The sequence below is a fragment of the Akebia trifoliata genome, chromosome 4 (assembly GCF_017979445.1).
Source record: "Akebia trifoliata isolate Shusen 1 chromosome 4, ASM1797944v1, whole genome shotgun sequence".
Taxonomy (NCBI): Eukaryota; Viridiplantae; Streptophyta; class Magnoliopsida; order Ranunculales; family Lardizabalaceae; genus Akebia; species Akebia trifoliata.
This window is the reverse complement of record NC_141378.1, coordinates 28,532,267-28,604,355: the sequence shown is the minus strand read 5'-3', so window position 1 is coordinate 28,604,355 and position 72,089 is coordinate 28,532,267. Positions and strand designations below refer to the sequence as shown.

Genomic DNA, 72,089 nt, shown 5'->3' with positions numbered 1-72,089 from the left:
GAAAAAAATATTTTGGATTTGAAAACTTAAAATTTGATTTTGTTTCATTTGGAAAACACCTCATATAAATCCCATTATATAGACCTTGCAAGATCTTTGGAATAATTCTTAAGTTGTACATCTAGAACCTTAATTATTTAGCATTTTTGTTTCATATATATGGATAGGAATGTCATGATCCCACACAACACAACTTAATAATGTAGTTTATTCTTGTCAACTTCTTATATTTTCTTAAGAAAATTGTAAAAATGTTGGGCCAATGATTACTAGGAACTTCTAATTATGGCATTGTTAATAGATTCAAATCTTTGCTATTCCTTTAAACATAAGTTAAGAAAATGAGCGCTTGTTTTCTTTTAACATCTTTACCCCTCGAGACAATCAATAACATGTGTTACCTTACCTATCCCTACTAAAAATTCAATATAATAAAACAATTTTGTCTATACTCAACAAACAAACACCTTGCTATCTCTTTTGATAGAGGAACTAACCACTAAACATCAGCTACTAAGTGTATAGATTACTAGTACAAAGATTACATAACCACACACTTGAGAAAGGAAATAGACAATGTCAGCCATCACAATTTGAAACAAGAACAAACTAATTAACTAACATAAAAGACTACAAACTTTAAGAAATTTCTTTTTTTATTATCGTAGTTAGTCCTACCATGCTTTAAATTTGATATTCTGTTCCCTGGTATTACTTTCATGGTAATCCTTCCAAACATCGGCCTTACTTGGTATGAAGCAAATCATTTGCAAATGCAAATGATTTGTTGGAATCTAATTTACAGTTGCTTGGTTACATTATGAAACTTTTTTGTATTGAAAATTATTTGCATTGTAGACACCCCATTTTTGCACTCGCCTGATTAATCAAATCGTCAACCCGATCGCAATGATTTCCAATGATGGATGTGTATTCTATTGCTTTATTTTGTTACCAGATGTGTTTCAGAAATCTGGATGAGGTATCTCAAACTAACAAAACCTTAGAAACCACGCTACGCTAGGAAAATACGACTCCAGAAACATAGAAATCATCATCTTGCAGACCAAAAAGAAGCTTCACGATAAAAATCACTAAAAATTGACCGAATTAACAAAATACCCCTAACCTCAAAAAAACCCTAGAGCCTACATTACGCTTAGGAAAACCCATTCAAACACATAAAATAATAAATCGAAATCAAATAAATCATTTCATCAATTTTAACAGAATTTGACAAAATTACGAAAATGCCCCTCATAAAGTTCACAATCATTTCACATAAAAATTTTCATAAATGACACAAACCAGCATTCTCATTGAATTCCTTACGAAAAACCGATTCTAAAACATCCTAGAATATTAAAACCTGACTTGAAACGTGAAAAGTCCTCTCCGGGGGCAAAACGGTAATTTCATAATTTTCATAATTAAAAAATTCGAAATTAATAAATAAAATATTAAATAATTAAAGTGAAACATTGATGAAATTAATTTAAAATTTTGAACCAAAGAAATCGATCAATCGGGCTCTCAAGCAAAATTGTTGAGGGTTCGTGAGATATTTCTTTAAGGACCCCTCCATTTGGGGGTCCAAAGAATTAAAGATATTTTAGAGGGGGGTTTTCCAAAAATTTAAAGTCAATCAACCAAGACTGAAGTCAAGGTATTAAAGTCAATTAAGTGAGACTGAAGTCAAAATTAAAGTCAATTAAGCAAGACTGAAGTCAAGATATTAAAAGTCAATCAATTAAGACTAAAGTCAAAACATTAAAAGTCAATTAAATAAGACCAAAATTCATAATAGAATTCTAATTAAATAATAACTCTATCTAATAGAGTTCTAACTTAAAAACAATTCTACCTAAAACAATTCTAATTAAAACACAATTCTACCTAAAACAATTTTAACTAAAACACAACTCTAATTAAAAGATCTCTAATTAAACACTAATTCTATCCAAATCAACCCTAAAAAACATCTATAAATAGAGGTGTTCACACCCTATTTTCGGATAAAATCATAAACCCTAGGAGAAGTAGGTCTAGAAGCTGCCCTAGCCCCCCATAAATCCTAGTTTTAGAGCCCCAACTCCTTACCTAACATCCCTCCTTCAATTTTAGTCTAGAAAATATCTAAAATCCCTCCAAAAACACCCCCAAATCCGCAACAAACTTGAAGAATTCAAATTCAAAAGTAAGGAGATACCTTGATCTAGGAGATCCGAAGTCAAATCCGGAGACAGAACGAAGCAAGGGAGTACAGTACAAGGAGTTCTTTTTGTCAGATCTGAGGGAGCAAAATCCTTGCTATCGGAAAGGTATCAGTTTTTTTTTTATTATTTTTATTTCTATCTAGGTTTTTAGCAATGTGATTTACTTGGAAAGTTAGTAGAGACCGGCTTTGGCCGGGCGGGGTTGGTGCCTAACACCTTCCAACCCCGTAACGTGATCCCCGGACTCTTTTCCTCTTTCGTAGATTAGTTTGCCTTTTTTAGAGTCAGTTTGGTTCCTAGACCTTAACAACTAGGTGGCGACTCCCAAACCTCAAGGGTCAAAAGCGGATCCGCGCACCCCGCGGATCGAGGGCGCTTTCAGTGGCGACTCCACTGGGGACTATTGAGGATCAAACTTGAAAAACCCCAAGTATGGGAGCATTGCCAAGATGACCTAGTTTTTTTTTATTTAGTTAGATTTATTTTATTTATTTTTTCTCTTTATTTATTTTTTTATCTTGATTGTAGATGATTTTGGGTATTGCATTTTTTTTTCAATTAAGGATCACTTTTTGATGACTCCTAAATAATGAAAGATTCAAATTAGCCTATGAAAATGATGGAATGATGGAGGTTGGACAGAAATATTAAAACGTTTTTAGAGAATATTCTAGCCAGAATTAAGTCTGGGAGCCTCTTAATAAAATATAGATCTCGTCGAGTAGATTAATTTATAATCTGAGTTCACTCAATTTCGTTATCGGAAGCCTTAGATATCATCGATGCAAGTTCAATTTGTAAATCTGAAATTATTTCTGAATGAAAGTTGGGACAGCAACGTTAAAACTTTTTTACAGAATATTCTAGTGAGAACTAAGTCTGAGAACCTCTTAATAAAACGTAGATCTCGTCGATTAGATTAATTTAGAATCTGAGTTCACTCAATTTCGTTATCGGAAGCCTTAGATATCATCGATGCAAGTTCAATCTGTAAATTTGGAATTATTTTTGAATGAAAGTTGGGACAGCAACGTTAAAATTTTTTTACAGAATATTCTAGTGAGAATTAAGTCTGGGAACCTCTTAATAAAATGTAGATCTCGTCGATTAGATTAATTTAGAATATGAGTTCACTCAATTTCGTTATCGGAAGCCTTAGATATCATCGATGCAAGTTCAATCTGTAAATCTGGAATTATTTCTGAATGAAAGTTGGGACAGCAACGTTAAAACTTTTTTACAGAACATTTTGGTGAGAATTAAGTCTAGGCACCTATTAATAAAATATAGATCTCATCGAGTAGATTAATTTAGAACTTGATTTCACTCGATTTCGTTATCGGGAGCCTTAGATATCATCGATGCAAGTTCAGATTGTATTTTCCTAATTTACAGAAAATCTGAATTTATCTAATGTTGGCACAATTAATGTTCTTGAGAGTGAGCTCATCTCAACCATTGTCATTCTATTATCAATGTAACACCTATTGGAATCTCGATTTATTTCGGATCACCCAAAAGTGATCATTGATTGGACCTTAAAAATTATAAAAATTATGCCTATTGCAATGTTTGTTTGATCATTATCATATGCCATATTTATTGATTAATTTACCATGATCTTGCTTGAAATACATGATTGATGTTGATCGTAATGTTAATGTGCTTATGTGATGGGAATAATGTGATCTTAATTGAATATTCATATGATTTGAATGATTTTGGTTTTGATTAAATGTATGATTGGTTTGATTGGATCCATGGGCCCATTTGTTTGAAAAAGGTCCCGGGCACACCCCACCCTGTTTTGCACACACCACATGCACGTTTACTGTTTTACTCACTTGCACGTCCCATTTAGCCAACTTGGCACTAGTGCTTGGCCCGATCTCTTCGGAGATGCGACGTCATTCATAAAATCCACAACGCCAGTCATGTACCTTAGGGTATATCAAACTGGGGGCATCAATACCATCTGATCAGGTGATTCTGAGAAGCATGTTGATGCACCCAGGCTGGAGCAACCTGAGCCTTTGACCTATTGTAAGCCACACAGTCACATGTCCCGATTGCCAACGTAGTACTAGTACGTGGTCGGTCCCCTCGTGGGATGCCAAACCATTTATGAAAGTTACAACTCTTGACTCGTACCCGTAGGTATAAAAGATAGTCTAAGTATATCAATTGTACTTCTTGGTCAAAACCGGTGCCTAAGCAAGATCTTGCCCCGCTGTACCCTACTGTACGAGGGGGATAGACTACGTCTACTCTAGACGAGAGGTATTTAAGTGGGCCCTTGCTCAGCATTGTGCGCCACCTCTCAATTGGAGATCGAACTGGCTGTTTTTGGCTTCAGAGAAGTGAATTGAGGTTTTAGATTATCACCTATACGGTATATCAAACCAAGTCACCACGTATCGAAAGGTATATAGGTGTGCTTGGGCAAGGGTGGCTAGATAAAAATGCATTGCACGTAGTAAACCTAGAGTCTAGAAGCCTTCCTATAGGTCACGACCCGAATTGACTATGGGTGTTCCTGGGTTGCTTTATTCAATCCAACCAGCAGGTAGGTGGGCAGACCGATCCAGAATAATCAAACAAAACCCGCAATATCGGTCCTACCCAATCGGTGAAATGTACTGATTAATTTGAACCACTTAAACCAGTTGACCCAATGGACAAATGGATCAAACTGATCAATACCAAATCAGTTGGACTAATTGGTTTCACTTTTAAAGATCCAGACCACTTTATCTAGAAAGATTCGATCTTAAGATCAAATTAATTTATCTGATAAAAGGTTCAATCCCAATCAGGGGTAGACCCGCATCTAACATTTCTCACTTTCTTGGTCACTATAGACTTATGGTGCATTTGGATTTGATATTTTCTACCGGACTTGGGCTATTCTATATCGAAACTTTAATCATGTGGATAAGAGTCAAACCTTCAGAATCGATGGTTAATCTTAGGTGTCCCTAAACGTTCTAAACCCTCATCTGTGTCATTTTGGGTCATTCAAAAGAATCGTCTAGTCTAAGTACCAATGTCAAGTCTAAGTAGTCCATCCACCCAGAAGGACCTTGTCTCTTTGTATATAATTGTCCCTGAGTTTTCTTTGAGTTTCAATCAAGTTTTTGTCAGTCTTTAGATCCAGTTAGTTGTCTCAGTTACGTTAGCATTTCTTCAACTTTCAAATTTTAGTCGAGTTTGTCAGTCTATGTTTTTCAATTCCAATAAAATATAGAAGCTTATGATTATCATGCGTGTAATAATGATTTGAACATACAATCTAACATGAAAAATGACTTAAAGCTCACTAATCAAATTTGATAAATATTGGAATTAAAGAGTTTACTCAAGAAGTGCAAATTGGTAATACGTTATCCTCAGGAGAACATGAGAGAATAGTAAACTTACCTGAGAAATTCAAACAATGTTCTTGCATGGTCTCATAAAGATATATGGATGAATTACACAAAAACATAGATCAAGTCAAGAGTGATTTCAAAGTCAAAGATTATCGGTAAAAGATGATATAGCTGAAAGCATCAACAAAGATGCTAAGACTTACAAGTGGATCTACCATGTTTCTCACTCAAAAGAAGAGAATTCTCTTTCACAAAAGAATAAAAGATTTTCTTGAAGTTCTAGAAGAGTTGAATAATCAGAAAACTCGATCATACTCGATTTCACAGAAGAAGACTAAAGAATATTCATTCTTCAAAAGGAAACCTTACTCGACAGAGCAATCCAAATATCGAATTCCTGAAACTTTGACCAAGTTAAGCAGCATTCACCAAAGGAGGCCTTCTTTGGTCGAACAATTATCTTATCTTACCAAAAAAGAAAAAAAAAACCTTCTTTAGCCCCTCGTAGCCTTTAAAAAAAATCAATAGCCTCTTCTTTCTAAACCACACCGATAAACCTTGAGAGGGAATCTTAGTATGATCTACGTTTTGACCTGATCCCAAAAGGAAAAAAAGAAATATTTTGGGTACGTAGGCAACCTGAGAAGTTACTTCAAGCCCGGTCATTAAAAGAAAAATGTATTCTCTTAAGGAAAGTGTCATCCAAAAGAAAAATCTACTATTGAAATGTTCAAAAGAAAAGAATGCCAAACTAAGGGCATTAGAAAAAAGAATCAAAAGAATTGATAAAAAGAAAAGAATGCCAAACTAGGGGCATTTAGAAAAAAAATCAAAATAATTGATAGAAAAGAGAGAATATCAAACTAGGGGCATTTTGGGAAGTTGAGCCTTATATCTTTTCTTTCTAAACCATATCCTAAGCCCACCTATTAAGTCCTCCTGAAGGCTAATTGACTCGGTTAAAGTGCAGGGAACTGAGAAGTTGTCGAGTTGGTTATACAAGATCATCAAGAAAAAAAGAGAAGCCCGCTAAGTCGAAAACCTGAAAAGGCGGCTTAGGCAAAATTCAGGGCATAACCATAAAAAAGAAAGCCTGCTAGGTTGAAAATCTGAAAAGGCGACCTAGGCAAAAATCAAGGCATCATCAGAAAAAGAAAAAACAAAACCCGCTAGATTGAAAACCTAAAGAGGCGATCTAGGCAAAAATTAGGGCATCATCAAATGGGAGGAAAGGTCCCGTCAAGAAGAAAAATTCAGAAGGAAGCTTGTGCAGAAACTAGAAAATGCAGAACCATTCAAGCCACAATATTCATTTTTCAGCTAAGAGCTCACATCCGATGAAGACAATGTTAAAGTCGAAAAATATCAGAAGTCATCTTGAACATTGTAGGATCTTCAAGAGTATGTTTACTTGTTCAAGTGTTTGCTAATGGAAGATGTAGAACCATCAACCACTTTGAAGAGAAAGATCTTCTATTATAATATTTATCAAGATTTTTTAAGTCAAGCTCAAGCATTTCTCAAAAATAATGAACAATTCTTTATTGTACATATGATAATCTTAAGAGTCTTAAATTTAAGAGAATGTCAGTTCTTCTATCTGTCATACATCAGAGTCCATATTTTTCAAGCGTAATCCATTCCATCAGTCTCGTAGTCAAGTCCCAGTTAAAGCCAACCTTGAAACTAGGGGCATTTTTGAAGGTCATTTAATTCTAAAGTTTTTGTTCTTAATCACATAATAAAAAGAAAATCATACAAAAGTTTAAAAGTCCGGCGAAGCCCAATGATAATTACGAATCCAGATACATGATAAGCCAATAAAGGCCTGATCTTTCAAACTTTGAGCTCGATTTTGAATCATAGAATGAATTAATAGGATTGTTTAAGTTCCTATAAATCTAAGCTCGAGAAACGTGGCTTAGTAAGTTCGAGTCCGAGAAACGAGACTCCAACTTTTTGAATCATAGAATGAATAGGCTTTTTGAAGTGCCTACAAACCTAAGTGCGAGTCCGAGAAACGAGACTCCAACTTTTTGAATCATAGAATGAATAGGCTTTTTGAAGTGCCTACAAACCTAAGTGCGAGTCCGAGAAACGAGACTCCAACTTTTTGAATCATATAATGAATAGGCTTTTTGAAGTGCCTACAAACCTAAGTTCGAGTCCGAGAAACGAAACTCCAACTTTTTTGAATCATAGGATGAATAGGCTTTTTGAAGTTCCTACAAACCTAAGTGCGAGTCCGAGAAACGAGACTCCAACTTTTTGAATCATAGAATGAATAGGCTTTTTGAAGCGCCTACAAATTTAAGTTCGAGTTCGAGAAACGAGACTCCAACTTTTTGAATCATATAATGAATAGGCTTTTTGAAGTGCCTACAAACTTGAGTTCGAGTCCGAGAAACGAGACTCCAACTTTTTGAATCATATAATGAATAGGCTTATTGAAGTGCCTACAAACCTAAGTTCGAGTCCGAGAAACGAGAGTCCAACTTTTTGAATCATAAAATGAATAGGCTTTTTGAAGTGCCTACAAACCTAAGTTCGAGTCCGAGAAACGAGACTCCAACTTTTTTGAATCATAGGATGAATAGGCTTTTTGAAGTGCCTACAAACCTAAGTGCGAGTCCGAGAAACGAGACTCCAACTTTTTGAATCATAGAATGAATAGGCTTTTTGAAGCGCCTACAAATTTAAGTTCGAGTTCGAGAAACGAGACTCCAACTTTTTGAATCATATAATGAATAGGCTTTTTGAAGTGCCTACAAACTTGAGTTCGAGTCCGAGAAACGAGACTCCAACTTTTTGAATCATATAATGAATAGGCTTGTTGAAGTGCCTACAAACCTAAGTTCGAGTCCGAGAAACGAGACTCCAACTTTTTGAATAATATATAGGCTTTTTGAAGTGCCTATAAACCTAAGTTCGAGTCCGAGAAACGAGACTCCAATGTTTTGAATCATAGGCTTTTTGAAGTGCCTATTAACCTTAGTTCGAGTCCGAGAAACGAGACTCCAATTTTAATAGGATTGCTTAAATTCCTGTAAACCTTAGCCAGAGTCCGAGAAACGAGATTCCAGCTTTGTTTGAAATCATATTGAATTAACAAGATTGTTTAAGTTCTTTAGCCCGAGAAGCGTGGTTACAATAGGTTCGAATTCGATAAATGAAACTCATTTTTTTTTTCGAACTCTAAAAAAGAATTTCAAATAGGATTTAACGAAGTTCCTACAATGTTATGACTCCAATTACCTCAGTGTTCAACCTTGCCATGATTGCTTTCGTTGCATAAGTGCATATAAATTTTGAATTATTATTGTCAGTGAGAGAAGATCTCTAGGACCTGATACATTTTTACTCAGTAAGCATCACACCATTACACACACGTGCACTTTTGCATTAGTCAGGGAGAATTTTCTAAAATTCAAGGATCTGACATAGTCAGTGAGGGTTCAAGCTCGAGGACCTGACAACTTTTTAAATTCGGAGAGAGCTTTACGCTCAAGGATCCGAACGCCCTGACGAATTGCTAAATCAGGCTGCAAAATGAACTGTCACTAGCTTTGACATTCAGATATCGCACTATCTACCAAAATAGATTTGCTATCTAGTTTGCTTCAACCCTCTGCCAAAGAGGGGCATCTGTAGACAACCCATTTTTGCACTCGCCTGATTAATCAAATCGTCAACCCGATCGCAATGATTCCTAATGATGGATGTGTATTCTATTGCTTTATTTTGTTACCAGATGTGTTTCAGAAATCTAGATGAGGTATCTCAAACTAACAAAATCTTAGAAACCATGCTACGCTAGGAAAATACGACTCCAGAAACATAGAAATCATCATCTTGCAGACCAAAAAGAACCTTCACGATAAAAATCACTAAAAATTGACCGAATTACCAAAATACCCTAACCTCAAAACAACCCTAGAGCTTACATTACGCTTAGGAAAACCCATTCAAACACATAAAATAATAAATCGAAACCAAATAAATCATTTCACCAATTTTAACAGAATTTGACAAAATTACGAAAATGCCCCTCATAAAGTTCATAATCATTTCACATAAAAATTTTCATAAATGACACAAACCAACATTCTCATTGAATTCCTTATGAAAAACCGATTCTAAAACATCCTAGAACATTAAAAACCGACTTGAAACGTGAAAAGTCCTCTCCGGGGGCAAAACGGTAATTTCATAATTTTCATAATTAAAAAATTCGAAATTAATAAATAAAATATTAAATAATTAAAGTGAAACATTGATGAAATTAATTTAAAATTTTGAACCAAAGAAATCGATCAATCGGACTCTCAAGCAAAATTGTTGAGGGTTCGTGAGATATTTCTTTAAGGACCCCTCCATTTGGGGGTCCAAAGAATTAAAGATATTTTAGAGGGGGGTTCTCCAAAAATTTAAAGTCAATCAACCAAGACTGAAGTCAAGGTATTAAAGTCAATTAAGTGAGACTAAAGTCAAAATTAAAGTCAATTAAGCAAGACTGAAGTCAAGATATTAAAAGTCAATCAATTAAGACTAAAGTCAAAACATTAAAAGTCAATTAAATAAGACCAAAAGTCATAATAGAATTCTAATTAAATTATAACTCTATCTAATAGAATTCTAACTTAAAAACAATTCTACCTAAAATAATTCTAATTAAAACACAATTCTACCTAAAACAATTTTAACTAAAACACAACTCTAATTAAAAGATCTCTAATTAAACACTAACTCTATCCAAATCAACCCTAAAAAACATCTATAAGTAGAGGTGCTCACACCCTATTTTCGGATAAAATCATAAACCCTAGGAGAAGTAGGTCTAGAAGCTGCCCTAGCCCCCCATAAATCCTAGTTTTGGAGCCCCAACTCCTTACCTAACATCCCTCCTTCAATTTTAGTCTAGAAAACACCTAAAATCCCTCCAAAAACACCCCCAAATCCGCAACAAACTTGAAGAGTTCAAATTCAAAAGCAAGGAGATACCTTGATCTAGGAGATCCGAAGTCAAATCCGGAGACAGAACGAAGCAAGGGAATACAGTACAAGGAGTTCTTTTTGTCAGATCTGAGGGAGCAAAATCCTTGCTATCGGAAAGGTATCAGTTTTTTTTTTTTTTTTTTTTATTTCTATCTAGGTTTTTAGCAATGTGATTTACTTGGAAAGTTAGTAGAGACCAGCTTTGGTCGGGCGGGGTTGGTGCCTAACACCTTCCAAGCCCGTAACGTGATCCCCGGACTCTTTTTCTCTTTCGTAGATTAGTTTGCCTTTTTTAGAGTCAGTTTGGTTCCTAGACCTTAACAACTAAGTGGCCACTCCCAAACCTCAAGGGTCAAAAGCGGATCCGCGCACCCCGCGGATCGAGGGCGCTTTCATGCATGAACCTCTTAAATCCTTCACAAATTTCAGCAAATAATTTGCGGCCCAAAAAGTGCTGCAAATCATTTGAATTGGAAAGCTTTTGCATTTGCAAATGATTTGCATCGTGCCAAGCAGGGCCATCATTTAAAAAACCATGCCAATAACAAGACTTGGGGTTTACTTATCAAATTAGTTGCAATCAGACCCATCTAAAAGTTAAGTTTAGGTACAAAGAGAACATTTCAGTAATGCAATATTCTTCTAAGGATTCAATATCTTACATGGGCATGATTGTTCAGAGTCCAATACAAGAATGAAGTATAGAATTCAATAAAACCCAAAACTGAGATCATCCTATCCTAGTGAAGTATTTGACTTAGAGGACCATTTATTGATGTTTATTCTTCTCATTAGTCATTACCAAATAATAAGCAATCAGATGGAATGTAAATTACTGTCAATAATATATATGCATAACTATAGCTGATAGAGTCATTAATGGATTAAAGTTCAAATCAAACACGTTCTAATTCCAAAGTTTGGGATCAGGTATTGATGATTTCCAGTACCCTTATCCCAATCTGATATAAACCTAATCCATTATAAGAAAAAAAAAATTAAATAAATAACATATTCATATTGCATATTTTTTTTTAATAAGAAATCATGTCCTTACTAAGATGGTGAAGAAAAAGGCTTACTCTAAGCCTCAGCCACCATATAAAAAATCTTGAGATTTGTTATAAATCTACCATGCTTTTGCTACCCTAATGGCCAAGTTGATGTATATTCTCCAGCATTCCATAACAAAGAATTGCACATGACATGATTCCTCTATTGATGACAGTGTTTCATCAAGATCAACTCTTGAATTCAGATTATTTGGATGTTAGCTTATTCTGTACCTCTATGTATACATGTTTAAATAATAATTTTCTTTTTTCTTCTTGGTTAGAATTTCGATGACTAGAAGTTATAGACACAAAATCATATATTTTATAGATACACAAACATCCGAAGGGATCGAAAATCCACTCTTGTATGTCGATTTTATTCATAAATTCACATAAAAAATGAAAATCCATGATATAGTAACTAAAATTGAATCCAATTACAAATCAAAATCTTTAAAACAAAAGAAAAATTGAAACTTGATTAGAAAGAAGAATAAGAAACATCACTTGATTGAGCTTGCTCCTTTCGTTGACCGATCGAAGAAGCTCTATAGCTGATTCCAAGGCAAATCTCAACGAAAGTAGAGCTTGAACCTCTTCTTCACCAAGAACCTCTTCGTTGTCCTTCAATTCTTCAAAAAGAAGACTCAAAAGCTTCACCCTCCTTAGGAGATTATTGTAAATCTTCTTCGATGTATTTTGACACTTAAAAAACCCAAAAAATCTCCTTCACAATCTCAAAAACTTGATCTACAATCCTCCATCGGAGCCATAAAGGGCAACAACAATTCAACACAAATTAAAATAATTAACAAAAAAAAAAAAAAGACATGGGTTTAACAAATCACAATTAGCAGAAAAAATCCAAATAAGAAATCGATGGAAATCTAGGGTTACAATCCATGGATGTTGAAGGATCGAATTGCAGAGTACCAATTGCAAAAATTTTAAAATCGAAACATGAGAGAGAGAGAGAAAGTGAGAGCTTACCGGATGTTTCACTCTAGCTTAGCGAAGTGATCTCACAAGCACCAACAGACGACAAGAAAATGAGAAAGAGAGAGAGTGACAGACAGAGACGAAGGAACAAGGGGGAAATGAGAGGGAAAAAAATGATTTTTCGTGCGCTGTTCTTTTGCAAATTAATTTCTATTTCACACGTGCGGTGAAGAGATTTTACAAACGGATTGTGTTTTTCTGTCGCCTTTTAGATAAATCGATTGGAATGAATGGATGCCCTATAACGGTAGATAAACTCATCTGCTACAAAAAAATGATTTTTTTTCCTTTTTACAGAGGGAATTTATTTTCTGCTGCCACTTATACTAATAAAAAAATAATTTTAAAATGCTAATTATCAAAAATATTATTTTTAAACTAATTACTTGAAAAGAAAACATAATAAAATTAGATTTGTTTATTTACAAGAGGCGTGTCTACTAATAAAAAAATAAAAAATTTAAATAATAATTATTAAAAATATTTTTTTAAACTAATTAAAAAATTATTTTAAATTAATATTTTTAAAAGAAAATGTAAGAAAATTATTAATAAATTTTTTTATTAGTAAATAATAATTATTAAAAATATTATTTTTAAACTAATTATTTGAAAAGAAAGCGTAAGAAAAATGGATTTACGTTATTTAGTTTACAAGAGACATCTCTATTTGAAGTACTAATAAATTTTTTTTTAATAATAATTAATAAAAATATTATTTTTAAACTAATTATTTGAAAAGAAAATGTAAGAAGAATGGATATAAGAGACATGTCTCTTTGAAGTACTAATAAAAAAAATATTTTTTAAATAATAATGATTAAAAATATTATTTTTAAACTAATTTTTAAAAAAAGTTATAAGAAGAGACGTATCCGTTTGAATCGAAATAAAAAAAAGATTTGTTAATAATAATAATTATTATTAAAAAATATGTTTTTAAATTAATTTTTTAAAGAGAAAATGTAAGAAAGGTAGACGTATTCGCTTGAATCGGAATAAAAAAAAAGTTAATGATAATTATTAAAAAATAGTTTTAAATTAATTATTTTTTAAAAACGTAAGAAAAATGTGTGAAACATTATAAGAATAGACAAATCCGCTTGAATCAAAATAAGAAAGAGATTTGTTACAAATTAATCATTAAAAAAATATTTTTAAATTAATTTTTTAAAGAGAACACCTAAGAAAATTAATTTCCTTTTTAGGAGGTAGAGGAAATCGAGTGCGAAATTTGTGTGAATGTGTCCCATTTAGATACGGATAAAAATATCCGTTGCAAAAAACATTTCTTCATCAATGTGAATGTGTGTCCCCTATAGCGGTGGATACAAATATCCACAACAAAAAACTTTTTAATGTGTCCCCTGTAGCGACAGATAAAATAATCCGCTGCAAAAAACGTCCCATGTAGCGGCGAAAACAAATATCCGCTGCTATATTACAATTTTAAAAAAATAAAAATTGATAAACAGAACTCCTCACTAAATATAAGTTTTGATTTAATAAAATTTATTTTTTATAGTGACAGATACAATAATCCACTGCTATATTCAATTTTAAATCAAAATTTTTATTTAAAAAAAAATTGCATGTTTATAGTGGCGGATAAAATAATCCGCTGCTATATTACAATTAAAAAAAAAATTGATAAACAGAGCTCATCACTAAATCGAAGTTTTTATTTAAAAAAATTAATTTTTTTAGGGGCGAATATAATAATCCGCTACTATATTCAATTTTAAACCGAGATTTTTATTTTAAAAATTTTAAATGTTTATGCTAACAACACACTATGCATAAAAATATTTAAAAAAAATAAAAATAAAAATTTTTGCGATTTTTTTCTTGAAATTCTCTCCTCATCATGAACAACATTAAAAAAGATAATTTTTTTATTTCTTGGTGTATCACTTACAAATAATTATATAACAAGAAGATGAAAATAAAAAAAAATTATTTTTTACTAACGGCACACCACGCATTAACATACTTTTTTTTTTGCGATTTTTTTCTTGGAATTCTCTCCTCATCACGAACAACATTAAAAAGGATAATTTTCTTGTGTTGCTTAGCGCATCACTTACAAATAATTATATGAGAAGAAGATGAAAATAAAAAAAATTATTTTTTATTGACGACACACCACGCATAAAAATACTTTAAAAAAAAAAAAAAATTTGTGATTTTTTTCTTGGAATTCTCTCCTCATCATGAACATTATTAAAAAAGATAATTTTTTTGTTTCTTAGCATATCACTTACAAATAATTATATGACAAGGAGATGAAAATAAAAAAAAAAAATTCATTTTTTGCTAACGGCACACCACGCATAAAAATACTTTTTTTTATATTTTTATTTTTTTATATTTTTTCTTGGAATACTCTCCTCATCACGAACAACATTAAAAAAGATAATTTTTTTTGTTTCTTAGCGTATCACTTACAAATAATTATATGAAAATAAGATGAAAATAAAAAAAAATCATTTTCTGTAACGGCACACCACGTATAAAATACTTATTTATTTATTTTTATTATTTTGCAATTTTTTCTTGGAATTCTGTCATCATCACGAACAACATTAAAAAAGATAATTTTTTTATTTCATAGCGTATCACTTACAAATAATTATATGAGAAGAATATGAGAAAGAGAAAGAGGAGAGAGAAAAATCGGACATTGAATGGTCGATTTTTTTTAAAAAAAGTCAATTTTTTATTTAAAAAATCAAAAAGAGAGAGAGAAAGAGGAGAGAGAAAAAAATTGACCATTGAATGGTTGGTTTGTTATCGTTTTTGTAATTTTTAATAAATTGGATTCTTTTTTTTAAATAATTATTGTATTAGGTTTTTTTTGACAATTTTTCCTAAAAAGAACTCACTAAACCCAATATATATATATATATATATATATATTATATATATATATATATATATTTGTAGTAGCGGATAGATTAATCTGCTACTATGGTCAATTTTAAAAAAAGAAATTTGATTATTTTAGTGGCGGATAGTCTAATCCACTGCTATATTCAATTTTTATAAAAAAATTGATAAAAACAATTCACTAAACCAATCTTTTTATATAAAACCAATGATTTTGTAGTGGCGGATATATGTTTCCACTGCTATATGGACTGAATAAGCGTAGAGGGGTTAGAGGGATCCCTATAGCGGTGGATACAATTATCTGCTACAACAAATTCTATTTATAGTGACGGGTAAAATTATCCGTTGCAATAAATATATCTATAAAGGCAGATAAAAGTATCCGCTGTTATAAACAGTTGTTGTAGATCAAAAATGTTGTAGTGCCGTCATCCTTCCCTAGTCTATTACAATCCAAGCCTTCTTGGATAATTAATTAGCTAATGAAATATTACAAAGTTCTTAATACAAATGTATCTAAAACAAAAAAGTAAACCTAACTAAAAATGCCAAAAAAAAAAAAAAAAAAAGATAGAAAAATAATAGGGTGGAATGAATCTTGGATCTAATGGATTAAACTTGAGATTTTTGTCCAAAAATTTTTCCAACCTACAAAAGAAAATGGAGTGTTAAAAATAGAACAAAATAGAAAAATAAAAATAGAAACTATACCTACTATTACCATCCAAAAGACAACTTAAGAACTATGTCAAAAGTAGAAGATTCAGGTCTCTGGACTCAATGTGGAGTAGTGAATAATGACTTCGCCATATTGAAATCTGGGGATCTGTGTCTGAAATTTTTCCATAGATCATAGATAATCTCCCTAGTTGTAATGAAGATATTTTTTTTCTGAAAATAATTTTTTCGACAGTAAACAGAAACAGAAAAAATATGAATAACAATAATAAAAATAATTTCAACCAAACTTATAACAACTATACCTTTCCCCGGTAATAGCGTCAAAATTCTGACGGAATTGTCATTGTCCTTCCCATAAAAATTAATATGTTTATACTCGTCTTAACTTTTGAGACAAGTAAGGGATCGAACCCAAGAAAAAAGGGGGTTGTTACTAAGCTAAGCAAAATGAAGTTAATCTAAGTTACTATTTTAAAATCTGTTATTGTATTTTGTGAAACAAAAAGAAGAGTAAATGTTGCTGAAAAATAAAACATTAGAAATGGAAAGTATACTAAGAAACAAGAAAAGAATGACATTAGTGATTAGAGTAACCTAAGATTAGCAAATAAAATCACATCTTAGTTTTATCATTTTTTAACTCAACTCCAAGGACTTGGTGTGACCTCCTTGGATTGGAAGATATAACATGAAACTTGAATAATACAATAATTAGGACTCATTTACTTACTAATGTGTGAAGTCCCTACTATGAATTATCTAGATTAAGCATGTTTTATCTTGATCTTATCTAAACATAAAACATCTAAGCTAAGCATAATAGGTGTAGGGATTCATCTAAAGTTTTGATCCATTAAAGTTGGATAAAAATTTGAAGAGAACCCTATAATCATAAAGAACATGAAACGATAAAGAACACAAACACAAGATTAAAAACTTGCTCCTAGGCTTCATCCTCTCACTAATGGAGGGAGTCTAGCTTATAGTCATTGTAAGGATACAAGGAGAAGTCATGAAACCTATACTTGTATTCATTTAGTAACCAAGGTACACTATCTTTTTCTTAAAAAATTATAGAGAATTACAGAAATATAACCTATCTAAAAATGAAAAATTATAAGAGAAAATGCCAAAGGTATTAGGGGGGAAGAGATAAGGGATAAGGCCCAATGACCCTTTTCTAATAGGGAAAATGATCTATTTATAGAAATTAGGTGCTCTAGAAGGTCCAAAAATAACCATCATCACTCTTGTGTATACTATCATGTACAGAGCATACTAGAGAAATTTTAGGGCGCCCTATTTGATGTTCACTGCGTCATATAGGATATTGACTGCGCCACATTGATCTTGAGATTTCTAGATCTCCAATTTTGCATGGCTACTTGCTAGGTTCTTTAGATTGTAATACACACTTGATTGATTGATTTGGTCGTCCAACTTAATGATTTGATATTTGACTTGTATGATGAAAATACGTAAACAATCTTCTGATAAATGTATTAATTTTATGCAATTAAGTCTATTTAGCATAGTAGAATATATAATGTGATAATTTGAGGCTTAACACAATAATTTACCTAATCTAATGAAATAAAGATAGAAATCAAGATAAATGCCTGAGAAAAGTACAGATAAATCAGTGTTTTGAAATACTGATCAAGAAGTATGTAGATAAGAGCATAAAAAACCTCAATCTATAGCCACTTCTTGATAAGATGATCTCTCAAACAAGTGTCGGGGTCACAAAAGTTGCCAATCAAGCTACTGAAGTCCTTAGAAAAGTGCGTACCCTAAATGTGATTGTACTAATGAAGCACTCAGAAAAGAAGATAATGTGTAGACCCGTGCAAGACCAGTAACCGACATCCATTCAAAGTTAGAGTAGGTTCAGAACAGTACTGAAAAGATCCCACCCAACAGATCGAACTCTCCTCCAAAGATTGAAAAAATGTATACCATCCCTCCTTACTACTAATGTAGCCAGGATGCTCTCGCTAAAGCATCAAGGTCACCAAATCAAAATCGGGGTAGAACGGATGGTTGATCGCATGAAAACAAAAGAGATGATTGAAAAATCAAAGTCGCATTTAAACAGGTAGTAAATTAAAAACAAAATAAAAAACATGTTTTTCAAAAATCATAAAATTATAATTTTCAAAATTAAAAAAAGAATACATTTAAGTCTTTCGAAAAAATATTTATTTCTAATTAATCTAAATTTGTATTCACTAACTTCATGAATAAAATATGAGAGGTCACAACCCTTACCTGCAACAATGGGGCATACCCCAGAAAAGTTTTTTTTTTTTTTCTCTCGAGGTGTAAGCCATCAATGCTTGATAAAATTCAACTAGGATCATAGGAGCCAACCAGTCACCGTCCCAAACTTGCAGAATAATGGCAATTAGAGTTGGGTCCACATTGTCATCCATATGCTGAAATAGTATTTGGTTTACATCTACTAGGTTAGAGCATTAAACCTATAGGTCGGGTGTGAATTCAAGAACATCTTGTTAAATAGGAAAGGTTTAGAAAGTCGGGTCAAGCAAGAATCCCTAAATAAAGGTTTGAGTTATGATCTAGGCATGTCGAGAAACTTGGTAATGTTATTCTTGTAGATCTCAAGAAGGGGTGGAACTACCACCTTCGAAGAGCTCCGTAACCCAAGTAACCACTCAACTTTCTCGATGGTTGGTGTCAATTCTTGTTCCCAAAATTCGATCTCATTAACGCCAGGTACCCAACATTCGATCAAAGCCTTGATCAACTCCCAATTGACCTTAACTTTGAAAAGAGAAAGGACGAATCCGAGCTTATTTTCCTCAACCCATCTCATCTTGTCGCTCCCCGGCATCTAATCAAGCCACTGATTTGTGAGTAGGTCACTCATAGGTTAGTTATTTAGGTTAGGTAGTCAAGTTCGAGCCAATCCGAACCCTTCCCCAACCTCGACTTCAACGACACATGGATACTTAGGCCCTATTCTTTTCAACTTTAGGAGCGAGTTTTTTTTTGCTTATTTAGCTTTAAAGCCAAAAAAGTCAGATAAATAATGTTCGTTTGGGCTTTTTTGGCTCCCGTGGATTTCAATTGAAGCCTAAAAGTAGCTCTTTAAAGAAGTCACCTAAGAGAGGCTTCTTCAAATGGCTTTTGTGGGAAATCAAAAATTTAAAATGGTTCAAGTGTAGTTACCAAAATACCCTTCATTTTTAATTAAATTTCTAACTAAACTTAACCTTAAAAATGAAATGATTACTAAAATACCCTTCATATTTACCAAAATACCTTTTGTCTTCCAAAAATACCCTTTTATTTTTACCAAAATACCTTTCATCTTTAATATAATTTTCAACCAAACTTTACCTTAAAAAATAAAAAGGAATTATCAAAATACCCTTTGAATTTACCAAAATACCCTTTATCTTTAATCAAATTTTTAACCAAACTAACTTTAAAACATAAAGGAAATTACCAAAATAACCTTCATCTTCCAAAATACCTTTCATTTTTAATCAAATTTTCAACCAAACTTAACCTTAAAAAATAAAATGAAATTATCAAAATGCCCTTCATCTTTACCAATTATCAAAATACCTTTTATTTTTAATCAAATTTCCAACCAGACTTAACCTTAAAAATAAAAAAGAATTACAAAAATGCCCTTCATCTTCCAAGATACCCTTCATCTTTAATCAAATTTCTAATCAAACTTAACCTTAAAAAGTAAAAAAAAATTATCAAAATACCCTTAATCTTTAATCAAATTTCTAATCAAACTTAACCTTAAAAATAAAAAGAAATTATCAAAATACCCTTCATCTTTACTACCAAGACCAAAAGTAATTCATCATCACTACTTTATTATCAAAACACCCTTCATCTTTATGTGGATGTTAAATTGTATAATATGTAGGTATTTTCTTTATCATATATTCATTTTTAAGAGGAGATGCTATCGAAATTTCAATAGAATTATGAAATTTATAAATTTATTAAATTAAAAATAATTATTTTTATAATTTTTAATATAAATTTATTATATATATATATATATATATATATATGGGAGCGGTTCAGCAGCCCCTTATGGTGCCACACATGGTGCCACACATTTTTTGTAAATTACTTTTGATGGGGTTACAAATTTTGAAATAGGCTGATTTTTTGTGAGGATGATCTCTACGGTGAAGAGATCATCCTCACCAAAAATCAGCTCATTTTGAAACTTCTAACCCAAGTTTACAAGTTGAAGAATTGTGGACCGTCCAATTTTTGTAAATCACTTTTGATGGGGTTAGAAGTTTTGGAATAGATTGATTTTTTGTGAGGATGATCTCTATGATGAGGAGATCATCCTCACCAAAAATCAGCTCATTCTAAAGCTTGTAACCCTTATTTTGAAAAATGTGTGGCACCATAATGGGGCTGTTGAACCGCTCCCTATATATATATATATATATATCAGTGTAATTATATATTTATTAAAGTATTTTGCTCATTTTTGTGCATTTTTGGTGCATTATCAACATTAAGGGTATTCTGGTCATTTTACAAGAATCCAGCTGTAGATACGTGATTTCGTCATTACGATGACCACATCTACTAAGGTTAGGAGTCGCCACCATTCATGTTGTAAGTGGGTGTGAATGGTCACCCGATGTACATTTTGAAAAATTACCATTTTGGGTTCGTAGTGACTCACGATGGATAAGGATAAATCAACCCTTGAGATTCGGGTAAGCGGTTCGATTAGAGAAAAGGGAAGGTGTTAGGCACCATTTTCTCCTCGTCAAATGGTGGTAATCTCAAAGAAACTTGGTCATTTTTTATTTAAAAAGATATGAAAAATAACGTGCCACGTGAGTGCATTTGTAACCTAGATAGGGGTTCATTTTCGACTTGATCATAGGGTCATTCCATTGATGGAAATGACCCTTATAGACCTTTAGCCTTGGGGTCCATTCATCCTAAAAAAATAAAATGAAGGGGAGAGGGGTGATAGAAGAGGGAGGAGGAGAGGGTAGAGGGAGAGGGGAAGTGCACTTTGAACCCACCTTGTATCTTCAATCTCTTTTTCTTCTTCTTAAAGTCTTTTGAGTCCTTAGTGATGTAAAAAGATATAATTATTTTTGTAGATGATTAGTATGAGATTGGAGAAAAGATGAGGAGAGAAGATGGATTTTTTGTTTTCTTTTTTTTTTTGAAGACTTGGTGTAGAGTTAGTAAGGAAGAATTGATGAGAGAGAATATGTAATAGTGGTTAGTAGTGAGAGTTTTGGGACTTTTTTGGGAAGAGGAGGAGGGTATTTATAGATGTTGAAGGGTTATTTTAGGGATATAATGGGGTAAAATGAAGAGAAGTGGTAGAATGGTGTGGAGTTTAAGAGAAAGGTAGGGGTAAATTAGAGATGATTGAAGGGCATTTGTGTAAGAAGGGTAAATGGATTGTTTTACAACCCAAATGGGTTGGATCTTTCAACCCATTTGGGTTGAGTATTAGATGGAATAAAATAAATGAGAATGATTGAGAGGATGGGATTGTGTAAGAGAGTAATTAATTGGTGAAGTGAGTTAAGGGGATGGGATTTTAATTAAAAGAAGGGTTGTGTAAGAGGGTGGTTGATGATATTTTGGGAGGGTGTGGGGGATGATGTCATGTGTCAAAATGGGTGGAGATGAAGGGTTGAGATAGGTTGATGGGAGAGGTTGAGTGTTTGACTTGAGAGGATGGGTATAGGTTTAGGTTGTAGATGTGGGTTTTGTAAGGAATGATAAGGGTAGATTAGGGGGAGGTATAGGTTAGGGGTGTGGGTAGATGTGTTTGATTTGAGAAAAAAGGTGATGGATTGATATGTAGGTAGATGAGATTTAAAAAAAATTAATGGGGAGGTAGTTGGATTAGAGAGGTGAGATGGGGTGATGACATGTGTCATATTTGATTATCAAGATGGTAATTGGTTGATGTGGGTAGTGGTTTGTGGGTTAAGATTATGGGTTGGATAATGAATTGGGTATGGATAGTGGTTTGTGGGCTTTTAGTATATTGGGCTTGGGTTTTAGGAGGGTTGTGGGTTATTTTAGCTTAGATGGGGATTGTTTTGGGTTGAATTTTCGAAGGTAGGTTCATTTTAGGTGATATGGGATCGATTTTAGGTTGAGGGTAAGGTGAGAAATTGATTTTAGAGAGATGAAGGTTAGTGGGCTGTAAATGGACTTAGAGTATTTTTTATTTCGACGATGGAGTGGTGAGGGTAGAGGAAGTGATAGATGTCCCAAGTCTCACATTTTTAGTTTTATCCATTTTTTGAGATTTTGAAATTATTGAATTAATCAAAATGCCACGTGTTGGTAAATCGGACTTTTTAGGCCCATTGGTGAACTTTATCGAAAATTTGGCATTTTCTATTTTAGAAGTGGAACGGTGAATATTGGGAAAGCGTAAGGTAGGCCGAGTCCTTTTGGTGGGCCCCCTAGACCATTAGGAGGTCTTAGGGGCCTTGATTCGATCAAAATGCCATATTTTGATTGATTTGGGCTTTTGAGGCCCGTTGGCAATTTTTATTGAAAAATCTGTATTTTTGGGCCCTTTCGAGTATGGGCCCATTCAAATTGAGGTGTCTACACCAGCAATAAAAAGCTGTTAAACGAACATCAATTTCTAGCTTATGTGCTTCTATAACGAACAAGCTTCTGCTGGATGTGGCTTTTCAAGCTCTGGGCTTCTGTTTCTTCCAGAAGCCAGCTTCTGGAGCTAGCTTCTGCAAAGAACCGACCCTTAATAGATTTCATAGGTTTTTAGATGCCACTTCTACAATAACACCATGCATAGCCTAGTATTGAGCAAAGCCCCCCAAACCAAAATCACTTCGTTTTTTTGCCTAGCCATACCTACCAAACGGCCAAACATAGAAATAGCCTGGATGTTTGATACATATGGTAAAGCTATTCTTTGTTTTGGCCTTACCTTTGTGATATGCAAGCTTAAAGTTGCATTGGCCTTACCACAAGTAAGGCCATGCATAATTCCTTTTGGTCGTGCTTAGGGTACATCCAATTCAATCGAAACCCATGTGCACTAGATTCTCCACAAGAAATGAATCTTGAAATTCCTTTCTTAATGACTTATTCTCCAAAAAAATCCCGAGTAATTCTTTTTTTTCCCTTCTAACATTTTACAAAGATCAAAAGGATTTCATTGCATTCAAGGTAAATTGATTACTTTTCAACTCTTATGCCCATCTTATCCAACCTCAAAAAGTCTCTAGAATTTGTGTCCAATGACCTTTGTATTTATATTTTGTTTGAGAGCAAGCCTAAAGAAGTTACTATAGATGACAAAAAGCCTTCACCAAATTACATGCCATTAGGCTTAGATTTCTCACAATTGATCCAAATCATAAAGTCTAGAATCATTTTACCCTCAAAGAATTCTCTAGAACTTTGGGTGCAAAGATTATCTTAACCGTTGATGATCAAGATTGATTTGACTCTAAAAAAGATTAAAGACTATCAAGGCCAAGGTTAAAAGGTTGAATTGATGCTTTTCATGAAGATTTTTCCTAGAATATTTGGAAAGTCAAAATTTTAGGATGAGTTTACCACCAAGGGTCTCCCAAAGTCCTATAAATAGGAGACCTTTCCAAGAAAAATAGAGGAGATTATTTTGGTGATCCAAAATTCTGCTCAAATCTCTCCCAAAATTTTTTACCTTTCCTATTCTCTCAAACCTCTCTTAAAATCTATAGAAAAAAACCCAAGAAGAAGAAGAAGAAAGAGGAAGAATAAGATTAAGGTGGGGTTAAACCCTACATTCCCCATCTAATCCCTTTACTCTTACTCTTCCCTTCTCTTTATTTTCAAGTATTTTTCTTTATTTAGTTTACTTTTATGCTTTCTAATGTAGTTCTTTAAATTTTTAGTCTAGAGACTTGGGAAGAGAAAGTAATCCCTCCTAGAGGTTATCTCCCTCAATAAGCTCCTTTAAAGCAATAGATTAGGCTACTTTACTTTTAAATTCATAGATAGGATGTCTTTAATTTCATCTACTTTCCATACAATTTAAATTCTTAGAATAATGATTTGTTTTTTTTTTTTTTATTATATTTTTTTCTTTCCTAAATGATGAAATCCATGTGGATTTCTATCAAAGTCCTAAGCTCACAAAAAATTCCAATAAGCACCTACTTCTAGTAATGCTTACTCATTTTTCAAAACAAAACTATAATCAATTTTTCCCTAACCCACTCTACAATCTCCTCTATTTTCAAAAATCTTAAATATTAGTTTTAATATTTCTTTTATGGTCATATTGGTAACCATATTAAGATGGGAGTGATAAGGAGCCTAACATATTCCTTGTCCCTCAATCGAACTCCCTTATCTAAAACTCTAGGTAGACCTTTACCTATCATTTTGTATATAAAAGTCATTATAAGTAAAAGAAAATGAATTTCAAAATAATTTTATGGTGCCTATTTACACTTTAATTGAATGGTGGCGATTCCAAAATCCAAGTAAATGAGTTCAAACCTTTAAAAGGTTTCAAAGCCTATGTATCTACAATCATGATCGGGAACGATGTCCCGATCTTATAATAACATTAGGTGTCTAAGTGGCAAATTTTATTGGAGTTCAAATGCATTGAGCTGCGTGCATGATTGAGGTAAGAGCCTTAGGTGTTTTAAACTCCAACAAAAATGTGCCATGTAGAAATCGCACCCTTATTATAAGAAAAAGACAGGGATCCTAATTCCCAACTCTTAAAGAAAATCGTAAAGAGATTGCCTAGCCTTACTAAGTTGGTAAGGATTTCATCCATACTAAAAAGGCTTTGGGTCCCCCTCTTGGCATCCAAAAACATGATCTGATACTTAAGGGTTGTAGAAGACGAAATACTATGAATTTTGAAAAAGTAAATTTAAAAATTAAAAAAAAAAAAAAAAGATAATTTTTCATTGTTGAAATTCATTTCCAAGTTTGGAAGTTATGTGAAAGTTCAATAATTGTCCATTTTTAAAAAGAAATTATTTTATTTATTAATTTTTTTTATGAGAGTTTTTCTATGAAACTTAGAAGGTTGTGGTATTGAATTTTTTATGTGACAATCCATTTGAGCAAAATGACCTGAAGTAAAAGCTTCAAAATCTTACTATGGTAGGAAGGAAGGGTTTCACAATGGTAAAATAACCAAATTGGCATTAACAAAATGACTAAAGATAACTTAACATGTTAAAAGTGATGCGGTGATGACGTGGTTGAAGTGGTATGTGCGTAGAGCCACAATTATTTTTCATCTGTGATTTTGTGCACATGGGAAGTCAACCGCACCATCATCAAGCTAGTTTTGGTTTTCAGTGTTTCAGTTAATCACTAGTTCTAGTACGTCAATTTATCACAACTCTAACAAAATACTTTCTCGGGAATTGATACGGATCAAAATATGTAGTCCTCTGAATATAACGATTGAATGGTTGGAAAACCTCCACATGAAAGACATGGTAAAATCCCAGCATTTGAAATTGGGTGTACAGTGACCGTACTTTTTTGAAAGTCAAAATGCTGAAAGACAAAAGGCATTTACAGGTCATAAAACCATAGATGAGTAAAAATCATCTTCAGTTCAGTTATGGATGCATGTGCACGTCAGAATTGTGAGAATCACAGTAAAGACTGTGTGACCCAGCACGACCCTAAAAATTATTAAAAAAAGAAAATTCAAATCTTCACCACCAATGACCAATGACCAACCCCCCTTAAGCAGCCTGTGTTGTTATTGTTCTTAAATGCGGTGGAGAGAATAAAGTACCTCACAGGATACGGTCCTACTCACCAACCCACCCACTTTTTCATCTGTTTAAATTTTCCATTACGAACAGAGTAGGTAGTTTATGCGATCCATAAGATGCCCCGTCACCAACAACCACAGCCACACCTCAACGACTCTTCCTAATACCAATATTCCAAGTCTTCACACTATAAATATATAAATAATTCATTTCTTGATCCAAACTAATCCCCATTCCTAAGCAATCAATGGAAGAAACCAACTCTCATCAAGCCCACGTAGCTGTACTTGCTTTCCCATTCACTAGCCACGCACCTGCTCTCCTCCACCTCGTGCGCAGGTTAGCTTCAGCGGCACCAGATGTAACATTCTCATTCTTCAGTACCGCAAGATCCAACGCCTCGATCTTCGGATGGAAAGATGGTGGTGCTGATTTGGTTAATCTGAAATCGTACGATGTCTTAGATGGTATACCAGATGAGTATGTCTTGATTGGTAAACTACAAGAGGAGGTCGAATTTTTCATTAAAGCAACGCCTGATAATTTTAAGAAGAGTTTAGAGATGGCGGTGAAGGAGTCCAAGAAGAAGATAAGCTGTTTGATTAGCGATGCATTTTTGTGGTTCGCAGGAGAGATGGCGGAAGAGATGGGAAGAGTTCCTTGGATCCCATTTTGGATTGCTGGATCTTATTCTATGTACGCACATTTGAATACGGACCTCATTCGTCAAACCATTGGATTTGGCTATAATGGTAAATTTCTTCCAATCTAATCGAATATTTTATTTATTAAATTGAACCAAACCATAATTTGATCTTATTTTTAAAAAGTTGGTTTTTTCTTTTTTCCGAAGATACTAACTTCAAATCATATTTGAGGGAAGAACGTCAAACGTAGGACTTGAAATGAGGACATTTCACAATAAAAACTAAAAATTTGTTAGTAAATCATTACAAGAGAGAAAGCTGAGTAGAACTAGAAGTGGATCACACCTCCCACAAGTGATCCCCACGTACGCTTACATTGTAGCTTAATATGTGAAGCTCATTTTCGTTAAAAATTAATAAAACAACACTCCCCATTATACCTAAAATCACGTTATTCAGTTTTTCAAATTAAAATACATCTTTTAAAATTTTAATACGTTGTCTTGAAAATCCCTTACTATTTTAAATTATAAAAACGCCTTCTAATAAATATGGATTTGCTCATTCAACCAAGTATTTGTAAAAAGTCTCTTACGTTTTCTTGTGAGCTAATAAAAAGATTCTTATAGACATGCCCCAACATTTTGGTGAATATCATTGGTACCCTATGTTTTGAAACTGACCACATACTTGCTTGATCTCAATCTTCTTAATTGATTAATAGAAAAAAAAACTTAAATGCCATTGTCTTCAATTTCGAACTAAAGCCATTGACTTTTCTTTTTAAAATTGGTCATCTTCAAAGTCTTTAATCCCTATTGTATTTTTTTTAATCTACTCAATTTTATCTTCAATTATGGTATTCAAGTTAACATTAAGCCTATAAAGAAAATTCTAGGATTTTTTTTCTTCTTTTTCCGCAAAATCCTAGATTATTCGACTTAAACTTCTACATCATTTTCTTCCCAAAAACATACTCTTCAACTTTCATGATGGATCAATTTAAATTTATTCAATATTATTTTCACTCCATTGTTTTTTTACTTTTCCTAAATCATTGTAAAGAATCCTAAATTTTTCTACTTAAAATTCAATCATTTTACTTTTGCAAAAGTTTTATTTGGACTTAAGGTTTAAAGGTTGAAGTAGATAGAATCTTAAGATTCAAGATGAAGGTTAAAAAAATTACTTAAAGAAGTTGTAGACGACGTTTTGAGAAGCAAAAATCAAAAGGGTTTGGACTAGAGGTTTGAATTTTCAGTAGAAAAATTTAATAGGAAATCAAAAAAATAAACTAGAACAAGTACTCTAATCTTAATAGGAAATCAAAAAAAATTCCTAATAAAACAAATATTAAATTTCTAATCAAATTTGGACTCTTGGTTTATAAATTCTCTACGCAACATACTAGAGTTGGTCATTTACTCCAAGAACTTGGGAGTCAAAGGGTTTAGGTTTTCTTGGGACTAAGCTGGTCAAACCAATTTTTATGCTCTCGCATATATCATAATTGATTGGATCTAGAATTACAATGATAGATCTTGTTGATTTTGGATGAGTCTAGGTCTAATTTGATAACTATAAGATCCAAACCCGATCCATGATAGTTTTATTGATCCTTATAGAATCTAGGGTATAACATGGGGTCTGACTCGTGTTGGGTTTGAGTATATTTATACTTAGGTCTGGATTTTTTATATTGATTTGAGTCTGGATTTGACTCAGATCCTACTCACTAGTACCATATCCAGATCTGGCTCAGATTAAGTAATTAGGGGATTTTTGACTTTTTTACCCATACTGTACTTTTTTTTCAAGTTTATAGTAGTTTTCTATTTCACCATTGTACTCCTTCATTTTCCTAAGAATCAATTTCGTGGTACAGTATATTTTCCAAAGATTAAAAACATAATCTGCAAATTAATCTATATTTGGATCCCAATAATCTGGGGATGGATTCATATCTGAACTGAATCCAAATTGGGTCAAGGGACATTAAACTATATTCAACAAAAATTTGATTATTTGGATATACTCCAAGGATCCATACCCTGTAAATTTTGTCTTCAAATCAGACAAACTTCAGATCAAGTCCGACCCATTTTATGCCCTAGTTGAATTTGACGTCATCACCCCCAAATTCCGTCATAACTCAACTAACCTGATTATCTCTTAATTGAATCTTGTCATAGTTTACTAAAAATAACACTCAAAGTATTGTGTAGGAAAGCATTGATTTTCCTCAAGTGTATAATACTCATATCTCGAGAAAAAAAAACATCTTGCAAAGTCAAGTATTGTTTTACTTCGAGTGCTATTTCAAGTCACTTTAGCACTATTCTCTTAATTATTAGGTAGGGCCCACGTGGTCAAAATGTAGTTGTACTCGTCCAATAGGGTGTCTTGTTAACAACTTCGTTGTACTTATTTCTTTTATTAGTAAGGCTTGTACGTGCCTATGACATGAGCATCTCTTTAGGGTTATAGGTGTAAAAGATGAAAGATAGTAAAGTTAGAAGAGTATAAAGTTAGAGGAGTATTATTGAAGGGAGGGTGAGGAGAGAAAAGACAATAAAGTTAAAGGGAGAAGAGAAGAGACAATAAATTGGGGTTTTGTAGACCCATTCATTTGTCCCAATCTTTATACTCACAAAACTATTGCTTAGTGGTGGTCTACCATTGTGTTTTATTATATATACTATAATTTGCATATGGCTACGACACAAGTAATTTCTTTGAATGTTAAAGGAGTGAATGAAGAAAGATAGTAAAGTTAGAGGGGTATTATTGTAAAGGTGGGGGAGAGGAGAGAAAAGATAATAAAGTTGAAGGGAGAGAAGAGAAAATGCAATAAAATGGGGATGTGTGAACGTCGCTATTTTATTTCAATCTTTATACCCCCACAAAATTGTGGTTCAGTGGAGTCCATCGTTGTGTTTTATTATATAGATTGGAGTTTATCTATGCAAATAGAAGGTGCATCATCTTTTAGGTTAAAAGGAGGTATAAAATTGGATGGATATATTAAAAAAATGGGATAAAAGAAAATACAATAAAGTTGAAGAGGGAGAAGAAGAAGAAAAAAAATAAAAAGAAATTGTGTGGACCCCACTCTTTTTTATCAATCTTTATGCCCTACAAACTATAGTTGAGTGGGAGCTACTATTATGTTTTATTATGTAAACTAGAGTTCGCCTGTGCCTACGTCATGAGCATTCTCTTTTGGGGTTAAATGGGGTAAAATAAGTGATATGGTAAAGTTAAAGGGGGTATTATTGAAAGGAGAGAGGGGGGGGGGGGGGGGGGGAAGAAGTAAAACAAAATAGTTGAAGGGGGAGAAAAGGAAAGGCAATAAAATGGGATTATGTGGACCTTACTTTTTATTTCAATCTTTGTACCTCACAAAATTGTGGCTATAGTATAGTAAGGGTATAATAAGAGTGAGACTCATCATTGCATTTTATTATATTGATTTGGTACTTTTATTCTTGGAAGGATGGTCTTTGTCTTTCATCATATCTATTCTCATGTACATATATAGTTTTTTCAATATTTTATAAAATATAAAGTTATATAATAAAACACAACAATGGACCCCACTCAATCACAGTTTTACTGAGTATAAATATTGAAAAAAATGGTTCACATAACCCCACTTTATTTGCCTCTTCTCTTATCCCCCATTTAACTTCATGTATTTCCTCTTCTCTCTTTTCAATAATGCCTCTTTAACTTAACCATCGTTTCATTTTTACCCATTTAATCCCAATACGATGTTTGTGTCGTAGTCATGGGCAAATTCTAGTCTAGCTATATAATATAACACAATAATAGATCCTACTCAATTATAATTTTGTGGGGGTATAAGAAAGGAGTGGAATCTACACAACCCTATTTAATTGTCTCTCCTCTTCTCTCCCTTCAACTTTTTTATTGTCTTTTCTCTCCTCCCTTTTTTTAATAATATCCCTCTAACTTTACTACATTTCTTATTTCACCCCTTTAACCTCAAAGTGGGTACCCGTTAATAAGTGAGATGTTTCGGTGAAACATTACCCAACTTTCCGGCATGTATTTTTCATATTGGCCTAATTAAGGTAAGCTTGAAGGCCGTTTTTCTTTTATGAATTGTGAAAAAAAAGGATCCCCTAAACCTTATGCATGTTAACTAGAAGATTGACACAAGTGCAAGTAAGAGAACATATAAGAGATTGGAGAAAGGGGCAGACCCACAGTCGACAAAATAAAATGAAACAAGAGGAGGTGTTCAAGAAGGAAAGTAAATTTTAGGGGAAAGTACTAAAATACTTATGAATGTAGATGATTTTACTGAATTGACCTTTTTTTTATTTATAGATATTTACCAAAATAGTTCTATTTTCAATTTCATACTTCAGGGGTCACTTGATCATTAATAGAAAGTGATTCATGTAAAAACACATGATCCCCAACATGCAAATCCCAATAACACATATTTATCCTGAGAATAAATCTCAACCATTGGATTTTACTTTTACCATGTCATGAGTCATTTTCCATGTCTTCCTTTTAACAATATTTTTAGAAATATCTCTTATGGAAATCAGAAGAAATTTCTCTAGAGGGTAGTGTTTTCCTTTTAATAATGTTAAAGAGAAAGCAATAAATATAAATAGATGGTTGGGATGGGATATTTCTTCTAATGATTCTCAAGGAAAGTGTTACAAAACAATTGCAATTTTTATGAAGTCTACGTGTTTTTTTGGTACCTCTAATATTTAACGTCATGGTTCTTCCTCTGTGGTCCATGGTTTAATTCGGTTTTTTGTTTGGTCACTTTCCTAACTTATATTGAGTTGACTTGTTCGAAATAGGAATGGGACCTTTTTTTTTATCCAAAATCCGAGTATTCGAATTTAGCTAGTTTGGTTCCATCAAGTATATCCAAATAAAAATATGGTTTAGATATGGGTTGATGTGGATCGGATAAGGATCCATCCTTGTATCCATCAAGATCCGAATGTTATATTATTTTGCAAGTTGTATTTTTATATTTTTTTCAAATCACCATTTGACACTTTTATTTGGAATAACCATAAACGGTTTGACATTATCCAACTTGAATCGGATCTGGATATGAATTTAATGAAAGTAAATTGGTTCGGATATGATTTTAGCTAGTAGGATCCGATTTAGATTTGGATAAACAATTTGAATATGGATATGAACATACTCATACACGGCCCGAAACTGGATCCGTTTTAAACCCTGGTCTGAAACCATTTAACTTGATTTAATATTATTTATTACGATATATTATCCAAATAATTATAATTTGTTTATAATCATTGAAGTTTTTTAAAATCTTGGACACAGATGTGAAGGATGAATCACATTCATTTTCTTAGTCGTTCTTGAACGAGACAAGAACTAACTCACCCATGTTATATTAAAGAGAAATTTACCAATTCTTGTGCGAGATATCTTGAAATTATTGGGACAATACAGACCAAAATATAACCAAATTTTGATTTTTACTACTATGGTAGATATTTTTAAAATGTATGCTTTTAAACTTAACAAAATTGGTATTTCAACCCATACCCTTTGACCATCTGAAAAACGACTTATTTACCAACATTCTTTTTATGGACATTGAAAATGGTTTGGAATGTGTTAAATAGGATAATTTCATCCCATGATTTGGTAACTTCACCATATTTAGAACTTGGCCAAGTAGACTTATTTTGAAATTTCATAGATTTGTAGACTCGATGAATTGCTAGTGAGGGTGATTTACACATACCCCTTCACACTTTGGTCAATATTCGAGGTGCCCATTTTTTCAAAGTGATGATATTCGTCCCTTGGCCTAGGTTTTGATTGAGAGACTAACATAAAATGATTGAATTAATGTCAATGTCTTGAGCCTCTTGCCATATTCCTTGATTTTTTTCTGAGGAAAATATGTCATCTTCAGAGCTATTAACCAAAAATGCCTGGTTTTACTTCCAAAGATCCATCATTTTTCAAGTTATATGAGAGATTATTTTTAACTTAGCCATCCACCCGTTCAATCTTGTCTTAAGCTTTTAAAGAAAACCCTAGATATTTTTCACAAAATCAATCTTGCCTTCTACTTTGCCAAAAATCCTATCTAGCTCTTGAATTTTTTAGGTAGAATTTAAACTTCTTGAGGTTTGTAGGATGAGGTATAGGTTGAATTTTTATGTTCAAGCTGAGGGTAAAAGATTTTATTCACTTAAGAGGTTGAAGATGATTGTTTTTGGAAAAATCCATCCTTTTACTTCTCCAAAAGTTCTATCATGTTTTCGAGGTTTGAATTGGTGGAAGACAAAGGTAAAAAACTTTACTAAGGTTGAAAATGACCGGTTTTGGGGGGAAAAATCAATGGATTTTGTACTAGAGGTTGAAGATGAGAGCATTTAGGTCATTAACTCTACTCTCTTAGGAGACTTAGGACAAGAGAGCGTGACCATCAATTTGAAAACACAAATATCTCCAATATTGACCAAAATATAGATGGACATTTCTAAATCACTCGAAATTTTATTCAGCACAACATGAATCACAAGTTAAAATAAACAATTCACTACCTGAAAACTGAAAAATTCTACAGAAAAAATTGATGGCCAAAGGCCCACGAATTTTAGAAACTGAATTTTAACGGTTTATGACTGTCGAAATTCTTGATATTCTGTTAGGCCACGTCGTTCTGAGAGGGGCCTTAAACCAAATCCCAAATATTTGGGATAAGCTGTGGACGTGGGTTGCATACAGCAGTAGCATGGATCGTGGCCTAACGTGCAGCCTAATGTGCAGTAGTGGAATGGATCACGTTGCATTTATTTCTGTTTTTAGTATGTGTGTTTATGCTTTCTGTTACTAGTGGATAGGAGCCTTTTATTTCAGCAATATGTGCGTGGTTTGCTTATTTAAGCAGCTAATGCTTTTGTTATGGTAGGCAAGTAGTTACATTCCAACTGTGGTACGTTTCTCACCCTAAGAGAACATTTATCTTATCATTTATTTTTTTTATTTTTATTTCTTTTGTGTTTGGGACCTATCATATTCCCAGATTTGACGGCTTAGAGTTGTCAAATTTCTCTCATCCTTCATTAATTTGACATATTCGGCACGTCAATAAAAAAAATTTTGACAATGAAAAATTCGACACCAATTCGACCTCTTGGTCCGTCAAATTTGGGCTTTTTTCACATTGTGATTTTAATATAAATAATTTTCTCAACAATGTGACTGCAGGATGTGAAGATGACGCTGTCGGCATTACAGGACTATCGGTTCTACGCATCAAGGACTTGCCTTCAGAGATCATTGGTGGAAATTTGGAATCATCATTCTCACGCATGTTGCATCGAATGAGCCAAATATTGCCACATGCCACCGCTCTCATTGTAAACTCCATCGAGAAACTAGACGCCCCTGTCATAAACAATTTGAAATCCATCTTCCAACAATGCCTTGCAGTGGGACCCTTAACACTATCATCATCAACACCATCACCATCAGCATTCGATCTTGATGAAAATGGTTGTCTCCAATGGTTGAACGGCCAAAAACCCACCTCAGTAGTATACATTAGCTTTGGCACTGTTCTCTCACCACCACCAAATGAGTTAGTAGCCTTGGCTGAAGGAATAGAGGCCAGTGGCGTAACATTTTTGTGGTCCATCAAAGATAAACTAAAGACGAATTTGCCAGATGGGTTCTTAGATAGGACTAGTACTAGTGGGAAGGGAATGGTGGTTCCATGGGCTCCACAGTCACGTATCCTACAACATCCTAATGTTGGTGTGTACGTGACACACTGTGGTTGGAACTCCTTGTTAGAGAGTATCACAGGGGGAGTACCGATAATTTATCGTCCATTTTTTGCAGATCACCACATCAATGGAAGGTTGGTCTCGGATGTATGGGGTATTGGCATTAGAATTTCTAATGGAGTTTTCTCCAAAGATGGAGTATTAATGGCTTTGGAAACAATATTGTCTAAGGAAGATGGGAAGAAAATGAGAGAGAACGTTGTGGAACTCGGAGAACAAGTAAAGGAGGCCGTGGGTTTTAATGGTAGCTCTACAAAGAATTTCAACACTCTCTTGGAGATGGTTGCAAAGAATTGAAAATACAACATTAATTAATATATATATATATATATAGGATCCGCTCCCCCCTTAAGTAATTGGGTAATTTGCACTTTCATTTTTCTTACTTTGTCCCTGCAATAATTTCTTTGAATTCATCTAATAAAAGCTTAGTTATTTGTAGGGATAGGGAGAACTTTCTCCTTTCAATTTCACTTTGTGGTGTGATTGTGGTCCTGTGTCCTACTTTCAATCTCTGAAATAATTTAGGAAAATGCTGAAGTGACAATAAAATTCACATGGTTTCATACACTGCTGATGTGGATGTCTGTACAGAATCAGAGATGCATTTCATTGAGATACGAGTGAAAAGCATCTATGGTTATGAACTCACCTTCACGTGAGCAATGTGTGAAAGGGTGTGAACTTTAAGTCACTCCAGCACGACACAGTAATTTATATGGCTAGTATGATTGCATGTGGAAAACAATTGAGGAAAAATTATTTTCGATTGAAGATGCGATTTTTAAGCATACAGTTATATATTTTCAATGGAATTCAATTTTCGATCCAAAGATATTTTTCAACCTAAGGAAAATATTTTTCCATCCAACCATCTGGAAATTTTTTTTTCTCATCTCTTAAGGTACGTATCTCAGGAATACTCCCAATCCATAGTTAGCAATTGTCCAAAATATGCACGAATTCTCCTAATACTACAGTAAAATACCGTCGCAAAAGCATCTAACGACTGTCAAGAGACTGTTAAATGTACATGAATTATAGCGACAGCCGCGCTGGCCGTCGCTATAGACTATTATTTTATTTTTTTTAAATTGTTATTTAGCTACGGTTTTGGCCGTCCCTATAAAAGCTTGTGAAAAAGAAAAAAAAAAAATTTTAATTTTAAACCAGCCCCCTCATGTATTGTTGAATATTGGAAATACTCCTATGTTTTGAAATTAATGACCTTGACCCCTATTACCAGTATGAAAAGACCCAAATGCCCCTCCTATCTTCAACTTTAAAAAATCTATTTGCCAATCTAAATTCTAATCTACAATTTGAAACTCCTGCAATAAGCATTCCAGATGCATACAAGACAACCTCCACTTGCAAGTTCATCTATTTTGTTTTGTAGAATATAAATAAGAAACTATCAGTAGCGTGCCTCCCTCAAATCTACAATACTTCGCCTTACTTGTCGTGATAACAACACTATTTTGTGGCGATGTTTCCCAAATACATATATAGTTGTCTGATTCCATTGTGGATTAATTCCAACACTCGTTAACTGCAACCACGAAAAATAAAAAAAATAGAAGATCATAAGTAGAATTTTAAAAAATCAAAACTTTAAAAGCACAATTGAAGATGAATCTATTGTGTATGAATCAGATCAAGAATTATCCCTACAGATCTGAACAAATCCAATTTCTGAGTTAGCTTTATTGCAACAAAATCGTTGCAAATATCTTATAGATGAAAAATGATAATCTAGGACTAGTTTAGAAAGAAATTGCAGTCTAGAATCATACAAATGAAGACGAAATTGAACTATAAAAACCAATCCAAAGACATGATTTTTAGCACTAATTCAGCTAAATATAAAGAACAAACGTGAAATCCATAACATTTAGAATGAACAGATGAAAGAGAACTCACCATCAAGGCCTCCTTCATGGTGATTGGAGCATTTGCAGCAGCCATGGCGCCAAGTGGTTTCGATCACTGCCAGATCTGAAGCAACCAAGGAAACCTAAACATATAAATTGTTCAACAACCAGTTGTTCAATTTGTTTGTTGTAGTCCTCCAACGCTGAGCAAATTGCCTCCTAAAAGAGCATTGAAGAAATTCAACATTTAAATTAATATATATATTTGAAGATAAATAATATTGAGAGTTGGACCCCTAGCAACTGAAAAAGGGATTCAAGTGGCACTGACTAAAGTTACTCAAGCATTATGACTATCACCTGGAGGGCAAGAGCAACAGCCTCTTCATGCATGGACATCATGCTGTATATGTGGACACAAGCACGCTTCCGCTTTTCCTTGAGGCAAAGGCGCAGTTAGGGTGGGGGAAGCGAATACTAAATTCTACCTATGCAACTTTACTTAGTTTTTCTAAAACGTGCTTGAAAGCATACCCGGATTTCCAGAGTGCGGCTTTCAAAGAGGAAGGGTAACAGGATAGTAGTTGTTATAATCCTGCAGTGGCATCACGAATAGGCATATAGTGAGAGATGGCACAGTTATCATGATTTGTGGAAATGAAACCAAGTAGAGGTTTAACTTACCCAACATTCAACATATTTTTTCTTTTTCTTCTTATCTGATGCATCGGGGCCATCTAAAATGAACACCTCCCAATGGGTTATAACTTATATGCATTGAAGTCATCTGATTAAATGGATTCATAGATCAATAGACAGGTTTTTTACTTACCATTGGATTCAAGATCTTGAAGTATAGGTTCACTGCTTCTACTACTACCCTCTTGAAGTACGGATTCAATGCTTCTACTACTAATACCTCGGCCAAATGTCCTTATAGAAGGTGATGCACCACTAGGACCAAATGCAACTTGCACTGGTGCTGTTGCATGTCAGAAATCAGATACAAGACACCCATAAGAACTAATAAATTAAGATTCATATGGTCTACTAAGGCACATATTTTTATTTTCTTTTGAGAATAAATATGATGGAACTGAGGTTCCTCGTGTCCAATTGGGCGCACATCATGCAGTACGCATGGCTCACCAATTCAGTAATCCACTCAATTCAATGTATACCATGAATATTAAAAAACAAAGAGAAATATTACTAGGAAAACACTCGCCTTTCCTTTCAACTTTAGATCCTCGCCTCCTAGAACCTTCCTGCAAATGCAGAAGAACTTAGATCAAGTAGTATTTGATACAAGAAAATTAAAACAAATGAGACTCTAAATGTCCATAATAAAGGATTGGAAAAATGGGGAGAACACAAGTACATTGACACGTCGCAGCAATTCCCGGGTCTGGGCGGCTTCTGTATCCTCGATTTCTTTACTGTAAATAATTGAGGTGTTTAGCCAAAGTTTCAACAATGACAATATAATTGAGAAACGTTAGATAAAATAAAAATACAACAAAATATAGTACGTTTTGGTTAGAGTAGGCTACAGTGCTTTACAAGGAGGAATTTTTGGTGTGAATCTCACCTGCAAAAAACAAAGCAAAGAATGTAAAATAAAACAAAAACGAATAGTATAATATGTAGAAAAGGGTACTTGTAAGATTGATGTATACTAAATTATAAAAACTATAATATGTAATGGCCGTTTACAAGATAATTTACTATTCAAGACTCATATTCACATGTATGCCATATTGGTGTTCATTAAGATCTTGGTCGAAACAAAATGAAGCATCCTTGTTACAAAGATGAAAGCAAACCTTCCTAGAAGGAGCAGTTGTAACTTTAGAGGTTTCTTCTGCCATTAATCTGCTTTTCCTTCCAAACTCACGGAGTCAAGTGAGAAGATAATCCTACAATTTAATCACCATTAACATCATCACCACCAAAAATCGTATCTCAAAAATTTGGGGTCAGCTGAACAAAGCATGTTCCTCTATTCAATTTTAGTCTAAAAAATATATAATGAACTCAAAGATGTCCCTTACCCTTTATGCTTGTGGGTAAACTGGGATTCAACTTGTGCACTCATAATTTTTCCAAACTTATACAACAATCTTAATCAAAAACTTTTTCCATATATTTTTCTCCTTTGTTCTTTGTTGGTGAGTCTGTTTTAACAACTAAAAAAAAAATAATTCTTTTCATGTAGTTAGAAAATTAACCTTTTTTTTTTTTTTTCCTTTTTATTATCTAGTTGGTAAGTAAACTAGAACTTTTAACCTCATAATTATATTTAATATAACAATTCTATTCAAGAACTCTCCACATATAGTAAAATATGAACCCATTTATTTTCCTTTCTATTATGTTGTCAAGGGGTAAGCCAAGATCGAACTTGAAACCTCATAATTCCATCAACTCATGTAATAATATCTAGTCAAGAAGTTTCCATTTCGTTGTATTTTTGCCATTCTATCCTTCTGTTGTGTATCCAACTCACAAGCTCATTAAGTTCTTTAACACATAAAACAATTGTAATGAAGAACTTTCGTGGTGTGATTAAAGAATGAGCCTTTTTTTTTCCCTTCCGTTGACAATAAGCTACAATTGGACTCAAAATCACATTACCTTGTACCACAGTCCAAATCAAGAAGTCAACCCATTCGTGTAGCAGAGATGAGGATGTTGAGATGGATGAGAGGAAAAACATCAAATCAGAAACGAACACATTAGGGAAAATGTAGTAGTTCCAAAATGCGATAAGCAAAGAAAAAGTCAGCTGAGATCAAATAAGAAACTATTCAAGTGGTCCAATTTTTTGCAGTGAGTCGTTCTATATTTGGTTTAGTAGATGAAATCTGAGTACGGTTAGAGAGATGCATCAACACATACAATACTAGAAGGGGGGGTACCACTTGGAAAAGGTGGGACTAAATTAAAACTTTCCAGATTTCAACTCATGTGAACAAGGATTTGCCCAAGAGAGGATGCATGATAGTTATCTTGGCTTGGACATAAGTTATTCTAAACAGGTAGGGGCACGTCTAAAAGAACTTACATAGAAACCATGAATGTTTTGAGCTCTAGAAAGGTAGGTAAACTTGAGTACGCCGGGTTAGCCTTTCGAAAAACCATGGATGCAGCAGCGAGTACTACTGCGGTCTCTGCCGCTACATCAGAGCCCGGATTCCCCGACGAAACAGAGTAGACAGAGCGAACAGTGTCCATGTCCTCGGGACGCTCCCAGCACTTATGATAGGCATTTGGATCACCCACACTAACATAAAGCTTGCCTGGGGTAGCAGTGGCACACTTGAGAAGGTAGTCTGTGGCCCATATGCCCTCCATATTCAAGTGTGCCCCATGACAACATTATAGTGGAACACTCCTTTCAAGGCGTACCTTCTATGGGTTATGTAACTTTTTCATAATAGTCTCTCTTTTTTATGTCTATGAATTCTCTCTTGGTATTACTGCATCTAATGCAATGTTTTCCTATAGAAACTAGGGGGGAGCAACTGCAGATATTATTTCTGACCTCCTACCCTTTGAAGCTTATAGGTAGAATTACAATGGAAATCCCATGGTTAGCTTGAGAATTATGGTTTGTCTTTTAAGTATGCAGCACACTGCTCATTGATTACATGAATTCTCAAAAACATAATAGAGATAATTGCAATTGCCAAGCAATCATCTGTACCACTAACATCTTTTGTTACTCTTTTGATCCATCAGCGAATTTGCTTCACCGTTCATAAATTCATTACCTAAACTATGGGTATATCTGACAGCAGCGTTACTCTGTCACTTATTAGTACTTGTAGAATTTTGGCCACTCTGAGTCATGTAAGATGAAATGGGATACTACACCTAAGGAAGGTAGTCATATATAGCCATAGTTGAGCAAAGTAAGGAAGGTAGTCATATAATATTACTCCACCAGGAGTGGGAGTAGGCAATTAGTAAAAAAAAAAACAATTATGTGAATCTAATTAGAAATACCTTTATTTTATTCACAGGAGATGAAGCTTTAATACCATTTGATTCACTGCCAGAAGAACTACCAGAGTCTGAAGCAGCAGTCTAAAATTAAAAACCAGCAACACAACAATACGGAGTCGAAACAATTGAAATCAAATAGTTGGCAAGCAGCAAAACCCTATGCATTTCTTCAAAGAGCCCATCATACACCAGAAATGAAACAACACATGAAGTAACAGAGTGCCAGCAAATAGTAAATGAATTGGTGTCAAAAGTGTGTATGTTTGTTTATTGGCTTATGTAACAAGCTCTTTAGAGGTGGCCAAAGTCCCTAAAGAAAATTTGGGATAGAAATGTAAAAATGCATAAAGAAAGATTTAAAATTTCAGTTTTTGCTACAGAGAAAAGGATTCTTGAAACCAGGATAGAGTTACTGTTCCTTAGAATTTTAGTAGAGAATTAGCACCAAGGACATGATTCTTACTCCAACAAAAAATAAGATAAAAACAATTCTATTTGAGGAAAAAAAAGCCAAAACTAAGGAGATGCTTAGATGTATTTTTCATTCAGTTAATCATTCCAACTTTACTAATAAGAGAATTGACTTCTTCTTGTTTTTCTAGTAGAAATAAAATTACTGACCCTTTGGAATCAGAACTTTTGACTCTAAGATCCTGAACTTGTTGTAATGGAAAATTGGACTAATTGCTTTGGTCAGTTTATTCGGACAATGCATTTGTCGATCCAAACTTACTAAAGCTTTAAAATCCCTCATCAGAAAAGTTGGAATTTGAAAAGGAAAAAAAGAAACCCAGTTAATTGGAATTTTAAACTAAAAACTTAATCATCATCATAATCTCTACAACATCAAAATTACCAAGAAAGGAATAGTCAAAGAAATACCAAAAGGATTGAGATTTACTACCAATGAGAAGTGAAAACTACTCACTTGAACTTGAAGTTGAAGCTGTTTGAGATATTCGATGGCTTCATCAAGCCTCGACGCCTTATTCGTCTATCATAAACAGAACATCAAATTGTTCGGTCAACTACTTGAGCTCAAACCGAACTAGATTCCAAAATTAAGAAAATTAATATAAAATAAAAAAAATTTAAAAACCTTGTTAGAATTTGGAATTAGATTCTGTAAGGCTCTCATTTTCTCATTAATTCGACTCCTCCTCCTCTGTCCAACATTTATAAATATCAATAATTAAACCACTCCAAATAAAAATCCTGAGAAACAGAGATAATTAAGAACGAAAATTTTCACCTTTTTGGATAAATTGTGGAATTTTGCAACTCAGCTTCTCTTGGAAGAATTGGGAGGAGGAACAGCCTTCGAAGATCCCTCTGACACCTCAAAACCCTCCTACATTCAAACAATATCGACCAATTAAACCTCAATTGGATTTGATTTTTAAGATTAACAATTGAGATTCAAAAAAAAAAAAAACAAACACCTCATTTTCTCAATGCGAACATCCATATCCTGGAGAGTTGAAATTCGATTGAGAGATCGAAACCCTAGATAGGTGAAATCCAATAGAGTCTGAGAGAGTCGATGAGAGAGATCGAGTTGAATAGAGAAGATAAATCGTGTGAGGCGCAAATTTTATATAAACCTTAGAGATCGAGTTGAATGAGAAAGATAGCAAAACGATTGATTTGGCGCAAAAATTAGGGGATTTTTAATCCAATTCATCTGGTTTTGAGTTCCATAGAGGAAGATACCAATCTGAATTGGGAGAAAATTAGATTTTTTGTCGACTGCAGAGTGTAGAATAAGAATTAGGTTTTTACAGAAATGTTGCAAAGAGGTTTTTTTAGAAAAATTCAGCGAGACTCGGGAGGTATGTTTGTTTGAGAGAGAGAGAGAGAGAGAGAGAGAGACTGTTGCCAACGATGGAAGCAAATAGAGACTGAGCTCTTCTTCCTCATCACTGGAGGAACCTAAGAAATGCAGGAAGGGAGAAAGAGAAAAATTTACGAATTTGTTCACACACTACAGCGACGGTATCAATTTTGGGTCGCTAAAGATAGATATAACGGCGGTTTAAATGAAGCCGTCGTTGTAATTCGTTGCTACAGAACGAATTTCTAGTGGTTGTACTTCGTTGCTACAGAACGAATTTCTACTCTTCCAAAAAACAGGAGCAGAACTACTCTTCCAAAGAACAGGAGCTGAAGTACTCTATGGAGGAGCTGGAAAAGTAATTCTGTGTAGAAAGGGCGTTTGGCAATCAACTCTGTGAAGTACTGGCAGAAGTACTTTTGTGCTGGAAGTCTGTTTGGGAACCATACTGACTTCTCATGACTTATAGAAAAAAGACCAGAATACCCTTATATTATACCAGTTACTGTTTTTTATCTTTTAGTGTCATAATATGCTTTCAAACTATACTGTTTTTGACATTTTAACTATAAATATTAATATAATATAATATAATAAATATTAATATAATATGTTTAAATCCATTATACTCAAAATTTAAAAAAAAATTGACAGACTGTCTTTTAGTGTCATAATATGCCTTCAAACTATACTGTTTTTGACATTTTAACTATAATATTAATATAATATAATATAATATTTTAAATATTAAATATTAATATAATGTGTTTAAATCCATTATACTCAAAATTTAAAAAAAAAAAAAATTGGCAGACTGTCTTTTAATGTCATAATATGCCTTCAAACTATATTGTTTGACATTTTAACTATAATATATATAATATAATATAATAAATATATAAATATTAATATATATAATATAATGTGTTTAACTATAAATATTAATATAATATAATATAATAAATACTAATATAATATAATATTTTAAATATTAAATATTATATAATGTGTTTAAATCCATTATACTCAAAATTTAAAAAAAAATTGACAGACTGTCTTTTAGTGTCATAATATGCCTTCAAACTATATTGTTTTTGACATTTTAACTATAAATATTAATATAATATAATATAATATTTTAAATATTAAATATTAATATAATGTGTTTAACTATAAATATTAATATAATATAATATAATAAATACTAATATAATATAATATAATATTTTAAATATTAAATATTAATATAATGTGTTTAAATCCATTATACTCAAAATTTAATTTTTTTTTTAATATTAATAAATGTTTCTTTCATTTGATTCAAGGGCAAATGAATTAGGAATATTTTCATAGAAAATTAATAAAGCTAAGGGTATTTTGGTAAAACGAACCGTTAGATTTTGACTCCCCGCAAGATGAGTTTTGAGAAATAGGTTTTCTCGACTTTTTCACAAAGAGTAATTTCTTGCTCTTGCGCGAAGTAACTCTTCGAAGGAGTTGTTCATCAAAACGCATCCAAACGACTTTTAACTCCCCGCAAGAGTCAGAAGTAGCCAAGGAGTCCTATCCAAACGCCTACTTAACTTTCGAGATAATTCGTGATTTATTCATTTTCGAAATAAAAAAATATGTACAAAAGGTAAAAAAAACATATTAATGCTTTTATCATATCATTTTTCTCTAAATTCTCCAACAATCCTTGGTGATTTGCTATTAACAAAAAAATTATATTAATCTGATGGATCAATGGGAGGATGCCACGTTTATTGAAAAAAGAGTATTAGAGTTTTAAAAGTCTATCTATTACGCATTGCAGAGATCCAACCTTGAATCGTGTCACATTCACCGGTCGTCAGAGATCGAAGAGTCCATACACCCATCACATCGATGTTACTAGAGCAATCACGAATTCCCATGCCTTAAACTCTAGGGTCCTTGATAGAACCCTAAAGAATCATGTAGAACTTAGAGAGGAGATTAAAATAAGAGAGAATTGAAGAGAAATTCTATATACATCACGTACGAGTCTTCAAACCTTTTTATAGACATGGGTTGGCTCCTTTGTTGCAAAAACCTAATGTAACAATGACTCTTAGGTCCTCTAGGACTCTAAATCCTTATTGAAAGATTCTTATTAGATGTGTGCATCTGTGTTATGGAGATGGGTCCACATGTATGCCCAATCAACCAAGGCTCCTATCTATGGCAATGGACCAACATATCCCACTTGTCTACAGTGAGACACAACAAATATCTCCTCATCTCAAGCAATGTAAGTATTCTTTTCATACGAAGGAAAAAGGTGTGTGACTCCCTGGAGTTTATTTTTCGAAGAGACTATCATGCCAAGTTTATATCTAACTGATAAGACACATCTCATCTTCTTAATTCACACTTTCCCTAGACTTACTTGACCTCATCAAACTGAGCATTTTCCAGTCCCTCATAAGCCCATGCTCAGAGCAATACACAATACACGAGCTTCTTTTGGAATATATATATATAATTGAGCATATGATAATATAAAAAACTTTTGAAAAATATAAGTAGCTGTGCCAGCACAACCTCCGGTCATTGTGTATAATTTATGATTAGAATGTGATGCCAAATAGTCGTTCTTAACTCCTCATGTTGCTTAGATTTTGTTAAATTACTATCCTACTTATGTTCTATTAGACCTTATGAATCATAGTCATATGTGATAAGCTAGAGTCAATAAACATTGTCCTCAATTTTATAATGTAGTCATTATTAGTCACTAAGGGTACAATGATTACCTATATATTCAATGTACTCACAAAAAAAAAAAAAAAAAGGGAATCATTTATTTATTTATGTAGGTAAAATAAGATCGAAATAAATAGCACACGTGGTATCTCACTTGTTACAATGGAACTCCTTAACAGTTAGTCAAACTTAACATCAGATAGATCTCAGTCTAGTCACACTGTAAGTTCCTAAACTAAACTCCTAAATCTAGTTGCTTACAAAAACACTTGATTAAAGTTCACATCCAACTTTCTCAGGCTATATGATTCTATGAGATTATGAATAATGTTCAATTCCTATGAATCTTATCTCGACAATATTTGAGGAGACATTAATAAAATTTTCCAACTTGCAATCATTGTGCCTTGTAAATTGATTTAACCCTTTCTAAATAATTTGTCATCCTACTCGTAGTTTAAGCTCTAGGATAGTCATTGTGTGAACGAATGACTTCAGCCTGATGACGAAAAGTAAGTTCATGTTCACAAAAAATGGTTAGAAGCAGTGTGTACATAAGATAATCCAAATTTGATGCAATGTAATAATAGAATACATAATCATATAAAAAAAAAAAATCAATATCCAAGAGTTAAAAAAATAACTTAAGTCCACTACAATCACTATTCAACACCTACGAAGCCTTAAACTACTGGCATGATTTTGATAAATGTCCTAGGGAATATAGGCTTAGTCAAATGACATGCGACCATCTAACTTGTAGAAATATGTGATAAGAATACCTCCCTTAGCATAGCCATGTCTCAAATGTAGTGATATTAAATGTTGATGTACTTTGATTTGTCATTGTACTTAGTATCCTTTTTGCATGATAGTGTTGTCATGCTATCATAATGTAATGATACATGATGTCTGATACTATGCACAATACTGAGTCAAACAAGTAACCTTCTCAACCATACAACTTCTTGTACTATTGCTTGATACAATAGTAATGTGTTGATGTTGGATGTCATTGAAAAAATAATTACTTTAACTTGAGGGCAAGTAAGGGTCAAACAAAAAGGACAAGTTGACAGAATTTCCTTTGATCAAAAATGCTTTTGATACCAAGATTAAAACTAATTGTAAATTGATGAACACGAAAGTAAGAACAAAAAATAACTTGATGGAAATTAACTTCTACAATCAAAGAGGGCCACTAGAGAAATGAATCCACCTAGAGCCATTTAATTTAATCTTTAACCTAGTTTCTATCCTTTTTTTTTATATCTCCAACCAAAGAACATGTTAGTGTTTCTTTAATTGGAAAGTAAACTTGAAGCCAATAATGGTGGGAGTTTAATTTCCATTAGTTTGTAAGAGAATGCCTAAGGTCAAAGGGGCATGTCATCAATTTTAAATCACATGAGGTATCTCAAATATTCACCAAATTTTAGAGGGGTATGTTAAAAATCACACAAAAGTTGGACCGGTCCTTTTACTAACCCGGTCGAGTCATTGGTCGAATCGGTTGAATCGAATGGGTCAATTGGTTTATTCAAAAGTGGGTTTTTCTAATTAACTCGACTGGTCCAACCTAGTTGGACCGGTCAGTCAGGTCCGATTTTTAAAACATTGATTTCGAATAGTAGCTCACTTTTTTGGACAAAATTACCCCTACTTACAATCTTTATGATAAACCCTTTGAAATATTCATCGAAATTATAACTTCCATCCTCCCAACCCTTTATATGATCCAACAAAGGAGAGAGCTCTTCATTCTCTACCAGAACCCACCAAATAACCATTTGAGTTCATCAACGACCCTCTAACTTTGATGAACGATAGTAAAACATGTAGATCTATCCATTTTCCAGCTCGATCTACGACTTATTGGAAAGCTTTTCTAACACGATTTTCATTTCCCCTTTTTCTTTTATATCTTTTGAAATTTTTTTCATATTCTTATGGATCTTGATATATTTCTTTTCTAATTTTATTTTACATGGAAAATGATACTAAAAAACTCAATGACTTCGAGGAATTTTTTAATTTTAGATCATAAATTTTACCTATTGTCGAGGTTCGACACTAAAATGTACTACAATGTCGAGGGTCAACGTTTCTTGTCATCTAACCTCGATGAATATATATAACATTAATTTTGTACACTATAAATGGTTTGTAGTGTCAAACCTCGACTGTGACGCCCTTGAAACACACACACAAAGCCCCATACCAAATCTCGAGGTACTAGGTGGCACCTCGAAATTTCGACATAGTTTCCTCTGTTTATGATAGCATTACAAGGCACTCAACTTGCTTCACCTAATAAACAATATACATAATATCCTGTATATACATACAAAACAGAATAATAGCGGAAGTCTAAATATATCTAATAATGTACGGTAGATCAAAGTGCGAAAGAAGTAATTAATATACAGGATTATACATAAACTCATATCTCTAACAAAATCCTAACGTTCAACCAAAATCTATAATATAGCCTGAAAAAAACTGGCATTTTTAGTGATTATAATCCCAATACTCATCAGGTAAAGGACTCTGGTAGTCTATTTGACCTACCAGATAATCCTTGCTAACGTTGCTTTACACAGGTCTCGTCAAGTGTAGAACTTGAAACTAAAAAATGAAAAGGAAATGGTGAGTAACAATGGTTACCCAGTAAGGAAGCAAACAATTCTTACCAATAACTTCATCCTAACATAAATGAGTAAGTATTCTAAATCATTTCAATACATGTAAAGTTTTATAAAATGAACTACGATTAACTGGTACATATTACCAGTGATGAGCAACTAAACAATTAAAACTCAAATTACATCAATCAGCAACACTCATTATAACATTTTCTTTCCATACGAATCTAATTGGTAAAATTGAAACATTAAATATGCATTTCATTTTATATATCAAAATAAAGCAATAGATACATAATACACAATGGAGGAATAGTAGAATTAGAGAGTCGGGATTTTATGATTGATAACTCCCAATCGGGACATGATACTGTAATAATAAAATATTATTTCTTGATTTTGTGGATAGTCGATGCATTGCCACACTTGCGAGACTATTTATTCAGCTTAGGCTAGCCGTTTGATTTGATCATAAGCAATGGGTCTCTTTTCAATGTATTAGAATGTTTGGCTACTATAGACTGTTAGTGATCACTAACTAGTCATCTTCGTCTATGCCTATCAGGCATGCATGTGATTCTCGTTATATATCTCCATTCGTATACGACCACCTTTACAATACAAGTTAAGTAAAAAAAAGGAATAAACCTTGATTTTAGTTGTGACTTTACTTTCATACGCATCCCATACCATGTATGAATTTGATTGTCCCTATCGTACATCTCAGGATAGTACATCACTTTGAATGATATGATGGACTATCTCTTCAGGCATTCGTAAGTTTTTTAATAGTTCACAAAATAGCTACATATACATATCATTTCCTTTCTTTGAAAATAAATAAAAAATGAACATTACAGAGTTGAAAATGTGTGGCGCCCCGCCGAACGCTAACACAAATCCCCATGTCAGATCTCGAGGTACTAGGTGGCACCTCGAACTTTTGGCATGGTCTCCTCTGTTTATGTTAGCATTCCAAGGAGTTCAACCTGCACCTGATAAACGACATACAATCCTGCATACATATACAAATTATAATACCAGCGGAAGCTTATATACGTCTAATAACGTACGAAAGATCAGAGTGCGGAAGAATAACCAGAATACAAGATTACACAAAATTTCTCACTCTAACATAAGTCCTATCGCTCAGAACAAAATCTATAATATATATTTTTTTTTTGGACAAATCGACACTAGTAGGGGTAATAACCCCAATACTCACCAAGTGACGAACTCTGGCTGTCTATCTGACCAACTAGATGATCGTCATTCGTACTCTATACTTGCCTCGCCAAGCTCTGAATCTGAAACTAAAAAATAGAGAAGGAAAGGGTGAGTAACAATGGTTACCCAGTAGGGAAACAAACAATTTCTGCCAATAACCCCTCCTAGCATGAACGAATAAGCATACTGAATCATTTTAAAATAATCAAACTTTTACATAATAAACTACGATTAACTGGTACATATAGCCAGGGATGAGCAACTAAACGTTTTAAAACTCACATTACATCAATCAGCATTACTTACTATAACATTCTCTTTTTATACAAATCTAATTGATCAAATGGAAATATTAAATATGGATTTCATTTTATATATCAAAATAAGCAACAGATACATAATACACAATGGTGGAGTATTGGAATTAGAGAGTTGGGATTCACGACTGGATCGCTCCCAGTCGGGACATAATGTTACAATTCTTCTCTGGTTTTTAGTTTCTGATTTTGTGGCCGGTCGCTGCACTTACCATACTTGGTTGACCATTTATCCGGCTCAGGCTGGCCGTTTGACGTGACCGTAAGCAATGGGTCTCTTTTCGATGTGTCAGAACGTTCGACTACTATAGATTGTTAGTGATCACTGACTAATCATCTTCGTCTATGCCTATCAGGCGTACATGTGATTCCCAAAGATACAAACCATTCGTATACGACCACCTTTACATTACAAGTTCACTGGTAAAGATAGAGAGGAATAAACCCGGATTCCAGTTGTGACTCCACTCTCATACGCGTCCCATACCACGTATGAGTTTGGTGGTCCCTACCGTACATCCCAGGATAGTACACCACTCCGGATGATATGACGTACAATCCCTTCAGGCATTCACAAACTCTTTAACAGCTCACAAAATAGCTACATATATATATATTATTTTCATTTGAAAATAAAAGATAAATTAACTATACAAGGTTGTGAATAGATATCCAGTTTCCTACCATGCAAGTGTGGCCACCCGGCCTAAAATAAATAACATAACAGAAACGTAAACAGCGCCTCGCGCTAACAGAAAGTAAATAAACATGCAACCAGTAACATTATCCCTGGATATCTGTTCACCAACCTACACACAACATAACAACGTAAAATGCAGACATCACCCCTCGGGTGTGACTCTGACATTTTACCGTTTCATACCCTTTTCCCTTTTTTTTTTGATTTTTACAATTTTCAATCTCTTCAATAAAATATCCATTTTCTGATATTCATCAACTCAATATGAGTTCATTGAATATTAAATCACAATTTCCAACTAAAGAATTTATTTTTATCAATAATATTGAAAAAGAATACAAATTTTTATTCAAAACGGGGTCCGAGCAGCAGTGCACAAGACCCATTGATGGAAATAACCCATTAAAATACTCTACCCACGTATAATTTGTTAAAAATACAATTAAACATATCAAACATGCAATTTCTGGCGTGAATTTTTAAATAACAAAAGAATTCTATATTTTGGAAATACATCAAAATTTTTCTGATAAAATCCTAAATGCAATTTTCACAATCTACGATTACTAATAGAAATTGAAAGTTCCTTACAATCACTAGACGACGGAATTGAAGCACGTGCACGGAAATCGAGGCGATCGGCACGGAAATCGAGACGGACCAAACTTTAAAGTGACTAATTTTCGAAACCGGCCTGATGGTTTCGAAGATCTCGATGTGCTCGTCTCTTCTCCCTTCTGCGACGGAGGACGGTTTGACCCCGAAACCGATGAAAACCAAGGTCGAAGTTACGAAATCTCCGTAAAAAATACGGCTGATTTTTTACTATACGGGGTGAAAAAGACGAGAAAATGGAAGGAATTTAGGTGGGTTATGTAGAGAATGAGACGACGGACATTTCTCCTTTCTACGTCGGAAAGCGATTTGACCCCAAAACGGACGAAATCAGAGGTCCAAGTTTCGAAATTTTCGTATCCAAATACGGCTGATTTTTAACTATATCGGGTGAAATAGAAAGTGAACGAAGAAAGGTTGGGTGGGTTTTGTAGAGAACGTAGCTACGGACATTTCTCCCTTCTGCGTCGATCGTCGACGGTGAGCCGTTTGCAAAGGATCTGAGGTAGAAGATCAGAGGAAAAAAAACGAATTCTTTTTTTCGTTTATTTATCGCGCGGCTGTATCGACGAGTTGGGGAAGATGACATATATAAAAAAAATTAAAAATATTATTTAAATAAAATGTGGGATGAATTCGGTATTTTGTCAATTGTTTCGATCGATGATAACTTGATCATCCGGACTCCAAAACTGATAAATGAATACTCTATTTCGCCTAATTTTTCATTCCGGATCTAATGGTACAATGATGAGTGTCTCCAAACACTCAATTATAAGCACATTTTTCAAATATTTATCTTGATTTTTGTACCTATTTCTCTATATTAAGATAATAATCATGATACGCCTCAAACCACCACGTTGCATGTTAATTAGGCTTAATTATATATAAATAAATTCATTTACTAGATAAATCTAATTACGTGTGTTTCTTGTGCAGAAAATCAACAATTTGGAATCAAAATCTCAAGGCAAAAGCATTTGGGCCACTTTGGAATGCCCTAACACTTTGGAATGCCCTAATCCTTTGGAATGCCCTAATCCTTAACTCATATTCTCCTCTTTTGTCTTTTTGTGCAAAGAAAAGTGGAGGCTACTTTTAGACTCTTCTACACACATTTTTCTCTATAAATAGAGCCTTCATTTCTAGAGAAAGGGTCCCATCTTGGTTCTCTTATCCAAGACTCCTTTAATCTAAGGCTCTTAGCCTATTCTCTTATTTTTTGTATTTTCATTTTCTAGTTATTTTCTTTTGGTTAAATAGTCTTGTAAGAAGTAGAAGAAGAAGAAGTTGTAATTTTCTCCATGAAATGAAGAAAAGTTCTTTCATCTCTTATCTTCCCTCTCTTGCAATGACATTAGGCTAAGTTCCCCTCCATTGGAGAGTGGAAAAGCCTAGAGCAAGTTCTTGTGTTATTTCTAATTTTATGCCTTTCTTTTATTTAAAATGCTTATGAATTCTCTTTAAGTTTCTTGCACATTTTATTCTTAATATAGATACTTTATGCTTAGATTAGATCAAGATAAAGTATGCTTAAATTAGATAATTTGTAGTAAGAAGTTCTCAAGAAATTCTACTTTGTTTTGTTCCTTTATTTCATTTTAATTGCAAAACTTTCCGATCTAAGGAGCTAACACCAAGCCCTTATGATTGAGTTATAAAAAGGCTAGAGACTAGAAATTGCTCATTAACATGTTTTAGGTAGATCCACCTCCAATGGTGTTTTAATTCATAAGTTTACTTGCTTTTAATTTCATTTACTTTAGTTTATTTTCTAGCAATTTTACATCTTCTTATAAGTTCAAAAATACAAAGAAAAACAGTTTTAATTCCTTTTAGTTAATTTGAATTTTATTTTCTTAGCTTAGCTCTATTCCTCCTTTCTCTTGGGTTCGATCCCCTACTTGCCCCACAAGTAAGGTAAAACTAAGATTATTATTAACTCCGGTGAGAAGAACAACGATAGTCTCATCAGAATTTTGGCGCCGCTGCGGGGAAAGGTAAAGGTAGTAGTGGTAAGTTTTGATTTAAAATTATTTTTTTTTTTTTTCATTTTTATTTTTTTTTTTTTTTTCTTTTGGTTTCTTTCTATAAGTTCAAGTGTTCTTGAGATTTTAAGAGAGAAGAAAGAAGAAAAAAACATTGAAAAAAAAAAAAAAGTCATTCTTTTTTTCTTTTTCACCCTTGACAGCAGAACTTAAACTGACTGTAACTTTCTACTCCGATCTCCGATTATCTATTAGTGTATATCGATTTGGGGTAGAACGAAATTTTCTATAAAATGTGACAAAGTCAGCAAGATAGCGGTAAGTCAGATTCTGTTTTTGAGTCCATTTACTATCATTTCTGCTGCTAACATTTCTGTTTTGCTTCTTGTAGGTGAACATTTTTTTTTCTTTTTTCTTCTTTTCTTTCAATTTCCTTTAATCTTTAGTTAGGTTTATTTTTCTGTTTTAGAAACTCTTGTATAGGATTTCTTGTAATTTTTTATTAATTATCCAAGAAGGCTTGGATTGTAATAGACTAAGGAAGGACGACGGGTGGACAATACCGTCACGGCTCCTTAGGTTCGCACACCAAAATTGGAGTTGGTGGCCTAAGTCGACTCAAACCGTCTTCACCCCGTCTAGCACGGGAGGTAATCCCGAAACACCCACACGCCTCTCTTTGCTAGTGGGTTACTCCTTGCCTTTGTATGTTATTTTTCCAATTTGCACACACTTGGAATAGTTAATTAAGTAGTAAAGAGCACCCTCTCCTAGGGATGGCATGATAAGATAAGGATTGGAAGTCATTACCAATTCCTTGCTCTAATTAGGATAATCAATTCACTAGTCATCCAATCAAATTAATTAAAATCAATTAGACTTGACTATAGGGCCCACGAGCTCAATAGGAGAAATTCACTTCAAGTTGTGCCAATTGCGCTTCTTGGTCATTTTTGTATCTAGTAAGATCTTGCCCTTTGAGGGGATAGACTCAGTCTATTCAAGAAAGGAAGGTATTTAAGCGTGCTCTTGCTTATGCATTATGCGCCTCCTCCGATCTGGAGATCCGAATGATTCAAACTTGATTTCATAGAACCGAGTTGGAAGGCTAGTTGCGCTATTTCTACCCAGTTAGGAGCTGTCTAGCTTTAGGCAACCTATCTAGGTCCAGTCTTTTCTTTTCGTGATTGTTTGATCGACTGTGTGATTTGTATGCTTGGTAGACGTTCACAAAATAACGTGTTAGAACCATTTGATCCTGAGATCGAACGTACCATCAGTAGGATACGCAAGACACCATCAGTAGTTATGATGGGTGATCGAGAGCGAACTCTCAATGAGCTCTTCGCTCCAGCTTCCGCATCTCCTCCCACATGCATTGTTTTACCATTGAACAATGCACCTCAGTTTGAAATTAGGGCTGCCACCATCAATATGCTCCCTAAGTTCCACGGTTTAGAGCGTGAACAACCTTACACCCATCTTAATCGATTCTTGACTATATGTCAAACTTTTAGAAATCAGAATCTAGATGAGGAGTATCAAGCTTATTCTGTTCCCGTTATCCTTGGAAGACCACGCAGCTGCGTGGTTGAACTCCCTAACACCCAATTCCATATCTACCTGGGATGTTCTATCCAAGAAATTTATGGCCAAATTCTACCCCGTGGCCAAAACTGAGAAAATGAAGGACTCTATTAGAAATTTTAGAGCCCGTCCTGATGATGAATTTTCCCAAACTTGGGAAAGATTCAATGATTTATTGGTCAAATGCCCACACCATGGCATTGACAAAGCACAGTTGGTGCAAAGTTTTTATAGAGGATTAACAATGAATCAACGTACCTTAGTTGAGTCAATGCATAAGGGTCAGTTCATGAACCAGACTCCCAACCAAGCGTATGATTTCCTCGTAGAGTTAGCTGAGAGTGCTCAAAATTGGAGCACTAACCAAGAAGAATTTGATAGAGACGATCCGGTTAGGAAGACAGGCATGTATGAGATGAAGGCAGACCCTGATCTCAAAAATGTCATGTGTAGTCTAGTGAGTGGGATGAATAATCTCACGAAGAAGTTAGATGCCTTTACCATCTCAGCATCCAAACCTCACCTAGACCCTCGTACAATTTCGCAAGTGACTGTCGAACCGAGTTCTTTGTGTGTCATATGCGACGGCAACGACCATTTGGTCGAGTGTTGTCCCACCTTGCCTCAAATCAAAGCTGAACAAGCAAATGCGATTAATGGCTATAGTGCTTTTAGGAAGCCAACTCCAAACTCTTTTAGCCAAACGTATCACCCAATAATAGGTTCCATCCTAATTTCTCATACAGACAGAATGAACCTATTCAATCTAGTGGTCCGTCAGGTTACAATAGGAGTTTTCCTAGGCAATCTGGTTCTTCCACAAACCAAGCTATTGTTCCTCAAGTCCCTTATCAACCCCAACAATCTACAGATTGCAGAGCCATCATACCAGATCCCATGACCAATTACCAGCAGCCTGCCCAACAACAGTCGTCCTTAGAATCTATGATTGCCGAGTTGATGAGACAGCAACAGCAGTTCATCCAAACTCAACAACAAACCCATCAAAATCAAACTCAGATTAACCAGGTCACTGCGCAATCCATAGCTAAGATGGAAGTTCAGTTGGGGCAGTTAGCTCTCTCATTGAGTGGGAGAGAGAAAGGTCAATTTCCTAGTCAGACTATCCCTAACCCTAGAGGCCAACCTTTGATTCCAAACGGATCGAAAGGTCAATACGAAGTAGGAAGCCATTCTGGAGCTCCACAAGACTCAGTCCAGGCTATCCACACCTTGCGTTCGGGAAAGAAGGTGGAAAACAAGGTCCAACCTATTGACACGGGAGAAAAAGTCTTAGAAAAGGACAAAGTTCAAAAAGAAGCCATAGAGTCTCCAACAGAGAAGAAGAAAGATTTGGAAAATCCTCCTATCATTTTACCAATTCCAAAAGCTCCATTTCCCCATCGCCTTAGAGATTCTAAAAAAGGTAAGCAGTTTGAGGGTGTCTTAGAAGTCTTCCAAAATGTGCATATCAATATCCCATTCCTAGATGCCATTAAGCAGATACCTTCTTATGCGAAATTCTTAAAGGATTTGACCACAGCTAAAAGGAAAACACCATTTCCTCGGGAAGCTATTATGGCAGCCCAAGCTTCGTCACTCATCCAACAAACGATTGCACCAAAATTTAAGGATCCTGGATGTCCGACAATTTCTATTCATATTGGAAATCAAGTGGTCGAAAAATGTCTCTTAACTTAGGGGCCAGTGTGAACCTTTTACCATATTCGGTTTATAAACAATTAGGTTTGGGGATTTTGAAACCCACAGATATCACGTTGAGTCTAGTCGATAGGTCCATAAAATTCCAAAGGGTATAGTTGAGGACGTGATAGTTAAAGTCAAAGATTTCTATTTTCCTGTTGACTTTGTTGTCTTAGACACAGAGCTAGTCATCAATTCGAACAGTCATATTCCTATCATCTTAGGACGTCCATTCTTAGCCACGTCTTACGTAGTCATTCGTTGTAGAAACGGAATTATGACTTTAGCATTTGGGGATATGAAAGTGAAACTGAACGTCTTCCACAATTTCCAAGGAATTTATGTAGATGATGGTATGGAGGAAGTGAACATGATAGATACGCTAGTCAATCAAACGTATCAAGAATTAGGGTACTCTGATCACCTAACGAAATGTTTCGCTCACTTTGGCCTTGACTTGGACGTAGAAGAGTCTATAAGCGAAGTCAATGCTTTGCTTGAATCCGTTCCACTCTTAGATTCTGTGCGGTGGCACGCAAAAGCTGAAAGTCTTCCTGTGCGCACATCCAATCTTGTTCCTTCTCATGTCGAGCCTCCAAAATTGGAACTCAAGTCTCTTCCAGAGACCTTGAGATATGCATTTCTTGGCAAGAATCAAACCTTGCCTGTGATCATTTCCTCTCACCTCAATGAAGTCCAAGAGGGAAAGTTGTTAGGAGTATAAGGGAACATCAAGAAGCTATTGGTTGGAGCATAGCTGACATCAAGGGAATTAGTCCATCTGTGGTGATGCACCACATTCGTTTAGAGGATTTTGCTAAACCTTCCTTAGAACCTCAGAGACGACTAAATCCTGTCATGAAAGACGTGGTTCGGATGGAAGTGATGAAATTGCTAGATGCGGGTATTATCTATCCTATCTCTGACAGTCGTTGGGTGAGTCCTATACAAGTAGTTCCTAAGAAATCTGGTATCACTGTGGTAGTGAACCAAGACAATGAATTAATCCCCACTCGAGTCCAAAATGGATGGAGAGTGTGTATTGACTATAGGAAACTCAACTCGATGACTCCTAAGGATCATTTCCCTTACCTTTCATTGATCAAATGTTAGAGCGTCTGGCAGGACATTCTTACTATTGCTTCTTAGATGGTTATTCCGGGTACAACCAGATACCTGTTGCTCCAATCGATCAAGAGAAAACAACGTTCACCTGTCCCTTTGGAACTTTCGCGTATCGTCGCATGCCTTTTGGATTATGCAATGCACCCGCTACTTTTCAACGGTGCATGATGAGTATATTTTTCGACATGCTAGAAAGATATCTCGAAGTGTTCATGGACGATTTTTCAATTTTCGGACCAAGTTTTGAGGAATGTCTCATCACTTGACTTTGGTCCTTCAACGTTGCAAAGAGGTCAATCTAGTCCTCAATTGGGAAAAATGCCATTTCATGGTAACATCGGGGATTGTGCTAGGGCACATTGTTTCTGCTAAAGGGATTGAGGTAGATAAGGCAAAGGTAGGTTTAATTGAAAAATTACCACCTCCTAGAACGGTCAAAGAAATTAGGTCATTCCTAGGCCATGCGGGTTTTTATCGTAGATTCATTAAAGATTTCGGGAAAATCTCGAAGCCTTTATGTGAGCTATTGGGAAAGGATGTTCCTTTCGACTTTTCAGAGTCATGTCTCTCTGCATTCAACAAGCTCAAGTCCGAGTTAACCTCGGCACCCATTATTCAACCTCCAAACTGGAGCATTCCATTCGAAGTTATGTGCGACGCTTCAGATTATGCAATAGGCGCTGTTTTGGGTCAGCGAATTGAAAAACAACCTCATGTTATCCAATATGCTAGTAAAACCCTAAACGATGCTCAGCTTAATACTCTACAACAGAGAAGGAAATGCTAGCAGTGGTCTATGCCATTGAAAAATTCCGCCCCTACCTCATAGGATCTAAAGTCGTGATCTACACAGACCACGCAGCATTGAAGTACCTTCTATCAAAGAAAGATGCTAAAGCAAGTTAATCCGTTGGATTCTACTTCTACAAGAGTTTGATCTCGAGATCCGAGATAAAAAAGGGGCAGAAAATGTCGTAGCTGATCACTTGTCTAGGATAGTTAACAAGCCATCCGAGGAATCCTTACCCATCTCTGAATCCTTTCCCGATGAGCAACTTATGCAAATCTCTCAAGCCAATGTTCCATGGTATGCGGACATTGTCAACTACCTAGTTACAGGTCAATTCCCAGTCGAAATGACTAGTCAAGAGAAACTTCGTCTTCTGTCAAAAACAAAATGGTATTTCTGGGATGAGCCATACTTATTTAAGTATTGTCCTGATCAAATCATTAGACGTTGTATTCCAACCTGTGAGCAAGTCAGTATCCTAGAGTTTTGCCATAATCATGCCTGCGGAGGGCACTTCAGTGGTAAGAAGACCGCCATGAAAATCCTACAATGCGGTTTTTTCTGGCCTAGTATTTTTCGTGATGCCCACGAGTTTAGCAAATCTTGTGATAGATGTCAAAGATTAGGAAAAATCTCTAAGAGAAATGAAATGCCTCAAAATCCTATACTGATCATCGAAATTTTTGACGTGTGGGGTATAGACTTCATGGGACCTTTTCCTATCTCCCAGGGTTATCAATACATCCTAGTTGCCGTTGACTATGTGTCAAAATGGGTCGAAGCTGTGGCATGTAGAACTAACGATCACAAGGTTGTGATAAAATTCATCAAGGAGACGATTTTTTCAAGATTTGGTACTCCGCGAGCTATCATAAGTGATGGTGGCTCGCATTTTTGCAACAAGATCTTTGCTGCGTTGATGAAGAAATACCTCATAACGCATAAGGTTGCCACACCTTACCACCCACAAACAAGTGGACAAGTGGAGATTTCTAACAGGGAAATAAAGACTATCTTAGAAAAAACAGTCAATCCTTCAAGGAAAGATTGGTCTTTGAGATTGAGTGATTCACTCTGGGCCTATAAGACTGCATTCAAGACACCTATAGGGATGTCTCCCTACCGGTTAGTTTTTAGCAAGGCCTGCCATCTCCCTGTAGAACTAGAACATCGTGCATATTGGGCGATCAAGCGCCTCAACTTTGATTTTGATAAAGCCGGTGAGAACCGAAAGTTACAACTAGACGAGTTAGAAGAGATTAGAAATGACTCGTATGATTGTGCCAAAAGGTACAAAAGCGTACCAAATTCTTTCACGATAGGCACATTCTTAGGAGTAATTTCATTCCTAATCAAAAAGTTTTGTTGTATGATAATAGACTCCACCTTTTTCCTGGAAAACTTAAGTCTCGATGGACTGGCCCATATATTATCCAAACAGTTTACCCCCATGGTGCTGTTGAAGTCCTTAATCCTAAGGACGGATCCACTTTCAAAGTGAATGGCCAACGTCTCAAACCGTTTCTCGAGTATGTTCCGCAGGAGGAAGTTCTTTTTCTCGATGATCCCGTCTATCAAAATTAACTATGTTTTCGTCTAGCTAAAGACGTTAAACTTAGCGCTTCTGGGAGGCAATCCATGCACTTCAAGGGACATTGTGTTAAATATCAACAGGACTATAAGGTCTTTCTCAGGTGCTATCTAACCCACTTCATTTCATTTTGTCAATTTCAATTTTACCTTTGCATGTATATGTTGAAATATTGAGGACAATATAATGTTTAAGTTTGGGGGTGTATGGGTTGGATTTCCACTTATTATTTTCTTCTTTTATACACAAAAAAAAAAAATTGAAAAATATTTGGTTGGCAACTTTGTTGTATTTTTCTCAAAGTCTTAGCTTGTATCTTTTAAGCACTTAGTGAAAATATTTAATCAGTCTTTCATTGGAAGCTATGATCTGGAGTCCCCATTTATGTTTCTCTTAGGCAAAAATTAGAGCAAAGTTATCTTTTGGTTTATAGTCACTTCTAATAAGGTTACCAAGAGTCTAGATTGTATTAAAAGAGCTTGTTACCTTCTTTCTACCTAGAGTTTAAGGAAAAACTAGGTTTGATGAACTTTGACTTCCTTGTTCAATTGGTTGGTTGATTAGAAGAAAAACAGAACTGGATTGTATACACCTTGTACAGCAACCATTGAATTAGACTGGGTACCTTGAAAAGGGCTGCCTACTTTTCTTAGAAAAATAGTGAAGAAGTAATATAAAAAAAAAAAAAAAAAAAAAAAGAGAAAAAGTCAAAGATCCAAAAGTTTATGTAAAGTTTTAGTAGGGTGAAAGCCATCAAGTGTAAAAATGTGAGTATACTGGAATATCACAGATAAAGCCCCTTAGAGGTATTAAAGTGAATATCCACACTTCTCACTACCCCAGACAGGATGCTAAGTTTAGAATTAAACCCTAAGTTACTCCAGTTATTCTTGAGTAGTTAGAAGGTTGAAACTCATTTTGGGAAATCGAATCTCTTAAATTTCTAAGTTAGAATCACTATCGCTCAAAGGTCAATTTAAGTCTAAGTTTTGTCGTAGAGAAATAAGGGTTGGGACTCTATACCAAGCAGTACTTCTAATTGATTGACAAAAAAAAAAAAAAACTTGTGCTTTTCAATATAAGTTTTGATTTTGACTATTTTTACTTCAAAGTTGTTTTCAAATTTTGTGGGTATATTTTCTGCAAACCCTCACGAGTCAAACTCGTCCACTAGGGGTAACCTAGCGGTTCAAGGGCTTGCTGCATTCGCTAAATGCAGTCGAGGTGCCTGCGAAAGTGGCAGTTTTATTTTCTAGGGACTAGAAAAAGTAAGTTTGGGGGTGTGATGAGTGTCTCCAAACACTCAATTATACGCACATTTTCCGGATATTTATCTTGATTTTTGTACCTATTTCTCTATATTAAGATAATAATCATGATAAGCCTCAAACCACCACGTTGCATGTTAATTAGGCTTAATTATATATAAATAAATTCATTTACTAGATAAATCTAATTACGTGTGTTTCTTGTGCAGAAAATCAACAATTTGGAATCAAAATCTCAAGGCAAAAGCATTTGGGCCCACTTTGGAATGCCCTAACACTTTGGAATGCCCTAATCCTTAACTCATATTCTCCTCTTTTGTCTTTTTGTGCAAAGAAAAGTGGAGGCTACTTTTAGACTCTTCTACACACATTTTTCTCTATAAATAGAGCCTTCATTTCTAGAGAAAGGGTCCCATCTTGGTTCTCTTATCCAAGACTCCTTTAATCTAAGGCTCTTTGCCTATTCTCTTATTTTTTGTATTTTCATTTTCTAGTTATTTTTTTTGGTTAACTAGTCTTGTAAGAAGTAGAAGAAGAAGAAGTTGTAATTTTCTCCATGAAATGAAGAAAAGTTCTTTCATCTCTTATCTTCCCTCTCTTGCAATGACATTAGGCTAAGTTCCCCTCCATTGGAGAGTGGAAAAGCCTAGAGCAAGTTCTTTGTTATTTCTAATTTTATGCCTTTCTTTTATTTAAAATGCTTATGAATTCTCTTTAAGTTTCTTGCACATTTTATTCTTAATATAGATACTTTATGCTTAGATTAGATCAAGATAAAGTATGCTTAAATTAGATAATTTGTAGTAAGAAGTTCTCAAGAAATTCTACTTTGTTTTGTTCCTTTATTTCATTTTAATTGCAAAACTTTCCGATCTAAGGAGCTAACACCAAGCCCTTATGATTGAGTTATAAAAAGGCTAGAGACTAGAAATTGCTCATTAACATGTTTTAGGTAGATCCACCTCCAATGGTGTTTTAATTCATAAGTTTACTTGCTTTTAATTTCATTTACTTTAGTTTATTTTCTAGCAATTTTACATCTTCTTATAAGTTCAAAAATACAAAGAAAAACAGTTTTAATTCCTTTTAGTTAATTTGAATTTTATCTTCTTAGCTTAGCTCTATTCCTCCTTCTCTTGGGTTCGATCCCCTACTTGCCCCACAAGTAAGGTAAAACTAAGATTATTATTAACTCCGGTGAGAAGAACAACGATAGTCTCATCATCAAGCAATTTTTACAAATTAATTTCTCCATAAAAAATTTACAATTTTAGCCCTGATGTGGACCCCTTAACTTTACGTCATTTTCATTTTTAACGATAATTCGACTCTTCCTGATCTCAAATGATAAATAATAGTTCCACGTTCAATAATTTTTTCATTACGAATCCAATGGGTAATCGAATCTTAAATTCTTTCTCTAACAAAAAGTCACTATTTTAGCCTGGTCCGACCAGGTATCGAGGATTTTGTAACTTTTATATTCAGACTCGCATTTTAAGCGTACTTTACAAAGGCTAACTATGTTTGCGATCATTTTGAATCTAATGGTGAAGTAGATTCCATTAAAAATGACCAGAAATATCCTAAAATTTTACCCCAAGTCCCACTTTCAAGATTTTATTACAATTCCACTATTTATTTTTTTCTCGAGATCGAATTAAAATTCGGGGTTTTACAGAATGGATAACTAGTTTCCTATCATGCAATTGTGATCATCCGGCCTAAATTAAATAATAATACATAATGGGGTGATCATATTCTACAAATTCTCACTCGATCAAAAAAATCACTTTTTCAGCCCGATCCGACGTGAAAATTGATGTTGTTTCTGTTTTTGATGATAATTTGACTTTTTAGGCTCTTAAAATGATGAATAAATACTTCATTTTCTTTAACTAATTTTTTTCAAACTCAATGGTGTAATCAAATTTTAAAAATTCTTATTTTAGAAAAAATTTAATTTTTTAATCCCATCTATCGAAAATCGAAGATTTTGCAACTTTTCCGTTTGAACTCGCATTTGAGCATGCTTATAAGCTAAATAATATTTTTCAACTATTTTGAATCCAATAGTGAGGTCAGATTTTATTAAAAATTATCAAAAAAATCTTAAGATTTTATCCTAAGTCTCATTTTTAGAAAATTTCAAAATTCTACTATTTACTTTTCCTCATGATACGAATAAAAAACTCGGGGTATTACATTCTCCCTCTCTTAATAAAAATTTTGTCATCGAAATTTCAATGTCATATCATATTCTTCAAATAGTCTTTAAGCTTGATATTCATATTGAATTCAACATTTCTACCTCTCGTTCTATATTTTACTTATTGTGATATTTTCTCAAGACTCTTGTCATAAGTCTTATGATTTAAAATCTTTATCAAGATTACCAATCATAATCTCTCAATACTGCATACAAAATCTCCTCATATCAACTCATAAACCATAATATACAAACTACAATCAACTAACTGTAATACAATGCACTTTCTATTAGTAATATAATACAATAATACTATATCTAATACTTTACTACTTTCACATCACTTATAAATACACTACAAGTATCTTTGGTTGTTTCCACGATAGTACGACTTAATTTTAAAAGAGTTTATTATCATCCTTTCACTTGACGCTATATGCCCTATGAAATTCACCTTACGAAATCAGAACTCAAACTTGTTAAACTTGGCACATAGCCTATGTTCTCATAAAACTTGGCACATAGCCTATGTTCATCAGATCGAAAGATATTACTAGATACTTGAAATGTCCTAGCCTAGTTTGAAATGTAGTCTTTGGAATATTCATCTCCTGGATTCTCAACTAGTGGTACCCAGATCGCAAATCAATCTTAGAAAAATACTAGGCACCCTGTAGTTGGTCAAATAGATTATTAATACGCGAAAGGGGGTACTTATTCTTAATTGTCACTTGATTCAGCTTCTGATAATCAATGCACAATCGAAGCGACCCATATTTCTTCTTGACGAAACGAACCAGGATTTTCTAGGGTAAGGAACTTAATTGGATAAACCCCAAGCTCGTAAGCTCATCAATCTACGCTTTCAATTCTTGAATTCTACTAAGGCCATTTAGCAGGGTGTAATAGAAATAAGCCATGTGCCTGGCACCAAATCAATAGAAAATTCTACCTCATGACACAGTGAAAAATCTGATAATTCTTCTAGAAAAGCATTATCTAATTCTCTACTTACCTTTACTAGATCTACTGGAGTTTATATCTCTAATACTCTCAAATTTCTCAATTATTTGTACAGAGAACCATCTTTCTATATCTGGATCCCTAAACCTTGAACCTCGAATATCCTAGTCTCCTAATACTAATGGACCTAGCAAAGCTGTCGACGTGGACATGATTCTATATTAACCAATCCATTCCTAAGATAACGTTAAAATCACCACGAATCTAGTATCATGAGACCAAGAATCCCTTCCTGGTCCTCTACTCTAATTACATAGTTTTGACATAGTTTTTGGACTACTTAACAGTTTCCTACCCGTGTGGGTAATTTTATTACTCGGCCCGTATCAATAATTTCTAATTCTAGTAACCATGCAATCTTAGTAGAAATATATGATTTAGAAGAATTGGTATCGAACAAAACTCAAATTTTAACATTATAAATTAAAATCGTACCTTTCAAAATTTTGTTGGGAACATGTACCTCCTCCTGGGTCATAACCCTTGCTCATGATTATGATAGAGGGTACTCTCTCCTAATATGTCCCACCTAACCACACGCGTAACATGTCGACGATTTCACCTTTGTAGGTTTCGATAAAATGGGTAGTTGGTAGACTGGAAGTTGTAGTATCTGAACCCTGCCTTGTTGGTTCCTCTGGCCTATTGGCATCACTAGAACCTCAATTGCTTTATAACTCAGTGATGGGAAAACCCTATAACTCGATGATGGAGGAACTTTGCACTGTGGATACACTGATTCAGAGATGATTGGCCTAGAATACATCGGTCTCTCGATCAGGTCTAATTAGAGAGAAAAAGAGGTTTGGGGTAGACTGGTCTGTCCATTGGATGCTGTTTAGGGTGGTACGAATACGTTATCAACCTTGTTAAAACCTTGTGGCCTTATTGTTTTCTGAATCGGCTCGTCTAATATCTTTTTGAGCCACACATCTTTAATCAGTTGACGTAAATCCGAACATTACTCTTTTTTATGTCCTAATTTACCACATTCATAGCATGCTATAACTCTTTTTTTTTACTGATTTAATAGTATATGTTGTTGTTTGTTATAAAACTCTTCCATCTCTTGAGTAGGTATTTTTATAATCTTGCTTTTTATGTATGGTTGTTTTTTCCGTGACTTTCCTAGTTTCATAATTGTTTGTCTCTTACTGGATCCTAATTGCCTTCCTTCTATCAGGTCTTGAGGTGGTGGTTATATTATTTCTACTTTTTCTTATAGTCCTTCATGTAGTGGAATATTTACCCCTTGATTTCTTTGGTATTTATCTCTAAAATTGTGGTTGAGCCTTTCTTTTATCCTCTCTAATCTTTTTGTTAGTTGACCCATTAGGATCATTTTAAGGCTTCAAACAACTCTAACTGTCTCTTTTCCATGCGAACCTGACTCTAGGATAACTCGAAAATTGCTTCTATCTTGGTAAGTTTACTCGACCTAGGCAGATCTTTACCACCAGTTTGACTCATTTTTATGGGTCCAGTTGAACCTCTATTTCCTTGCATCTTTTCTAATTTGCAAGTTCAGTAATATTTTGTTTGTCAGAAACAAGGAACTTCTCAGAATAAGGGCAAAAATCGTTATTACATAATTATTAATTACTATCTTAACCCAGGATTTAGTAATAGACACCATTTCCAACACTAATAAAATGAACCTAGAATCCTATCTTAGGCTTACTAGGTTCTACAGACTTCTTAACACAGAAAAGCTCGTAATCCCAATACGGAACTACTAATGAGGTCAAATATCAGATTTTTAATATCACTTTTATATCTATGGTATGAGCTAACTCTTCAAAACATAGTAAATTTGTATACCATACGGATCTAATGCTATGCTCTAATACTATCTGTGAAACCCCCGAAACATTAACACAAAGCCTCATGTCAAATCTTGAGGTACTAGGTGGCATCTCGAAATTTCAGCATGGTTTCTTTTATTTATGTTAGCATTCCAAAGTACTCAACCTGCTTCACTTGATAAACAATATACATAATATCTTATATATACATACACAATCGAATAATAGTGAAAGTCTAAATACATCTAACAACGTACGGTAGATCAGAGTGCGAAAAAAGTAATTAATATACAGGATTATATAAAAACTCCTCTCTTTAACAAAATCCTAATGCTTAACCAAAATCTATAATATTACCTGGGCAAAACTGACGCTGATAATTATTATAGTCCTAATACTCACCAAGTAAAGGAATGGTCATCTATTTGACCTACCAGATAATCCTTACAAGTGCTACTCTACACTGACCTCGTCAAGTGTAGAACCTAAAACTAAACAATGAGAAGGAAATGATGAGTAACAATTGTTATCTAGTAGAAAAGTAAACAATTCCTGCTAATAATCTCATCCTAGCATGAATGAGTAAGCATTCTAAATCATTTCAATACATGCAAAGTTTTATAGAATGAACTACGATTAACTGATACATATAGCTAGGGATGAACAACTAAACAGTTAAAACTCACATTACATCAATCAGCACCACTCACTATAAAATTCTTTTAGACGAATCTAATTGATAAAATTGATACATTAAATATGCATTTCATTTTATATATCAAAATAAAGTAACAGATATATAATACACAATGGTAGAGTAGTGGAATTAGAGAGTAGGGATTCTAAAACTGGATCGCTTCCAATCGGGATATGATGTTCCAATAATAAAGTATTAGTTCTTAATTTTGTGGTTGGTCGATGTATTACCATACTTGCAAGACCATTTATCCGGCTCAGGCTGACCGTTTGACATGACCGTAAGCAATGGGTCTCTTTCCGATGTGTCAGAACGTTTGACTACTATAGACTGTTAGTGATCTCTCACTAGTCATTTTCGTCTATGCCTATCAGGTATGCATGTGATTCCCATTATACATCTCCATTCATGTATGACCACCTTTACAATACAAATTCACTAAAAAAGATAGAAAGGAACAAACTCGGATTCTAATTGTGATTCCACTCTCATATGTGTCACATACCACGTATGAACTTGGTTATCCTTACCGTACATCCTAAGATAATACTTCACTCTGGATTATATGATGGACTATCCCTTTAGGCATTTGTAAATTCTTTTACAATTCACAAAATAGTTATATATACATATTATTTATTTTCTTTGAAAATAAATAAGAAATTAATATTGCAGAGTTGAGAATAGATATCCAATTTTCTACCATGCAATTGTGGCCACCTGACCTGAATTAAATAACAGTATATAATGTATAATTGTAAATAAATATGCAAGCCACCTCATGCCAACAGAAAGTAAATTAACCTTGGATGTCTATTCATCAATCCACACATAGCACCATGTAAAATGCAAATATCACCCATCGGGTGTGATTGTCACATTTTATCATTTCATCCCCCTTTTTTTTTTTTTTTTGCATTTTTCAATTTTTCAAACACAACATTCATTGAATATTAAATTATTTTTCAAACTCTGAAATTCATTTATCATTATATTGAAAAATTACAAAAATTTGATCAAAACGGGGTCCGAACAGTGCATAGGACCAATTTGGCAAAAATAATCCAATGAAATGTCCTTCCCATGTATAATTTGTTATAAAACACAATTAAACACATCAAATATAAAGATTTTAGTGTGAATTTGAAATAACGAAAAGAATTTTATATTTTTTAAATACATCACAAATTTTCATTAAAAACCCTAAATGCAATTTTCATAATCTACGATTATTAGTAAGAATCATAAGTCCCTACCAATCTCTGTGTAATAGAATCGAAGATCGTGCACAGAAATTGAGGCGATCATCATGAAAATTGAGGTGGATCTGACGTGAAAAAAGACTGATTTTTGAATCGGAACTGGTGGTTTATGACGTCGTCATTTTTTTTCCTTCTGTAATAAAATATGATTTGAGCTCAAAGTAAATGAAATCTGAGTTTGAAGGGTCAAAACCCCTGTATGTAATACTTTTAATTTTCAATGAAATATGGAGAAAGAGAAGAGAAAAAGAAAAAGAAAAAAGAAATCGATGGGATTTATAGAGTTCGACGTTGCGGACATTTTTTCCTTTTTCGTCGAGTGTCGACGGTGATCTGATCTTGATGAATTTACGATCTAAGTTGGTACAAAATTAAAATTTTCTTTTAAACCATATTCGACTAGTTTTGGACTGATTTAAGAAATAATGAATAATAACTTTCATTAAAAAAATTTTTATATAAGCTGGCGAGACGAAATCGATATTTTTTTATATTATTTTGTTTGACGATAATTCAACTTTCTGGACTCTAAAAGTGACGAGTGACTACTTCATCTCTATAATTTTTCATTGTAGATTTAATGGTGTGATCAGATTCTACAAATTCTCGCTTAATTCAGCCCGAGCTGACTCGAAAATCGACTTTATTTTCATTTTTTACGATAATTTGACTTTCTAGGAACCGAAAATGATGAGTAAATACTCCATTTTTTATAATTTTTCATTTTGGACTCAAAGGTGCTATCAAATTTTAAAAATTCTTACTCTAATAAAAATTCATTTTTTAAATCCGATCCAAGTAAAAAATTGAGGATTTTACAATTTTTCCGTTTGGACTCGCATTTGAGCATGCTTATTGGCTAAAGTATATTTTCTGACCATTTTGAATCCAATGGTGAGGTTAGATTTCATTAAAAATGATCAATTTTTTTTTTAAGTTTTTCCTAAGTCCCATTTTCAGAATTTTCTCAAGATTTCACTAATTATTTTTTCTCGAGATATGAATAAAAAACTCGGGGTATTACATCAATGGTTATGTGTTAAGTATTATCATTGAACCTCTACTTAATGTACAACCATCAAGGTTCAATGCAGCGTTGAGCCTCGGTGTGTAATACATTTTAGAGTCTGACATTGACATTGAGTAAATTTTATGATCTAAATTTTAAAAATTCCGCTAAATCATTGAAGCTTCTGTTGCCATTTTCCATTAAAATAACATTACAGGAGAAATATGCAAGGTCCATAAGAATATATAATTAATTTGACAAAATATGAAAAAAAGTGGAGACAGTGATAATCATTAGTGGAAAACTCCAATAGATTGAACACGAGAATGGATAGATCTACACGTTTTGTACTTGTTCCCCAAAGGTAGATGCTCATTGATAAATTCTAATAGTTAATTATTTGGTGGGTTTTGGAAAAGAGATTGATGAACTCCCTCGTATAAAAGGTTTGCAAGACAAAAATTATAATTTTGATGAATATTTCATAAGGGTTTATTAAAATGATTGTAAGTAGGGGCAATTTTCTCTAAAAACATGAGTTTACTGTAGTAAATTGCCTCATTTTGAGTATAAGAAAAATAGAAAAGTTGCACTTTTTTTTCCCATGCGTCATACTTGTTATTTTGCTAAAAGTCTTATTGAGAAAAGACAATCATCAATTTCCCAAATTGAAAATTAAAATTCAATAGTGAAAAATAAATTTTATTTGAATTTTTTTCAAAGTGATTAAGATGTCATCATGTAGAACCCCATGGCATTGAATCATGTTTTTAGATGTACAAAACTTGCTATCGGAAAATTTCCTTTTTTCATTTCATTGTGACTAAGAGAGAGAAAAATTGATTTTTGTTTAGTCTGGCCCTCACACACTCGTTTTATTGCCATTAGATTTCAATGAAACACATCTCAAGTTTCTCTCAAAATCACGTTAGACTTTCTCCCTCGAATTCCAAACAAACAAAAAATCCAAATCGATTTTGGGTTTCTCTTAAAACCCTTGCAGAAGCAGTAATCTCTTCTCCCCCTCCCCTTTTCTATTGCACAATTTTCGACCAGCAACTCAAACGAAGACCATCGTGTTCATTAATCCTCTCTCCTCTGCATCTCCTCTCTAAGGCTAATCTCCCCCCTATCTTTTTATTTTCTGACATCTTTGTAATATGATTTGTGCAAAAGATGAAGCTTTTTATTATTCAAAATTTTAAAGTTAAAAGCAAGGAAAATTATTCCAATATTGCTTCCATAGAGTGTTCAACTTTTTAATGACTGTTAATATTACTGTTTAAATTAACACATAATGATTCTTGATTTATATTACTTGATAATTAAGGTAGTTAATGGTTCTCTATTTACATTACTTCATAATTGAAGTTTTATGAATTTGAACTATTGGATCATGTAAAAGAGTATTTACAATCACAAATTGTTTATTTCAAAATGGTTTATACTGCCTAGCATTAAGCGTAACTTAGAATCATGACCTTAATTACTAATTTAGAACCACAACCTTGACTGAAAACAAACTCACAAATTACTTACAAATAGAATGTATCGCATTCTCTCTATTCCCAAGGAGATACTTAGTAGGTGTTTGGATAGGACTCCTTGGCTACTTCTGACTCTTGCGGGAAGTTAGAAGTCGTTTGGGTGGTGCGTTAGATGAACAACTCCTTCGAAGAGTTACTCCGCGCAAGAGCAAGAAATTACTCTTTGTGAAGAAGTCGAGAAACCTATTTCTCAAAACTCATCTTGCGAGGAGTCAAAATCTAATGGTTCGTTTTACCAAAATACCCTTAACTTTATTAATTTTCTATGAAAATATTCCTAATTCATTTGCCCTTAAATCAAACGAAAGAAACTTTTATTAATTAAATTTTTTGTTAAAATTTTGAGTATAATGGATTTAAACACATTATATTAATATTTAATATTTAAAATATTATATTATATTATATTAATATTTAATATTTAAAAATTATATTATCTTATATTATAGATATTAATATTTATAGTTAAAATGTCAAAAACACTATAGTTTGAAGGTATTATGATATGATACTAAAAGATGGTCTGTCTATTTTTTTTTAAATTTTGAGTATAATGGATTTAAACACTTATATTAATATTTAATATTAAAATATTATATTATATTATATTAATATTTATAGTAAAATGTCAAAAACAATATAGTTTGAAGGCATATTATGACACTAAAAGACAGTCTGTCAAATTTTTTTTAAAATTTTGAGTATAATGGATTTAAAATCTTATATTAATATTTAATATTTAAAATAGTATATTATATTATTTTAATATTTATTCTATTATATTATATTAATATTTATAGTTAAAATGTCAAAAACAGTATAGTTTGAAGGCATATTATGACACTAAAAGACAAAAAACAGTAACTAGTATAATATAAGGGTATTCTGGTCTTTTTTCTAGAAGTCATGAGAAGTCAGTATGGTTCCCAAACAGACTTCCAGCACAAAAGTACTTCTGCCAGTACTTCACAGAGTTGATTGCCAAACGCCCTTTCTGTACAGAATTACTTTTCCAGCTCCTCCACAGAGTACTTCAGCTCCTGTTCTTTGGTACAGTAGTTCTACTCCTGGTATCCAAACAGGCCCTTAACTGCTATTAATTGACTTTTGAGCATTAAAAAAATTGAGATAATTGCTTTTCATTAACATTTACAGGAAAATCAAAATTAACCCTTAAATTCACCTAAATTTTAATCAAGTAGAGTTGAATCTATCCTCCTCATATGTTGTTTGCTTCTTAAGTTGTACAACATGAAAATAAAGGGTGTAAGATCATGAATTTCTTGTTTCAAATGTATTCATCGATGGAATTTTCTAGATAGGAAGAAATATAGAGTTTGCACCAAGAATATAATCAATTATACAGAAGAAAATTTTAACACATGGTGCATGCAAGGAGTGAGGGCTACCATTTATCGAGTGCCCGCAATAAACATACTAATTAAGAAAAATTAGCTTCTAATTGATGTCTTCGTTGTCATCTCACTAGAAATTAATATTTATACTCTCCTTAGCTTGTAAGCAAGTAAGGGATCTAAACCAAGAGAAAGGGAAGATGTTACCAAGTTAGTAAGAAATGAAGTTAATCTAAGTTACAATTCAAAACTATTTTTGTATTTTTGTGAAACAAAATGGAGAGTAAAATGTTATAGGAATTTAAAACAATAGAAGAGAAATTACACTAAGTAAACAAAAGAGATAAAACCATTAGTTATTAGAATAACTTAGAATTAACACATAAAACTGTATTTAAGTTTATCCTTATTTGCATTCAACCACAAGGGCATGGTTTGAGCTCCTTGACTTGGAAGATATGGCATGAAGCTTTTTGAGAAAATAGTATAGTTAGGACTCCTTCACTCACTAATGTGTGAAATCCTTACCACCAAATATCTGAATTAAGCATGTTCTACCTTGTATTCGATAAAACCTTGAAGTGAATCCTATAAACATTATAAAGAACATGGAAGGATAAAGAAATAACACAAAATTAAAGCTTGCTCCTAGGCTTCCTCATCTCACTAATGGAAGGAGTCTAGCCTA

At 33.7% G+C, this 72,089-nt stretch overlaps 2 protein-coding genes and 1 long non-coding RNA gene across 8 annotated transcripts; 1 reads left to right on the top strand and 2 right to left on the bottom strand.

The window, feature by feature from the left end:
* The first annotated feature begins 26,202 nt into the window (after positions 1-26,202).
* On the top strand, positions 26,203-34,956 carry LOC147404673 (anthocyanidin 3-O-glucosyltransferase UFGT-like). Its single transcript, XM_086440719.1, has 2 exons — positions 26,203-26,749; positions 33,908-34,956. Exons 1-2 carry the CDS (start codon positions 26,245-26,247, stop codon positions 34,783-34,785), a joined length of 1,383 nt encoding a protein of 460 aa, XP_086296845.1. The 5' UTR covers positions 26,203-26,244; the 3' UTR covers positions 34,786-34,956.
* A 705-nt stretch (positions 34,957-35,661) lies between these two features.
* Positions 35,662-40,554, bottom strand: LOC147404672 (endoglucanase 3-like). Of its 6 annotated transcripts, none has more exons than XR_015177870.1 (10): positions 39,000-39,105; positions 38,189-38,281; positions 37,895-37,953; positions 37,744-37,801; positions 37,591-37,630; positions 37,195-37,344; positions 37,047-37,099; positions 36,723-36,957; positions 36,412-36,581; positions 35,662-36,040 (listed from the first exon to the last, which is right to left on the bottom strand). XR_015177870.1 is itself a non-coding variant. In XM_086440716.1 (10 exons), exons 1-2 carry the CDS (start codon positions 39,717-39,719, stop codon positions 38,233-38,235), a joined length of 339 nt encoding a protein of 112 aa, XP_086296842.1. In that variant the 5' UTR covers positions 39,720-40,387; the 3' UTR covers positions 35,662-36,040; positions 36,412-36,581; positions 36,723-36,957; positions 37,047-37,099; positions 37,195-37,344; positions 37,576-37,630; positions 37,744-37,801; positions 37,895-37,953; positions 38,189-38,232. The 6 variants fall into 6 exon arrangements, 5 of the variants coding, with proteins under 5 accessions (XP_086296842.1, XP_086296843.1, XP_086296840.1 ...); XM_086440716.1 differs by lacking the exon at positions 39,000-39,105 and adding an exon at positions 39,430-40,387 and having other exon boundaries at positions 37,576-37,630; XM_086440717.1 differs by lacking the exons at positions 37,895-37,953; positions 39,000-39,105 and adding an exon at positions 39,430-40,554 and having other exon boundaries at positions 37,576-37,630.
* A 44-nt stretch (positions 40,555-40,598) lies between these two features.
* On the bottom strand, positions 40,599-42,431 carry LOC147404671 (uncharacterized). The gene is made up of 3 exons (XR_015177240.1): positions 41,816-42,431; positions 41,626-41,724; positions 40,599-41,538 (listed from the first exon to the last, which is right to left on the bottom strand). It is a non-coding gene; the product is annotated as an uncharacterized LOC147404671 (long non-coding RNA).
* Between the last annotated feature and the right edge of the window lie 29,658 nt (positions 42,432-72,089).

Excerpts from the sequence above, each read along its gene's own strand:
- LOC147404673 (XM_086440719.1), top strand. The coding sequence starts at position 26,245 with ATGGAAGAAACCAACTCTCATCAAGCCCACGTAGCTGTACTTGCTTTC. Across the intron at positions 26,750-33,907 it reads CATTGGATTTGGCTATAATG|GATGTGAAGATGACGCTGTC; the intron begins GTAAATTTCTTC and ends ATGTGACTGCAG.
- LOC147404672 (XM_086440717.1), bottom strand. The coding sequence starts at position 39,719 with ATGGAGGGCATATGGGCCACAGACTACCTTCTCAAGTGTGCCACTGCT. Across the intron at positions 38,282-39,429 it reads AAAACATTCATGGTTTCTAT|GATTATCTTCTCACTTGACT; the intron begins GTAAGTTCTTTT and ends ATTAAATTGTAG.